The sequence below is a fragment of the Salvia splendens genome, chromosome 2 (genome assembly GCF_004379255.2).
Source record: "Salvia splendens isolate huo1 chromosome 2, SspV2, whole genome shotgun sequence".
Taxonomy (NCBI): domain Eukaryota; kingdom Viridiplantae; phylum Streptophyta; class Magnoliopsida; order Lamiales; family Lamiaceae; genus Salvia; species Salvia splendens.
This window is the reverse complement of record NC_056033.1, coordinates 35,846,022-35,896,812: the sequence shown is the minus strand read 5'-3', so window position 1 is coordinate 35,896,812 and position 50,791 is coordinate 35,846,022. Positions and strand designations below refer to the sequence as shown.

At 39.2% G+C, this 50,791-nt stretch overlaps 7 protein-coding genes and 1 long non-coding RNA gene across 14 annotated transcripts; 3 read left to right on the top strand and 5 right to left on the bottom strand.

Annotated features, from left to right (window-relative positions):
* The first annotated feature begins 15,079 nt into the window (after positions 1-15,079).
* Positions 15,080-17,111, top strand: LOC121792508 (aquaporin PIP1-2). The gene is made up of 4 exons (XM_042190490.1): positions 15,080-15,491; positions 15,999-16,294; positions 16,551-16,691; positions 16,789-17,111. The coding sequence occupies exons 1-4, from the start codon at positions 15,167-15,169 to the stop codon at positions 16,882-16,884; spliced, it is 858 nt and encodes a 285-aa protein (XP_042046424.1). The 5' UTR covers positions 15,080-15,166; the 3' UTR covers positions 16,885-17,111.
* A 3,794-nt stretch (positions 17,112-20,905) lies between these two features.
* LOC121792467 (ascorbate transporter, chloroplastic-like) lies at positions 20,906-26,086 on the top strand. Of its 2 annotated transcripts, XM_042190424.1 has the most exons (11): positions 20,906-21,193; positions 22,026-22,636; positions 22,839-22,946; positions 23,399-23,554; positions 23,854-24,069; positions 24,406-24,615; positions 24,755-24,892; positions 24,998-25,099; positions 25,174-25,239; positions 25,343-25,427; positions 25,753-26,086. In XM_042190424.1, the coding sequence occupies exons 1-11, from the start codon at positions 21,139-21,141 to the stop codon at positions 25,848-25,850; spliced, it is 1,845 nt and encodes a 614-aa protein (XP_042046358.1). In that variant the 5' UTR covers positions 20,906-21,138; the 3' UTR covers positions 25,851-26,086. The 2 variants fall into 2 exon arrangements, with proteins under 2 accessions (XP_042046358.1, XP_042046359.1); XM_042190425.1 differs by lacking the exon at positions 20,906-21,193 and having other exon boundaries at positions 22,435-22,641.
* Positions 26,087-26,139: 53 nt separating this feature from the next.
* Positions 26,140-30,082, bottom strand: LOC121792473 (cytochrome P450 86A8-like). The gene is made up of 3 exons (XM_042190432.1): positions 29,329-30,082; positions 29,132-29,223; positions 26,140-28,750 (listed from the first exon to the last, which is right to left on the bottom strand). The coding sequence occupies exon 3, from the start codon at positions 28,214-28,216 to the stop codon at positions 26,588-26,590; it is 1,629 nt and encodes a 542-aa protein (XP_042046366.1). The 5' UTR covers positions 28,217-28,750; positions 29,132-29,223; positions 29,329-30,082; the 3' UTR covers positions 26,140-26,587.
* Positions 30,083-30,093: 11 nt separating this feature from the next.
* LOC121779164 (origin of replication complex subunit 5-like) lies at positions 30,094-30,950 on the bottom strand. Its single transcript, XM_042176495.1, has 3 exons — positions 30,667-30,950; positions 30,243-30,558; positions 30,094-30,144 (listed from the first exon to the last, which is right to left on the bottom strand). The coding sequence occupies exons 1-3, from the start codon at positions 30,948-30,950 to the stop codon at positions 30,094-30,096; spliced, it is 651 nt and encodes a 216-aa protein (XP_042032429.1).
* An 8-nt stretch (positions 30,951-30,958) lies between these two features.
* On the bottom strand, positions 30,959-32,867 carry LOC121792517 (origin of replication complex subunit 5-like). The gene is made up of 3 exons (XM_042190499.1): positions 32,746-32,867; positions 31,327-31,982; positions 30,959-31,229 (listed from the first exon to the last, which is right to left on the bottom strand). The coding sequence occupies exons 2-3, from the start codon at positions 31,978-31,980 to the stop codon at positions 31,203-31,205; spliced, it is 681 nt and encodes a 226-aa protein (XP_042046433.1). The 5' UTR covers positions 31,981-31,982; positions 32,746-32,867; the 3' UTR covers positions 30,959-31,202.
* A 1,986-nt stretch (positions 32,868-34,853) lies between these two features.
* Positions 34,854-38,862, bottom strand: LOC121765571 (ATG8-interacting protein 2-like). Of its 4 annotated transcripts, XM_042161793.1 has the most exons (4): positions 38,610-38,862; positions 36,023-36,317; positions 35,520-35,944; positions 34,854-35,254 (listed from the first exon to the last, which is right to left on the bottom strand). In XM_042161793.1, the coding sequence occupies exons 1-3, from the start codon at positions 38,640-38,642 to the stop codon at positions 35,643-35,645; spliced, it is 630 nt and encodes a 209-aa protein (XP_042017727.1). In that variant the 5' UTR covers positions 38,643-38,862; the 3' UTR covers positions 34,854-35,254; positions 35,520-35,642. The 4 variants fall into 4 exon arrangements, with proteins under 4 accessions (XP_042017727.1, XP_042017713.1, XP_042017706.1 ...); XM_042161779.1 differs by having other exon boundaries at positions 35,520-36,332; XM_042161772.1 differs by having other exon boundaries at positions 35,520-36,317.
* A 1,792-nt stretch (positions 38,863-40,654) lies between these two features.
* On the top strand, positions 40,655-42,837 carry LOC121792447. 2 transcript variants are annotated; one of them, XR_006048885.1, is made up of 6 exons: positions 40,655-40,926; positions 41,303-41,474; positions 41,573-41,633; positions 41,800-41,855; positions 42,262-42,384; positions 42,698-42,837. It is a non-coding gene; the product is annotated as an uncharacterized LOC121792447 (long non-coding RNA). The 2 variants fall into 2 exon arrangements; XR_006048884.1 differs by having other exon boundaries at positions 40,655-41,474.
* LOC121792446 lies at positions 42,572-44,077 on the bottom strand. 2 transcript variants are annotated; one of them, XM_042190396.1, is made up of 3 exons: positions 43,496-44,077; positions 42,983-43,171; positions 42,572-42,896 (listed from the first exon to the last, which is right to left on the bottom strand). In XM_042190396.1, exons 1-3 carry the CDS (start codon positions 43,802-43,804, stop codon positions 42,738-42,740), a joined length of 657 nt encoding a protein of 218 aa, XP_042046330.1. In that variant the 5' UTR covers positions 43,805-44,077; the 3' UTR covers positions 42,572-42,737. The 2 variants fall into 2 exon arrangements, with proteins under 2 accessions (XP_042046330.1, XP_042046331.1); XM_042190397.1 differs by having other exon boundaries at positions 42,983-43,111; positions 43,496-44,074.
* Positions 44,078-50,791: the final 6,714 nt, after the last annotated feature.

Sequence of the window (50,791 nt, the reverse complement as noted above, 5' to 3'; positions counted from 1 at the left end):
TCCACCTGGATACCCCTCTCTGACACCACATGCCCTAGGACGATGCCCTCTATGACCATGAAATGACATTTCTCAAAATTCAAGACTAGGCTCTTCGCTCGACACCTCTCCAAGACTACATCCAAATGACGAAGGCATGAGTCGAAAGAGTCTCCGTAGACTGTGAAGTCATCCATGAATATTTCTATACACTCCTCAATTAGATCAGAAAATATGCTCATCATGCATCGCTGAAATGTTCCCGGAGCGTTGCAAAGTCCGAACGGCATGCGTCTGTAAGCATAGGTTCCAAATGGGCAGGTGAAGGTAGTTTTATTCTGGTCTTCAGGATTCACGTAAATCTGAAAATACATGTTGTACCCATCCAAAAAACAAAAGTACTTCTTCCCAGCCAGACGCTCCAACATTTGATCGATGAACGGTAGGGGGAAGTGGTCTTTCCTGGTCGCGGCGTTCAGCTTGCGGTAGTCTATGCACATCCGCCAACTAGTGACTAGCCTTGTCAGGATCAGCTCATTCCTCTCATTTTGAACCACTTGAATCCCGGACTTCTTGGGGACCATGTGCACAGGGCTGACCCACTCGCTATCGGGCACCGAATAGATAATCCCTAATGACAACAACTTCAAGATTTCCTTCAATATTTCCTCCCGCATGTTGGGATTCACCTTTCTCTGTGAATCTCGATGTGCCTTCGCCCCTTCTTCTAGCCTAATATGATGCATGCAGACGTCAGGGCTTATTCCCACCAAGTCTGTAAGGCTCCATCCAATTGCTTTCATGTTCCTACCTAGAACGGTCAGTAGCCTTGCTTCTTGCTTCTTTGTCAGGCTACTGCTTATTATCACCGGATATAAGTTTTCCTCCCCGAGAAAGGCATACTTCAGGGTTGCTGGCAACTTCTTCAATTCAACTTGTGGGGGAAGTGTGTCTGCTGGGAGAGGGTTTCTTGCAGCATCCCCTTTCTTTTCTAATTTTCCATCTGCTGTACTGACTGGTAGCTTAGCCCCTGCGGCTCTAATAAATTCTGATTGCTGGCAGAAGTCCTTAATAGCTCCTTCTATCTCTTCATCAGTTAACCCTTGGCTACTGATCAGGTCACACCATGCAGCTGCCTCTATATCATCCTGTCCATATACATCCAATGCTTGTAGCTTTTCCTGCAATAATTCAGTGTCAAGAAAATCTTGGACTAGAGGGTCAATTACATCCACATAGCATAGATTTTCAGAATCGATAGGCTTTTTCATGGCCTCATTGATATCAAAGGTAAACTTTTCTCCATGAAAATCAATACAAATTGTTCCCTCAGCCATATCTACAATCGTCTTGGCTGTCCTAAGAAATGGACTTCCCAACAAAATACCGCTAGACTCCCTAGCTTCAGACTCACCCATCTTGATCACGTAAAAGTCAGCAGGATAAGTAAAATCATGTACTCTCACCAACACATTCTCTAACACTCCCTCAGGACTTGTACACGGCCTATCAGCCAGTTAGATTAATACCCTAGTGCTAGATAACGTTACTCCCTTCAGCCGATTATAAACTGACAATGGCATAACATTTATAGAAGCTCCACACATTGCATGCTCGATTTTTACATCTCCTATAGTTATAGGCAAAGTGAACATACCCGAGTCTGCTCTCTTGGGTGGTAGCTTTTCTTGCACAATTGCTGACGCTATCCCTTCCACCATGATCTTCCCATCCTTCTGGGCTTTCCCGGCTATGAATTCTTTGATAAATTTTCCAAGCGGGGGTAGCTTCACGGCTTGGAGGAATGGTATGGTGACATCCAGCTTCCCAAAAATTGACATGTAATCCACTGGGTTTTCCTTCTTCCTCTTGGTCACGAAACGATAAGGGAATGGCTTTTTCCCTTTATCTTCTTCGACCAGCTCCTTGACAGCCTTCCCGGAGTCTTTCTCGGGCACATTCTGGGCTGTAGTTTCCTTCGTCAGTTCTTTTTCCTTAGATGAGTCCACCTTGGGCTGCCTGCTTCCGGTTTCACTGTTTCTCGACGGTTCCTCACTCAAGAAAAATGGATCTTGCATTTGGGGTAGAGGTTTGTGTAGCTCCTCTTCCGAGACAGCGTCTCTCAGTAATGTTGCTCCACTTGATTCCCCACTGGACTTCTTTGGTTTGGGCCCCTCATAGGAGGTACCGGGCCGCAATGTGACCTTGCTCACGTTTGCTTTCTCAGGCACATGGACTGTAGAAGTGAATTTCCCTGAATTTCCTTTTAACTCACCCATCGAACTTGCCAGCTGGGCCAACTGCCTATTCATCATATCAATGTTCGCTTTATGCTCCTTCTGGGCATTCTGCATCCCATGCACTACTTTATTATTGGACTGCAACTCACCCTTGATGCCCTGCTGCGAAGCAAGCAATTCTCCCATCATATCCTCCATAGATCGTCTTGACATGTTAGGATATTGGGACTGATTTGGCCCTTGGTGCTGGTTATACTGGGGGTTTTGGTTGGGTTGGTAATTTTGGAAGTTTTGATGGTTCTGGTTAGATGGGTAGTGGTTATACTGGCCAGGAGGGTTGTACTAGTCTTGGTGATATTGGTTCTGGTTTTAGTTTTGGAACTGGTTTTGGTTCTGCTGATGTTGTTGACCCTGATTAGGCTGATTCTGGTAATTTTGAAAGTTTCTCTGGTGGGGTGGTATATAAACAGGGTTCGGGTTTTGTGAGTTCTGGTTATGGTTTTGTTGGTTCCTTCCTGACCAGTTGGCTTGGTGGTCAGAATCGATAGGCTTTTTCATGGCCTCATTGATATCAAAGGTAAACTTTTCTCCATGAAAATCAATACAAATTGTTCCCTCAGCCATATCTACAATCGTCTTGGCTGTCCTAAGAAATGGACTTCCCAACAAAATACCGCCAGACTCCCTAGCTTCAGACTCACCCATCTTGATCACGTAAAAGTCAGCAGGATAAGTAAAATCATGTACTCTCACCAACACATTCTCTAACACTCCCTCAGGACTTATACACGGCCTATCAGCCAGTTAGATTAATACCCTAGTGCTAGATAACGTTACTCCCTTCAGCCGATTATAAACTGACAATGGCATAACATTTATAGAAGCTCCACACATTGCATGCTCGATTTTTACATCTCCTATAGTTATAGGCAAAGTGAACATACCCGAGTCTGCTCTCTTGGGTGGAGCTTTTCTTGCACAATTGCTGACGCTATCTCTTCCACCATGATCTTCCCATCCTTCTGGGCTTTCCCGGCTATGAATTCTTTGATAAATTTTCCAAGCGGGGGTAGCTTCACGGCTTGGAGGAATGGTATGGTGACATCCAGCTTCCCAAAAATTGACATGTAATCCACTGGGTTTTCCTTCTTCCTCTTGGTCACGAAACGATAAGGGAATGGCTTTTTCCCTTTATCTTCTTCGACCAGCTCCTTGACAGCCTTCCCGGAGTCTTTCTCGGGCACATTCTGGGCTGTAGTTTCCTTCGTCAGTTCTTTTTCCTTAGATGAGTCCACCTTGGGCTGCCTGCTTCCGGTTTCACTGTTTCTCGACGGTTCCTCACTCAAGAAAAATGGATCTTGCATTTGGGGTAGAGGTTTGTGTAGCTCCTCTTCCGAGACAGCGTCTCTCAGTAATGTTGCTCCACTTGATTCCCCACTGGACTTCTTTGGTTTGGGCCCCTCATAGGAGGTACCGGGCCGCAATGTGACCTTGCTCACGTTTGCTTTCTCAGGCACATGGACTGTAGACGGGAGTTTCCCTGAATTTCCTTTTAACTCACCCATCGAACTTGCCAGCTGGGCCAACTGCCTATTCATCATATCAATGTTCGCTTTATGCTCCTTCTGGGCATTCTGCATCCCATGCACTACTTTATTATTGGACTGCAACTCACCCTTGATGCCCTGCTGCGAAGCAAGCAATTCTCCCATCATATCCTCCATAGATCGTCTTGACATGTTAGGATATTGGGACTGATTTGGCCCTTGGTGCTGGTTATACTGGGGGTTTTGGTTGGGTTGGTAATTTTGGAAGTTTTGATGGTTCTGGTTAGATGGGTAGTGGTTATACTGGCCAGGAGGGTTGTACTAGTCTTGGTGATATTGGTTCTGGTTTTAGTTTTGGAACTGGTTTTGGTTCTGCTGATGTTGTTGACCCTGATTAGGCTGATTCTGGTAATTTTGAAAGTTTCTCTGGTGGGGTGGTATATAAACAGGGTTCGGGTTTTGTGAGTTCTGGTTATGGTTTTGTTGGTTCCTTCCTGACCAGTTGGCTTGGTGGTCAGGATTTGCTGGGCCACGGTTGGGATTCTGGTTCGGGTGGGGGTTGTATTGGTTCTGACCTTGGCTCTGATTTTGGTTCCCGTCTCCCCATCGAAAGTTCGGATGGTCCCTCCATGGTGTGTCCCGCTGCCTTCCCTGGATCCAATTCCCATTAGAATTATAGTACCCCGCAGCATTGACTTGCTCCATATTAACGAAATCATTAGGCTGATCATAGTCTGGTCCTTGATTTCCCTGCTCTGTACCCTTGTAGTTCCTAGTTGGGGAAATAGGTGGTGCGTTCTTCTCGATCGCGCTAAGGAGTGTTTTCTTCAATTCGTCCATTTTTAAATCCATCTTCTGCTCTAACTTGTGCTCCTGGTCAGTAGACAAGGCACTAGCAATCCTTTCTCTGCTGTAACCGTCTCTTGAATTGTCGTACTCCTTCTTTGCACTCAATAACTTCCCTAGGACTCTTTTAGCTTCACTGACCCTTAACTGTGTGAAACTTCCTCCCGACGAGGAGTTTTCTAGGTCCTTTGTTGCCTTGTTCATCCCCTCATAAAAGGTATGATGTATTTCTATATCGGCCATACGATGATTCAGACATGCATCCAAGAGGCTCATATATTTCGCCCAATAGTCACTCAAGGGTTCATCGTACCCCTGTTTCACACTAGTGATCTCTCTCTTCAGCGCGCTCGTCTTTGATGACGGGAAGAATTCCCCTAAGAATGCCTACTTGAAATCTGCCCAACTCTCAATGGAATTGGGGGGCAGTCGCATGAACCAGGTGTTAGCCTCCCCTTTTACAACGAACGGCAAAGCCTTCAATCTATAGTCATCCTCGGTCGCCCCTGCTGGCCTTCTCTGTGCCCTACAAATCTTACAGAACTCATGAAGGAATTCGTAAGGCCTTCAAAGCTCTTTCCACAGTACGTGGGCAGGATTGCAATAACATGGGGCTTCACATCACAGGCTGTCTGCCCCGGGGTGACTACTATAGCTTGCGGTGGTTCTCCTTCGGTATGCGCATTCAGCATTCCGATCTCTGGATCGTCATCATCGTGGTCAGCCATTCTCCTTGGATTGCCTTCCAACTGTAGCCTTGGATTGTCTGGTATTCCTCCTTCTATGGTGTCTTGTTCTTCGTCACTACTCGAACCTAAATCAGACAAAGCTGTTGACAGGCCGGATCGAGTGGTTACGAGTATAGATCCTCACTGAAGTATCTTCGGTCTCCACTGGTCAGGAGCCGAACTGCTTCTCATAAACTGAAATAAAAAGAAATAGAAAAATTATCCACAATATGTATGCCAAAGTCTCACACACAATAACAGTTAATAACGCCATTCATCCCCGGCAACGGCGCCATTTGAAAGAGCAGGTTTGTGTCAGGTGTCGTGTCGAGCACAGGATGTATTCTACTGATCAGGATGGAACCCCAGCTATGCCTGAACCAGGTATCAATAATTCCCCAACCCACTTCTACTGACTAGTATAGTGGACGTAAGGGTCGAATCCTATAGAGATGAATGCGCTTTGGGAATTGTGGTGAAATTCTGGAAAGGTTTGGTTAGCTACCACGCTTTGGGTCGAGACTTTATCTAGGCTGGAATTTAAGATGTTACTCTACTGACTAGGAGGCGGGGAGAGAGATGATTGACATGTAGCTGTGTACGTGGAAAGTGGGGAGCATAGGTTTCAGGAAATATATGGAAAGTACGAGTTTACTATAAAAGGCTAAACGGAATATCAGGGGAAAAGAGGTAGTTAGGTGACTAGGCCTACAGATCTGAAAAGTGACAGCTGAAAAGTAAATGACAAAAGTAAAAAGTAGTTAAAAAGCAAAAGTGGTCCAAAAGTTGGATGGAGATGTTGTCTTCTTCAACATGAATCAAATCAGATCAGCGAATCCAGAATTATCACCATAGAAACACAGATTAACAATTTCATGAACAAAGATCTACAGTTAAAACCTCAAATAGAAAGATCAAATACCGAAACTGCAACTAAACTTACTGGGTGACATGCAAGGTGACAGAAACTACGTAAACTAAGCTTTCACATTTAACCATTTCAGATCTAAAATCTACCAGCAAACTGAACTCAAGAACTCAGATCTATCAATTCGGAAATGGAAACATGCTCGCAACAACTAGAAATTACCGTAACTACTGGAATTAAGCTATCTAGGCAGAAAAGAACAAGATCAAACAAGAACCGAAGCACAAAAACAACTTCATATCAAAGAAACGTTTGGATCACAACTAAGACTGCAAAGTAAGCAAATATTGAAAGTGTAACAAATCAAACGTAAGAAAACAAAGTGCGATTAACTAAGAAATCAAATAAAGATTGTTTGCCACTCCGGGCGATGAAACTGTTAACACTACGAAACACGCTGACTGAAACGAAGGGATGTGGAACTCCGGCGAACTGATGAGCTTCAGGTGACCATGGCTGACGGCGAGGAACGAGAATATGAAGGATAATGCTGAAGGATTTATCTACCAAGAGAGATTGCTAACTAAGTGTAGGAGTGGATGAACTCTCTTTTTTGATTCTCTCTCCAAGTGGCTTCCTTTTATAGGGAGGCCTCCCTTGATTTTTAGGGTAGACTTCAAACATGAAATGACTCTTTTGCCCCCTTACTTGCGGCTGATCTTCCCAGCTATCCTTCTTCTCCATCTCGAGCCTTTTTGGCATGCATACTGGTCAGGATAGAAACATCCTGACGCCCTTCTCACTTGAATTCTCCTAACATTCCCATAATGGCTAGAACACTTCCATGCACACTTTAGCAACTATTTTGCAGATATATTTCAATTATGCACCTTATACTGACCAGTAACCTAAGCCTAGAATACGACTTATCAGGCGCCTCTTTTCAGGCGGCGTTTTAGGATGCGTAGGGCAGTGTTTATGCGTATCGTTGATGCTTTGGAGCGTCGATATTTGTGTTTCCGGTTCAGGTACTATGCGGCTGGCAGACCCGGCCACACACCTATACAAAAGTGCACTGCGGCAATCAGGCAGTTGGCCTATGGAGGCGCGGCAGACATGTGGGACGAGTACCTCCACATCGGTGAGACGACTGCCCTGGATTGTCTGAAGTATTTCTGTTGACCGCCTCAAGGCGCATGCCGACATGCCCCAAGTGGATGCTCATATTCGACTCCAAAAGGATTTAATTGAAGAGTTGTGGGCGCGAAGGACTGCATGTCGTTAGATTTTTTTAATTAATGTAATTTTTTTTAATTAATGTACTTTTTTAAATTTAAATATTATTATTGAATTTTCCAGTATCTGTGTCGTAAATTTAATTCCGTATTTTATGTGATTGTTAATTATTTGTTTTTTATAATTTTGTTTATTGTGGCTAGCCTATTGCTTGTCCAGTTGCTTGTCCTGATGATATGGCAGGAGGAGTTTTTAGTGCTGATGATGTGGCAGAAGGAGTTTGTGGCTAGCCTATGGTTGGCCTATTACCATTGGAGATGTTGTGATGGCCAATTGAAACATACTACAAAAGATGACATGGGACTATAGGTTTATATGAGTTATCATTTTACTACTATATTCTATATTGGGACTTCTGAACGTTTTTGTTTTTGTATTATCTATATAATCGAATACAGCTTAAGAGCATGCACAACGGTGGCACCGGGCCCCGCGTCCGTCCGTGTCGCTGGCAAGGACGAGGCTCGCCGCCGCTGGCACGGCTCTGCTCGATGCATCGAGCAGCGCCGTGCCAGCGAGCAGGACACGTGGCGAACGACGATTGGGCAACGGCTATATATTTTTTTATTAAAAATCGATTTTTAATTAAAAAACCGATAAAATTTTAAAAAAAAATCACTTCCCAAAAAAATATATCCGATTATTACCGTTTTTTACCACTTTTTAATTCCCCCCCCCCAAAAAAATACATACTTTCATCTATAAATACTCTCACTTTCACACTCAAAAATTTACATCAAACTACACAATTCTCATATTCATTCTTCCATACCCATTCTCATCTTCATTCTCTCATATCCATTCTCAATCTTTCTTCCACCCTACAACATAACAACTCGATGTGGATGCTCTTAGGCCAACTCAATATGGACGATAGGTCAACTATGACCCCACGCAACTTCAAACGTACGAGGCCATGATATTGGGTCTCCAAAAACAATTGGGGTTAGTGTCGCCGGATCAGTAGTCTTCCACGGGTAATATTAGGCAATAATATGTAATTTTTAATTTTTAGGAGTTTAATTATGTAATTTTTAATTTTTAGGAGTTTAATTATGTAATTTTTAATTTTTAGGAGTTTAATTATGTAATTTTTAATTTTTAGTATTTTAATTATGTAATTTTTAATTTTTAGGATTTTAATTATGTCTTTTTTATTTTATTTGTAATTTGTAATATTTATTGTGGTTTTTTAATGAATTTTAATATTATGGAAATGTTTTTGTTTAATTGAATTTTAAATTGAATTGTGCTCGTCCTTGCGGAAGAGCACAGCTGTGGGTGTTGTGCTCTTGCCAGAGAGCAGGCAGGAATAGTGGCGTCGGGCCCACAACCGTGCTCACTGGCAAGAGCACGGTTGTGGATGCTCTAAGTGTTCCAAGAAATATATACTCCATGAGTTTTCTCAAGACAAATGCATACACACCACACAATTATATAGTATATGTACATTGGCGGATACAGTAAGAGGGAGGGGAGGGCTTAAGCCCTTCCCCAAAAAAATTTTTTATCGAAATTTCCATTCCAATTTTTTTTAAGCTGTTAAAAATAAGCTTCAACACTCACCAAAATAGTACTATTGAAGACTAAATCAACAAAAAAATGATGATAATAAGGGCTGAACTTGATCTAGAAATCAAAGTTTACAGAAGAAAAAATGGCCGCTTCGTCTGGAGGAAGAAGATGACAATTATAATATTATAAAATATTGTTTTAAAAAGTGGTGTATAATTGCTTTTTTGAAACTTGTGCTTACTGCACCAATTGACATTACATTTGTAAGTAAAATACCCGGTTTCTATTCACTAAAACAGTAAATTGGAAGTCGTTTAAAATTATAGTAAATCATATTAATTGAGGTCGACAAAAAAGTTACTCGTAGGATATTTTAGTAGCTTCCAACTTACTCCAACATATATAATCAATGAAAATTTATTATGGAGTAAGTTCAATTCTTCTAAATTTTCCTTTTTACTACCTTAATCCATGTACTTTCGTCCCTGAAAGTTTGTCCCATTTTTTCATTTTCGTCCGTCCCCCAAAATTTGTCTCATTTCACTTTTTGTCATTTTTGGTAATGAACTACATATTTCACTAACTCATTCATACTCACATTTTATTATAAAACTAACATATAAAAGTTGGACTCACGATCCACTAACTTTTTCAACTCACTTTCCATTACCTTTCTTAAAACTCGTGTCAGGTCAAAGTGAGACAATATTTGAGGGACGGAGGTAGTAATTCATATAAAGTTTTGTGATATATTGACAAAATGATTAATTTACTCGATTTTAAAATGTTAGAGTTAAAATTTTTATGCTAGGTTAGAGTTTAAGTTGTTCAAGTTAATTATTTGGAAGTTTACATTTTTTGGAAAATATGTAAATCATTCCACTAAAACACATAGAATTCAATATTCGTCGCTTTAGCAACGCAGATATAAATATAACATGAATTGCATTGATGGTTTGGCTTGGTAAAGCGTTGGATTAGTTTTAGACATTTTTATAGTTGTCATCCTTCGTCCTGTTAAAGTGAAGTTTTGTTTTAGACGTGAGATTTTAACAGTGTGAGAGTTCAGTAAATTAGAAAAAATTAAAGATGATAATGTTTATATTTTAAAAAAATATGTCAATTTAAATGGGGCGTCCAAAAAGGAAAACAAGTCACTATGGAGAGTAGTATTATTTTTTTTCTATGTACTTACTTCGTCCACTTAAAAATAAAAACTTTTGAAATGACACGAGTTTTAATGCAAAATTGGTAAAGTGAAAGATATATAGAAAGAAAAAGTGTTTTAGTATAAAATGGGTCTCACCTTATTAGAGAGATTTTTTTTAATTTTTTTAAATTTTTAGGTGACAGACAAAAAAGAAAAAAGTTCCATTTTTAGGGACTGAAAAAGTATAATATAGTGAAGCCTCCTACTACAAAATTTTTTTGCGTCGGCCACTGTATATGTATATATTGGATAGAGCTAACGTAAAAATTACTCTATATCTATGTCAATGAGATAAAATTAATTGTATGTATGAAGTCATTATATTTAAAGTGAAATTAATTAGAAAAAAAAATGAAACTAACAAATTTTATCTGCCGTAGGATTCAAAATCAAGTGGCACACTTATCCAACAAAGAAATGCATTCACTGTAAATCTTCAGGATCGAATAGTTGAAATTAATTTTCAATGCTTATAATACTATATTTTTATTTGAACCTCCCTTCATATATATGTATAAAATGATTAGTATACCTCACAATCTCACATTGTGTTTGAACACTTATGCGAACATCACTCATGTGTTGTCGATTTGAAATTTTTATTTGTCATCTAATATTAATCCTTAGAAATTGAGAGAGGCCGTAAAATTTACAAATTATATAAAATGAATAATCTTATAAATTCATCAATCACAAGTTAAATGGGGGAAATGCATCAAATTTGTTTTTTGTATATCTCATAATTTTCATGACCCTAGTCATAATTTAAAGGTTATGACTTGAGTGGTGTTCGTACGTTATGTTCACAAATAATCTATGACATATGGATCATCTATTGCACTTTCTATACATAAAACATGCACATATGAAATCTTTTGTATTTCAATAAGTGATATATAAATTCTAATGCTTAATGTCCATAAATTATAAAATAAGAAAACAGCCAGTTACTATCAATTAATCCAGTGGTAAATAAGTGGAACAATATAACTGCCAATTCTATGTCATGATAGTCTAGTCATGATGTTTAATTTGAAAATAATAGACGTTGGGGAAGGCCCAAAATTGAAAAATAAATAAATAAAGAGTTTTAAGAGAATAAAAAGGTGGTCCACCAAGAAATAAAAAAATAAATAAAAACAGAGTGTAAAAATTAAGTACAACTCACATGGTCCCTACCCACCACCAACTATTGTGGGGTCAAGAACAAATTAATTTGTCATCATCATATTTAGACATAATTTCCTTTTAACTCGAAAATAGAATTATTTTGGGAAAAATATTATGAGTATATATTAATTCATATATTGTACAAATTCCAAACAAGGATCTAAAACGTTAAAAAATCAAAAGATGATAAAATAGTAGCAAAAAAAACAATATCAACACAGCATCAACCGTTGACACTGTGTCGACATTTCTGTTGCTATTATTTTATCATTTGTTGATATTTTCTAACGATTTAAATCATAGTTTAGAGTTTATACAATATTTAGAGTTTGCATTTGATCACATTCTTATAAACGCAAATGTAAATTATGGCAGTTATGTTGGTAAAAATGTGGCATCCTGTCAAAAATTTATGTGTTTCGTAAAGTAATACTAGTAATTTATATTTATATTTACATTTCATTTCTTTTTTTTGGGTGTACATGCTGTGCATTGGAGCCTGGATATTATTTTGATGGTGAAATTGGGATACAGCGACGGAAGTGAATGCAAGTTGGAGTAATGTATATATATAATATACATATAAAAGTATGATATCAACGGATAAATGTGGCTATATATATTGATGACGACTCAAGTTGGTTCATTATTTTTCACAAACTTGTTGATTCTTCTAGGCCTATGTATATTCATCTATTCATCACTGTTACTTTTCCTATAAATATGTATACTCTTCGTCACAAAAAAGTAATCTCATACTCCTTCGAAATGCTTTCCATTTTAGAATATCTTAATAAAATAGTGTATACATTTTTTAAATTTTTTTGAACTTTTTATATATAATTTTTTTCATCTTGTCCATTATTTATAAAAAATAAACATGACTTATCGATTCATCTATATCAATTATCATACTCCTACAACGTAATGAATTGGATTCTTTCTCCATTTATTAAATACTCCTATACTACTAGTACTATGTAATTTTATTAAAACTCATGGAACACTAAATGCGTGCATTACTTGATGTAAATCGTGTGTATTTTAGTGTAGAATCACCCATTATATATTTATATTAGAAAGAGAGGGAAGCAGCATATGACACGTGTTCTTTTTTATTTTTGATTTTCTCAATGCACGTTCTATCTACAACGGTCGGAAAGCCGTCGAAACCACGCCATCCACATCTTTAATTATTCTATATTTCTATATTACACCCCACAACTTTCTTATCATCTCAAAAATTGAAACTGTTGCTAACCATCAAAATTGAAAATGTTGCTAATACTAATATTTTGCCGTTTATAAATCAAGGTTTTTAGTCAAAAATCGTATTCTCTCGGTCTCATAATAAATACCACATTTTTCTTTTAGTTGTCACACAAAAAATATCATTTTAAAAAATCAATTATATTAATATAAATATATTATTTTCTCTATCTAACTAACACACAAAATAACATTTTCTAAAATCTCATTATCATTTTTCAAGTACGCCATCTATTATGAGAAGGAGGAAGCACATTTAAAAAGTTAATGTATTAAATGGTACTATAATTTTGAATTTGTATATGCATATTTATATTTGAGTACACAATTACCATGCAAATTGAAAGCATAATTTATAAAAATCCAACTTTACATGAATTTGGATAGTTTTTATGATTAGGTATCGTTTATTATAAATGTCTTAATTAAGTGTAACACAAAGTTGGATTAATAATACCTAACTTTGATTGCTTCAATTATTGAAGTATACAAAATAAACTTTATCACATAAAGTGTCTTAAAACTTTATATTTTTAATTTTACTAATACATTACATTCAAATAATTCGATTACATAGTGTAAAGTATTTTATTGTACAAATCAAATTTAAATACTTAATGAACTTGGTACTTAATTTATAAAATCCGTCTTCTGCTTATCGACGCAAATAACAACTATCAATATTCTCGACACACTAAAACTTAGTATAAACTTCCAAATATAAATACCCCTTCCGTCCGCAAATAAGAGTTCCGTTTTTATATTTTAGTCCGTCCGAAAATAGGAGTTCCGGTTCATTTTTTTAATAAATGGTATTAGATTTCACTTTCTACTAACTCATTACGCTCGCATTTCATTTAAAACTAATATATATAAGTGGGATCTCTACTTCACTAACTTTTTTTTATTCATTTTTTTTAATATTTCTTAAGAAGGAGAAATAATATTTTTTTATTCTGTCAAATGCATTTCCCTAATAGATACTCCTCCTTGTTTAATAAAGTACTTTCACGATTAGTTAATCAAACGGATTACGATACAGCAAAAAAGCAGAAAGAAAGGAAGCAGACAGCGGTGCACATTCATTGGCTATGGTTTGTCTTCTTTTGCTCTCTCCAGAAACATCTTTCCTTTTTGTACTTTCACGAAAATTATATTTCAAACCCCGTTGTTTTAATATATTGCATGCTAGTCCTTACAATATGATTTCTTTGTTCCAGTTTACAACGGCTCTTCCAAAAATGAATTAAGATTTTTATTGGACCGAAAATGTACTTATAATAAATAAAGTCTAAAAGTAATATACGAAGCCACAAATGTAAAGTTCATAAATGTTGGATTGAATTGATCACTTTGGCTGAAGTATTAAAAAATTAATACAAAAACATGTATGCTTAAATTTAGATAAAACTCTACTTAGTTTAAGTGAAATGGACCTACGTTTAAGCACTAACATGCTATGGTAAAAAGTAAAAAAGCAGGTCTCATTATTGTTGCATATTATAATTTTGTTTTCTCAGTGTCGCATATCACTCTTTCTTCAACTAAAAATTCGACGAACTAATTTTATACTATGTGATTACTTATTTTACCTTTTTTCTGTTATGTTCATTATTTTCGTTCTAACTATGGAGCTATAAAACAGCAATCAATGACATCTTCAAGAAAATGCAAGAAAATAAAGTTTGAAACTTGTAAACATGTTTATGTATGACCGTAATTATATATTCATACCAATCGCAGATTTTTTTTTCTTTCTAATTATTACAAAATTAAAATAGCATGCAATAAAATTAGACCATAAAATGAGATTGATAGATGAAATTGATACTAGATACCAATTGAAATTTGATACTATATAATCTCACATGCCAACATGTGTGTGTAAGGTATAGGTTTATGTACTCTTGTTTGAAGTTATTTGAAAATTTTCAAAGCTAAAGCTTTTATCTTTCACATCTTATTTAAGTGATAAATTTTTTATTTTTGAGATGTTTCATCCAAAATAATACTAGTAGAGTATAATTAAAAAAACGAAACATAATGTCATTTTAATACTCTTGATCCTGAATAAGACTAAGAGAGTGGAGTAATATTTAATTCCAAAAATTGAAATGAAATAGCTAATGAACTATTTTACAAAAATAGTTTGAACTAGACTGAAACTAGAGTGTAATCAAATGACTAATTAACTTTCGAACTACCGTATAAAATTAAATCAAAGTAGTACTCCATATTTTTGTTATCAAATTAATCATTGCTCAAAATGCAAAAAGAGAAACACAGTGGGTTAACGAGAATAAACCAAAACTCCAAGGACTTTAAAATGAAACACGAAGCCTAAAAAGAATTTCAGAATTTGTATATCCCTCGCACTTATCCTATCATGTGAGTATAAATCAGTCTCTATCCTCTCCACTTCACGCACTACTTCTATCTCATCAAACCCCAACCTAGAGAGAGGAAAAAAAACCCAGCTCCCAACACAGTGAGAGAAAATGGAAGGCAAAGAGGAGGATGTGAAGCTCGGAGCGAACAAGTTCAACGAGAGGCAGCCAATTGGCACCTCCGCCCAGACCAAGGACTACAAGGAGCCGCCACCGGCTCCGCTGTTCGAGCCCGGCGAGCTCACTTCCTGGTCCTTCTGGAGAGCCGGCATTGCTGAATTCATGGCCACCTTCTTGTTCCTCTACATCACAGTTTTGACTGTCATGGGCTACGCCAGGTCGACCTCCAAGTGCGCCAGCGTTGGTGTTCAAGGAATTGCCTGGGCCTTCGGTGGAATGATTTTCGCCCTAGTTTACTGCACCGCTGGAATTTCTGGTACTTTTTCTTACTCAAATCACCACTATTTTGTGGATCTACTGTTTTTTAACCTCAGGGTGACGGTTTCAGCTTGTAATTTGTTGTTTGCGTAGCTAATTTGTGGTGGTTTCGTAAAATCCAGTGTTTGATCTATACATGCAATCACTTTAATTTTGTTTTTCTTCACGAATTAGCAAATTTGCTTACGTAGAACACTGATCAAGTTTGCATTTGTGCGTGTTTGTGTGTACATTTATGGTTTACAGCTAATTATAGTATATATTTCCGGATTATTGAGCTTGAATTTTGATATTTTGCAAATTCTAGCTTAAATTTCTGCTTCGAGCGCTCTCCTTTCTATGTTTGAGCTAGAAAAATTGTAGATCTCGGCAAGTTTCACGTGGAGTTTCTACAATCATCTCTAATTAATTTTGTTGAAATTCGAGCCCGAATAAACCTTCCAGCATCTGTACTAAATTAATTAGTTTCCATGTAGTGATTTGTGAATGTTTGTGAAATTTTCAGGTGGACACATCAACCCAGCCGTGACATTCGGTCTGTTCTTGGCGAGGAAACTGTCTCTGACCAGAGCAGTTTTCTACATTGTGATGCAAACCCTGGGTGCCATCTGCGGTGCTGGTGTGGTCAAGGGTTTCCAGCCCACCATCTACCAGATTCAGGGTGGTGGTGCTAACGTCGTCGCCCATGGCTACACCAAGGGCTCTGGCCTTGGCGCTGAGATCATCGGCACCTTCGTCCTCGTCTACACCGTCTTCTCCGCCACTGATGCCAAGAGAAACGCCAGAGATTCTCATGTTCCTGTGAGTATAACTTTATATAGCTCCATCGCTGCACGCTTTAATTGAGGAATTATTTTCTTCATATAGTATGCAACTTAAGTATTGATTTAGAGTAGACGTCTTGCAACATTGTTGGCAGGGATTAATGTATTTGTTAGCAAACATCAGCTTAAGCAATTCTCATTTGTTGTAGGAGTTTAAGAACAATTCTTGAAACTTAGTTGGTTTTTCCTACTTATTCCCACTTTAGGAATGATTCTAATGTGTTGATTTGCAGATTTTGGCTCCCCTCCCCATCGGATTCGCCGTGTTCTTGGTTCACTTGGCAACCATCCCCATCACCGGAACTGGCATCAACCCCGCCCGCAGCCTTGGCGCAGCCATTATCTTCAACAAGGATCACGCATGGGATGACCACGTAAGTTCATCACAGTAAATTATCTTTAAGAATTGAAGTGATCATTGTTCTTTTGCATCTCTAACGTATGTCGTCTGTTTATTATGCCTCGTTGCAGTGGATCTTCTGGGTTGGACCATTCATCGGAGCTGCACTCGCTGCCCTCTACCACCAGGTGATCATCAGAGCCATCCCATTCAAGAGTGGGCACTAAAATTTTCGTGTTTGTGAGCACTTGTGCTTCAACTTGAAATTGTGAAGCTGCTGTTTTCCTGGTTCTTTGTCCTATTTGATGATGATCTAGAATTGTGTTTATTGTAGTTTTATTTATGTATTTTACCTACTGAGTTTGGACCTATGTTTGGCTCACATGTAAAGATAATTGTATGATTTGGGATTTATTATTGTATTGCCTACTATTTCATCAACTTATTTTGGTAAGTGCGCTTTATCTTGTTGATCACACATGATCATTTACCATGTGCATTAGTTTGATAGGTAGGCGGGGCTTACAATAATATGCGAATTAAAATATACTAGTAAATTGTAACAATAATTGCGCACATCAGGAGGTAAAAATAATAAGTTCAGGATAAGGCCAAACTACTTTGCAATGGAGTACTTGTTTTCCCCAATTAAAATCATAAATTAAAAATAGATAGTGAAAATTGTGAAATACTAGTGATCTTTAAACTCTAATGTGTAACATTTGTGAAACGAGTTTTGTGTAACTCGGTTTAGTCTGTACTCTTTAGGAGTCAAAGTTAGTGGTGGAAAGACCATTGTTATATAGCTTTGCGTGGTATCAATTTGCCTTTATATCGGAGTCATCCAAACCTACGATCCCACAAAGAACATATTTTTCTTATTCGACGTTTTCATATACCTTGCCTAATTCGGTACTTAGTTATCTTTTTTTTGATACATCTTATACATATGAGAACTAAAGACATTTCAATGCTAGAATTAAACATATAATATTCGATTAACCAATTATCGAATTGGTGAACCCGCCCGAATACCTATTCGAGTAACCTGAATTACTGAAAGAGCTGAAAATAATTAATTATATAGTTTTTAAAAGAAAAGTGTTATAATTACTCACTTATATATCTAACAGTCAATTATAATTGATCCTAAAAATTATAATCCATGATTTAATCAAAATTACTATAATTAATACTCCGTATTACCGATCAATTTCTCTCATTTCATTAGTAAACAAGTAAGGGCGGTAAATGGAAAGGGGGAGGGAACGAGAGCTTGGGGCTATGGTGATGGGTGGGGGGGCAGGGGCGACGGTGGTGCTCATTGCTGGTGAGGCGCCGCACCATTGGGGGTGATTTTTGAGAGGTGGGCAAAATTTTTTTTTTTTTAATTTCAAATTTAAAACTACAAATATAACAATATTTTCACATTTTTTTTATCTCTTACTCTCAGTTGACATTTAAGGCACGTCTCAAGAATTAAGGAGATCTAAATCGATGTGCTTCTAACCTTGAAGAACAAGCTCGTGTCCACCTCTAAGTCATTCTCAATGAAAAGTTCGGAACGCGCTAACATATTCCAGGACTGAGGTTTTCCTTTTTTAGTAGTGTATTTATTTTAATTTTATAAAAAAAAAATTGTTGGAGCAGAGATACAAGGTTGTAGAAGTTGTGGCAGGACTAAGATTTTGAGCGAATTGATGTGGCAATAGATATGTATGAAATAGGGTATGGTATGAGGTATGTGTTACCTATATCATAATCAATAATATCAGTAGATACGGTCCAATTTAGTTTATAGTGATTAAAATCTTATCCATGTTGTTGTCCAATATGGAGTATAAAATTACACTAGAATAGTGCAAACATTAGAGTTTTTTTTACTTAAGTTGGTCAAATTAAAATACTCTATCCGTAGTAATAAGTTAGTCGAGTAGTATTTCAGCTTGAATTTACAAAAATATTTTAAGCTATTTTCTTTTTTTGAATGATTTTTTTCTTTAATTTTTCTCTTTATTTTACACTTTATTTTTTTCATCTAATTTATTCTCTTTTCAATTATTCATATAACATTAATTTCTTAATTTTCGTAATTAAAAAAAATATCTCAAATAAATTCAAAATTATTCTCTTTATTTTATAAATTTTCGTGCAAAAAAAATGTTTCAATGTGACTTGGGACGAGGGTCGATAACAATAGAGTAGTAGTAGAATATTAGAGCATCCACAGTAGGAATAGCCCAGCCACATACTCCTCCTGCTATATCATCAACACTAAAAATCCTCCTGCCACATCATAAATAGCCCAGCAATAGCCTAGCCACATCATAAATAGCCCAGCCACATCACTAATAACAATTATATAAAAATGAAATAATTAACAATCACACAATATATGGAATTTAATTTACGAGACATATACGGGAAACATTAATAATACTATTAAAATTTTAAAAAGTACAATAATTTAAAAAAAGTACAATAATTTTAAAAAATTACAATAATTAACAAAAAAGTACAATAATTCACGCCTCTGCTCCGTCGTCGTCTCCGTCGTCGTCTCCTCTGTCGTTGTCGGCACCATCGCCTCTGCCTCCGTCGCCGCCGCCGCCTCTACTCCCGGCGGCTTCCCTCCGTGCCACCTCCAAATCCTCCTGCATGCTCAGGAGCAATGTTTGAAGCAAACTATTCTCCACGGGGTCCACCGCCACCCGCCATTCGGCCATCGTCTTGACCATCTGAGCGCGCGTTTGTTGACGCGCGAAGAATTTGAGATTCGTTGTGGATTGGCCAAGGGGGGATGCCGACTGGACCTCCTGGGAACCCCCGGCGACCCCCCTCGCCTCCCGTTGAGCCCGCCTGTGCCCAACCGGGCGAGTTCGGCGAGCGAACGACCGATGGGTCGGGACCTCCTGGGCCGTCTCGGGGAGGTCGTGGGAACCACCGCTGCTGCCGCTGAAATCACTGGTATATTTCAGCCGTTGCTTCTTCGGCCAGCCAGCGTCGACACCTACTCGAAACTTCTCGGAGTCGTTCAGCACAAGATAGCAGTTCCAGTAGGTGAAGTCTTTATACACCCCCTTCAGGGGGAAGGCTTTCTCTGCTATCTTCCTGCAGTCTTCCTCCGTTTGGCCACTGCTCATCATGCGGAGGGCGTTGGTGTACAAGCCCGAAAATCGGGAGACCGCAGTCCTGATTCGGTCCCACCCCTTCCGGCAATCCTCTCCGGTGCATCGCCTCCCCTCCGGGCAAAACCTCTGGTAGGCTGCTGCTATCTTGCCCCACAAGTTGACGATCCTCTGGTTGTTCAAAACGAGATGATCGTCGCAAACACTCACCCAAGCCTTGGCCAGCGCGACGTTCTCCGCATCCGTCCACCTCCTCCGTACCGAGCTGTCGTCCTCACCCGGCTGCGAGGACTCGCCGACCCTCTTCCCCTTATTTTTCTTCTTTGGGGCGCCATGACCCCGCCCTACGCCCCCCGTTTGAACGGGAGCATCCGGAACACCGAGAAGATCTAACCCCAATTCATCGAAGGAGAAAGTGTCAAATTGGGGCAACGGCTGCGCCTCCGTTGGGGTCGATGTGTGCGACGAACCAGTCGAAAAATCAAAACTGGGGCGATAGACGTCCCCCGGCGTCCCCTTTGTCGCCGGGGATCCCCCCATCGCCGGTACCCCCCGGCGTCCCTTGCGTCGCCTGTACCCCCCGGGCATCATCTGCATCCCGGGTGCCCACCCCGGCATCATCTGGGCACTGGGTGCCCACCCGGGCATCATCTGCTGCCACGGGTACATGTTGTAGTATGGTGGCATCTGACTCCATCCACTTCCCACGGGGACCGGGGGAGTTTGACCTTGAGACCCGCTACTCCCTGAAGTAGGCTCGTTGTTGAGATCCATTTACCGTTGTTGATATTGTACAAAAATTTAGATAGAGAGAGTACTCGTTAAAACAAGTGGTGCGAATGAAAATGATGTTTCGGAAAAAAAAAATTCGTGCTAGGCGGTGCGCTAGGCGATCCGGACGCTGCAATAGCGCCGAGCGGATCGCCCAGCGCACCCCCTAGCGACACGGAACCGCCGAGCGCTAGGCGGCTTTTAAATCCGGAAACCGCTAGGCGGTTGCAATAGATCGCCTAGTGCCGGCGCTCGGCTAAGCGGTGCGCTAGGCACTATTTTGGACGCTCTTAGGAGGAATATTATTACCGTTTAGCGATCTGAGAGATGACGTGACGTGGCACTCAATCAACCCCTCTCTCAGCATTTCCCGCTTTCCAGAAGTAAAATATATGAGCTAAATGCAAATTGTATGAAGATGGAAGTACGGTAGCTGCGCGGGTATTATCCTCTATCGACGGAGAGAAACTACCTCATACTCATCGACGGAGATCACATCTCAATTTTATTTATTTGCTTAATAGCTTCTGATATGAAAGCATAATACAGCAAAGCGATAGCAGGATTTATCTATCCAGAAGAATGGCAATTGGTGCCGTCGTTTCCCACCGCAATTTCGGCTCCTTTATCAGTTCCGGTAATTTCCTATGAGTCATTTAGCTTTACTCGATGCGTTGATGATTTATTGCGCACTGTTTGCTTTGATTCATATTTCGAACGGTTGCGAGAGGTTTTATTCAAGCTTGCATAAGCTCGATTCGAATGCGTTTCGAAGGAAGATAAGATAGTGTGACTTTTATTGCTTAATCTGCTAGTATCGAGTTCCGTTAGTGTTGTATTGAACTACAGAGCAATGTGAATTATGTGGATAAGGAATTTAATTTAGTTTATTTGGTAAACAGTTTGATTTATTTTGATGCGCCATATCTTAATTGCTACCTGCTTAACTAGTACCTGAGGTTACCTAAGCACTTTCTGTTGGGCAGATTGTGTTAAATTTTGCATACAGGAATCACAATTTACGTGAGAGATGCAAGTGATTCTGTGTTGCTAGTCCAGGCATAACAATGTGATGAAGAACTGAGCTCGGCGTTACTTGTGCCTCACCTATTATTTGATTTATATCCTTAAGCGAGTAGTTTTTATGGATAAGGTTTCTACTCTCTGAAGTAAGCCTTTGACATATCGATGTTTTTCAGTTTTCTAATGCCAATACCAGAGCCATCAGCCATTAGAACGATAATATTTTTTTTTTCTGGTTTCCCCCTTTATTTCTGTCTTTATTGCGAAGGTTAATGTTTCTTAGACCAGATATGTAATGCAGGAAGTCCATGTAGTTATATAATGTTAGGAGAAGCTTTTTTATTCATATGGCATCTTGTTACATGAAGCACATTATATTCATTCGTTAATATGATCTGGGAATGTGAATGTGATAGATGCATCTTGTTATCTGCTTGTATTACCAGGACGACTACATCATGGAGAAACAGCCACATATCACCAACCAGGTCAGCACTTGAGTGTTGCTGCAGCAAAGTATAAATGTACCGTGATTGGTAGCAAGCTAAATCTTCCACATACAACCTATACATGTTCTCGTGGGTATAGCTCATCACTTCATGCTAGAGATCAATCGAACTCAGAATTTCACCAATTAAATTATGCGTCACATTTTAGAGTAGATCCACCTCTCTTAACGTCCCACCAACTGAGCCGAAAGTTTAGAGTGATCAATGCAAGGAGACGAGTTGGAGGACTATGTCAGTGCCACCTTTCTTCAGCCTACTCTGATGGCAATCTGATTCCAGCAAGGAAGTTTGGTAACCGTAGCTTTCTTGATGGCCAAAACCCTATGTCAAAGTATCCTACAGTGGCTAGGACTACAGCTGACTTCACATCCGAAGAGTATGATATAACTGGAACTAATTTGGATTCCATCTTGTCACCTGATGGAGCAAGTGAAGCAGTTTTGGTTACGGAAGTTGGGCAAGTAGTACCTTGGTGGAAGCAGTTACCAAAGCGATGGGTGATGGTGCTCCTATGTTTTACTGCATTTCTGCTGTGCAACATGGACCGCGTAAGGTTCTTCATGTATTACACATTCTTTTAATGTTTATATTTTGCTTCAATATAATTATTGATTATGATTCTTGCCTAAGTTTGCTACTTCCTGGCAGACGTTATGTTTAGTCAGTGACTTCCACATGCAAATCTTTGTCTGGCTCAATAAGATCATAAACTTCTAACTGAACCAATGGTTTTATGCTTTCTGTCCTTAGGTGAACATGAGCATAGCAATACTCCCAATGTCCAAGGAATACAACTGGAGCAGTGCCACTGTTGGTCTTATTCAGTCTTCTTTTTTCTGGGGTTATCTGCTTACACAGGTATTTTCTCATGCTCTGGAGAATCCCAGTTTTTGCAAAGGATTATCTCCAGTTTTGAAAAGTGGTTCAGCTAGACTTTTTCCGGTAATCTTGTGTTGTTAAAAATTCTTTGAAATACATACATACACACATACACCAGAGCAATAGTGGAGAGATCAACAGAGCATAGAATCTTAACAATATTTGAACAAGGGATCAACTTTTGGCAGTTAGTCCCAGCTAAGATGCACTTCTGAAGCATCATCAATATTGGTTTATCTCGAAATACGATAAAATTACTCTTTGAGCTTATATGTGTCCTAGATTATCCTGTTCCTTATCTACATGACACTTGAGTATAATTTTCATCCAAAAAGCTCAATGCATGCTGGCTTGTGACTCGTTGGAGTCACTTCAGGACATTTTTAGCTTTCCTCCTCTAGCTAAAGCTTCTTCACATTTCTGTGGCATAGATTCTTGGAGGTATATGGGCTGATAAAATAGGTGGAAAGCTAGTGCTTGGTTTTGGAGTGATTTGGTGGTCTATTGCAACAGTTTTGACTCCTATTGCTGCAAGAGTCGGGCTCCCGTGCTTACTAGTTATGCGCGCCTTCATGGGAATTGGCGAGGTAAAGTATTCTGTTATCATAAGTATATTTTTTGTACACCGTTTGTGATATCTGAGGGCAAGTACTCATATCTATTTTTATTTGATAATGTGATTTGTTTCTCAGCTTAGTAGCATATCCATCCATCTTAAAGTGTTGCTCTGACTTCAAATTCTTCAACTTGAATTTAACTAAAAGAAGCTAGTTAGATAACTGCATACAGGACTTTGGATTGATAAGACGTTTAGATTGATTGTGCTGTATTCTCTGATAAAAAAAATCATATTCTGCCTTGTCTAATGTGTCTTATTTTATGGCAGGGTGTTGCCATGCCTGCTATGAATAATTTGTTGTCGAAATGGATTCCTGTCTCTGAGAGAAGCAGGTCTCTTGCGCTAGTATACAGCGGCATGTATCTTGGATCAGTTACAGGTTTAGCTGTTTCGCCTGTAATGATCCACAAGTATGGGTGGCCATCTATATTCTATGCATTTGGATCCCTTGGGATTATCTGGTTTGCACTTTGGTGGAACAAAGTAAGGCCCTGCTTCTTTTTGCTACTACCTCTTCACTATCCAAGGATTGAATGAACTGGGTCTAGCAGATCCATAATTTGATTGGTGGAGATTATGATAAATAAAAAGGCCTCTCTATTTAACTATTTCCTTCCATGTCAGAGTATAGCTACCAAATGATTATTCACCTTTCCAGCATGCTAATGAAACTTGGCTCTTCATTGTTTACTAAGTACTGGGTTCTTGCCTTGTTTTACGAATATAAGCTTCAAACTCACATGCTTAGTGTTAGAATTAGTTGTAGGTGTCACTGTTAGAAAAATACCTTTGAAAATCATTGATCTTTACTGATTCTAGGCACACAGCTCACCAGAAGATGACCCAGGTCTTAGTCTGGGGGAAAGGGAATTGATTCTAGGCGGCAGCATATCTAAGGAACCCGTCTCAGAAATTCCATGGAAGAAAATTCTGACCAAGGCCCCTGTCTGGGCTCTAATCGTTTCCCATTTCTGCCATAACTGGGGAACATTTATTCTCTTGACATGGATGCCAACTTACTATAACCAGGTATTTAAGCCGTTGCTGGATAATATCTTCGCATGATTTTCCTTTAACTCTGTATGCAGACAAGAACGAAGTGATGTAGTCTAATGATAAAAGCTACACACGCAGTCATTTTAATCTTTTTTCCTTATGGCTTGCATAGGTCTTGAAATTCAACCTCACTGAATCCGGCTTGCTCTGCGTACTACCGTGGCTCACGATGGCCGTGTTTGCTAATATAGGCGGGTGGATTGCTGATACCCTCATAAGCAGAGGTCTCTCCATCACTTCAGTCCGCAAGGCAAGTGCTGTTCGATTTATTCTCTTCAGTTTATTTAGAAGGCAAATATGGCAGAAGCATTACTCCGAATGATTTTGCATATAAATTTCCAATTTTATTACACAGATTATGCAGTCGATTGGGTTTCTTGGTCCCGCCTTCTTCTTAACACAACTTAGTAAAGTGAAGACACCTGCTCTAGCAGTGTTGTGCATGGCTTGCAGTCAGGTTTGAGACATTCTCGACACATGTCGCCCTGAAAACTTGATAAAATAGTACAACTAACACAAATCTTCTTGCAGGGTTCGGATGCATTCTCTCAATCCGGACTCTACTCGAATCATCAAGATATTGGGCCACGCTATGCTGTGAGATATTTGCCTCTCACATCTCGAATTGGAACGAGATTAAAGGTGTTAGAATCGAAGATCTCCTACACATTTATCTAAATGTTGCTTTTTTCTATTTCAGGGAGTTCTCTTGGGTCTGTCTAACACCGCTGGCGTACTTGCCGGTGTCTTCGGAACTGCTGCTACTGGATACATACTACAAAAGGGTACAGCAAACCTAGTACCTTACTTTCTGCAAAAAGCATAATTCTGGACATATATATAGTTTCAAAAAAGCGGTCGTTCAAATCTAGAACCATACCTTTTGTCTCAAAAAGTAGATAAAGATAAAACTATATCGCAATTCTGGATTCAAACCAAGTCGTATTCATGAACTCTTTTTCTGCAATTTCTTAAAGTGTAGTTTACAGTCAAAACTATGCTAATACTTTGGGTCCAAATTGTACTTGTCCTTTGTGCAAATACTATTTTCTGCAGGAGCTTCTCCTCTACAATGCATCAGAGTTTAATTCTTGAATTATAATTTTTTAGGTTCTTGGGATGATGTGTTTAAAGTTGCCGTTGCTCTGTACTTCGTCGGCACATTAACATGGAACCTTTTCGCCACCGGAGAGAAAATTCTGGATTAGGGGGAAGAGTGTCCTGAGAAGGAGGCGTTTCTTCATAAATTTGGATGGTTTTGGTCGTTGAGATATTGATCTAGATTTTGAAGAACTTTTTCTAGTTCTGAGGTATTATTGCTTCCTACATTCAATTTAAAGATGATTAATTTTATACATTATTCACAGAGATATAATTGTATAACCCCTTGTACCTTTACTTACACTGTTTTTTATTAGAAGCTATGTGGGTCTTATAAGTCTTACACAGCCACGGACAGTTAAAATCTTATCTGAATCATTAACTTGTACGATAACATTTTATAAGGTTTCAATAAGAGAGTAAATTAAACTGGGAAATATGGCAAAACAAAACAAGAAATTCAAAGAATAAATACAATAACGAAACCCAAAATACTCCCAAAAAGATGAATTAGAGACATAGGGGAAAGAAAAAAAAAACAAGAAATATTAACTATCGAGATTTTCTCACCATCTCAGAATGAATGGTCGTACCTCCAAAGCATGCATATGCTCCCTCATTTACATGCATTCAAGAGCAACATTAGGCATCCATATCACCATGTGAGTTTTGTCCCACATAATTTCTTTTTTTTTTCTTTCTTTTTTGTAAGAGAATTCAGCCATCCACTGAGCTGAGTTGGCCTAAAACACTCAGTAGTTAATGGGCGCCCACCCTACAAAGAATTGTACACTCTTCTTTAACTCATTCCAACTACCGCCTTAAACCACCCCAACCACCACCCTTACTCCACCGCCAACGCCACCCCATCCAAACAATCTCCGGCACCCGCCGCCGCTGCCTCCCTCTCCTTAACCACACTCACCACAAGTGATTTAAGATCCCTTTGATGCACATTTACCTTAAGCCCATCCTTCATGAACAGCGTCAGCGACATCTTCTGCTCCACCTTGTGGCCGGGCACCACCGTCAGCCTGTGGCGGAGAAGCACTGCTGCCGCGATCGACTTCATTTGCAAGTAGGCCAAGTCCTTCCCGAGACACATCCGCGGCCCCGCGTTAAAGGCCACGAACTTGTAAGAGTCATGGGCAACAAACTTGTCCTTGTTACTCGACAGCCACCTCTCTGGCTTGAACTCGAGACAGTCATCCCCCCACGTGGACCTCATCCGACCGGCCGAGTAGATCGAATACGTGATCGAGGATCCAGCCGGGACAAAAGTCCCATCAGGCAAGACGTCGTCCGCCACCACATGCTTCGAGTCCTCGGGGACCGAAGGGTACAGCCTTAGTGTCTCCGACAATGCAGCCTTCAAATACACCAAACGATCAACTTCCTCAAATGCAAGAGTCTCGTCGAGCCAGGACTCCACGTCGGTGCCACGTGTCTCGATCAGGACGGTGCATATCTCCCGCAGGATCTCGTGCTCCACCCTCGGATTCTGTATGATCAGCCAAAAGAACCAGCTCAGAGCCACCGATGACGTGTCCCGGCCAGCTAGGATGAAATTGAGCGCCACGTGCTGCAAAAACTTATCCGAGTAGGACTCTTTCTTCTTCATAAATCTTGACAGCAAATCATCGTGGGGATTGGCATCCTTGTTCTGCTGACCTGTCAGCTCCACCTTACGCGAGCTGATGACGTTGGACAAATACTCATCCACGTGGACGAGGCTCCGGCTCAAGCTGACCTCCATCCCGAGCCGCAGCCATTTCTTCAGCTTCCACATCACCTCAGGAAGGATAAACCTCTGCAGCGACGCCTCCGTGGCATTGTCGAAAGCCGACGCGAAGCTGTTCTCCGCCAAGTCAGGAGCCAAAGTCTGAGGGTCCTTCCCGAAAGCCAGACCACAGATGTTATCGAACGTCAGCCTGAGCAAAATATCCTGGAAGTCAACCGGCTTGGCCTCGAGCTGAGCCGACATCAAGAACGGACAGAACCGGTTCTTGATGGCCCGGTTCACCCAGCGGGCCATGGCCTGGCGCAGCGTCCGTGTGGTGAATTCGAGGGCCGCCGTCTTCCGCTGAAAGAGCCAGGTATCGCCGTCGGAGTTGAAGATCCCCTGGCCGAGTAGGTCGTGGAAGACGGCCTGCCAGGTAGGACCCTTGGGGTAGTTATCGAACCGGGTTTTCAATATATGCTCCAAATTCTTGGGATCACAGGTGACGGTGACGAGGCCTTGCTTCCGGGCCAAGAAGGGCACGGCGCAGATGCAAGTCTGGTAGGTGCCGCCGCATGCACGGAGGTTGTCGGCAATCCAGTCGTGCATGCGCTCGGCATTCTCAATGAGGCCGGGCAGGCTGCCCAGAACTGGCCAAACTCGCGGGCCCTTTAGAGATTTGGAGATGAAGGTGAACCAAAGAAGGTAGCATGTCACACCAGAGAACAACAACAGTGCCATGGACATGTCCATCTTTAAAGACAATCAACAAAATAAACCACCTTTTTTAGTTTTTGAAGCTGTGAGAAAAGACTCAGAAACTATTTTCTTGCATCAACTGTGGGAGGTGCTGTTTGTCTGAAAGAGGAGGAGAAAGAAACTGTGTGTGTGTGTGTGTGCGCGCGTCGGAGGAGTTGTGGTGGATAAATGGGGGATTTATAGATGAAGGAAATAAATGGAAGAAAAAGGGGTAATAACTAAGGCCAGTGTGTGCCATGAATTTACACCATCTTACTTCAACAGTCAGATGCCACCACCATAAATGCGTTTTAGAGACAGTTGAAGATTTAAGTAGGAGGAGTCAAATATTCAACCCTAAAAGAGGAAACCACCCTTGCTAAACCATAAAAAACCAGCAGCAAATTATATGTGGAAAGGAAAAGAAACTGAAAAACATGTAATACTTTCACCTTCTCTCTCTATCTCTCCAAACTCCAAAGTGTATCTCTTTTTACCTTTCTCTCTCTCCAACCAATTTCTGTAGGGAGAGGAGCTGGGCCTTTATTTCTAGCATTCAATGAAGGGAAATAAATGAGATTAGTTGAGAAGCTATGAGGTGAAAAGAAATTAGATGGAAAGAGTCCAAAAGGCAGAGAACAAAGAAAATATGATATGGTTGTTTGCCTTCCTTTTTTCCCCCAAATCATACGTGATTAATTTATCAATTTATGATGATCATAAATGTAACATGGGTTGTAGCTTGTGGCTAGTTATCAGTTCGGTGAACAACCCACCAACACTTTATAGCACAAGGCCAAGATTACGTGACTCAACATATCAAAGAGCAAAATTCAAATTAACAAAATGAAAATATAATCTTTATTTTGGCACCTCTTCCTCAGATTTTACGTTGAAAAATGTTAACCCCACTAAAAATCCAAGTCATACCTACTCAATTTCATAAGCTAGAGTTTGACCTTCTTCAATGCAAAGGGGTTGCAGCAGCAAACAAAAGTCAACCCTCATTCTGCAAGAATTTCCTGCCAATAAGATTAATATAAAAGTCAACCCTGCTTCTGTCACATTTTTTTGGTAAAACAAATTCTTAACTGATTTTGGAATTTGAGCCCTTTTCTTTGTCATACCAATCCAAGAGACTTCAAAGTAAAGTGGAACTCAGAGTCGTCTGAACTGCAAGATGTTAGAGTCCAAAAATGACTAAGAAACATGCACTAATCTTCATTATCTCCCACACGAAATAACCAGCATATTTTTCAACAACTACCCATCAAATAATATATTTAAAAAATATCAGCAAGTAGCGTAGCAAGTTGGGTGAAAAACAGGTAGACTGAAAACAAAAAAAACTACAGCTAGTTTAATCTACCATTCCCCATCCCTTAGTCCATAGATTTTCTTCCTCGTCCAAAAATAAATGAGAAAGATGACATAAATACGAGGTTTAATGGTTTGGGGCCTTTGCCCATCTGGTAATTAAGACATCATAAAAGTAGTATCAAACTTCCTCATAAAATGATGGTCATAAGTTTGGAGATCACATTGGTTGAGGGTTGGGGCTGTATTAACTCTCTTCTACAATAAAAGAAACACGGGTAAAGAAACCAATAAACGATATCCCAAACTATACGTTACGGAAATATCACTTTCTGAGTGACTAAGGAATAGGCTATTAGCATGTTAGAAAGTACTTTGCTCATAGATCAAGGAAACTGCAAAATGTTAATTTCATAACCACAACAATAAGTGTACAGTCAAGGGAAACTCTTTAGTTTAAACTGTAACTATCATAGTCTCGGCCTATCAGGGATGAGAGCAGCCTCTTGACATATACATTTGTATGAAGCCAAATGATCATTGCTTTCAGCCATGAAGTCAAATGTTCAAATCTGCTATCTTCTGTACAAGTATCTTGACAAGGGGAATTTCAGACTCCTAGCAACCTGTAAACCATTTAATAACATCACAGTACGGACTGCAGTATCTTCTTAAAATGAGAGGCAGAAAAGAATACAAATGTGTGATTTGATGAATTTGTTACCTTCAAAACTATATCTTCAGACACTATGGATCGATACCGTGTTGAGCCTTCCAGTGGGCAGCTTCCACCTTTGGTAATAAAATTGGCATTACATAGACTGGATAGTTGCAAGAGAATGTCGCACATTGATCCACTATCAGAACCATCAGCTCCCAATCCATCATTTTGTAGTTCTTCATTATCAAGTGAATATTCTCCAACTGATGCGATGCATTGATGTATGGCCAACAGCCTCTCTAGCGGAAAAGTTCCAGGTCCTTTCATGAGTATTTCTTGTTCTTTTGCTTCCTTCTGGTCAATTGATTTTTCAGAAACCCTGAAATGTAACATTATGGTACAGAAATTTGTTATCCAGGTACCAGGAGCATTTGTAATTCTAGAATAACTCTTTACATGATAAAGAAATTGTTGTTTTAATCCTTACTTTCGCTTTTTTTTCCGATTGTCAGTTCCTCCTGTTGAATCAAAGAGTGAGGCATCAAGGGTTGCTGGATTCCGTGAAGCAAGAAAGGCTGAGATGAGCAGATATTTGGCAGAAGTAGACATATGGAAATCAATCTCATCTAAAGTTTCACAAACTCCAGACTTCTTAAAAACACTCTTCCTCAAGTTCCTGTTGTTAAGCAGCGGTTGAGAAGAAATGGTAAACGTCTCATTCTGGTATAATGAGATAAATGGTTGAAGATGGCTATATAACTTTCTCTCCATGTCTTCATTGGGGACTGCTACCAAATCACCAAGTGGTTCACAATACTTTTTAAATAATGGAGAAAATGCAGTAGATAATTCATCAACCCGTCTTGTAATCCTATAGAATTGACTCAACACCGAACTGTCCAACAATAAAGCAAGGATACAAATAGAGTTAATTCTGCCAGAAGTATGCTTTAAGCACTGAAAATATTAAGTGTGATACATACCCTATAAAAGATGAATATAGCTTTGGATTTGCCTGATTACTCATGAATATCTGGCGCAAATCATATTCTGTGTAATCAGGAAAATAGACAGGGAAAGGCTCAACAAAACCTGTGTCCGACTGAAATGTATCAAGAGAAGCTCTACTGATAAAAATCAGACCAACCTCAGGGATTTTAAGAAGGGTGTACAAATTAAATAAGAGGGGTATTGTACTATCACTCTTATCCCATTCCCTTACGAGCTCTAGATGATCGAATACTAGGTAAACCATCCTCCCATTAGGGCTTGATTTTCCCATATTCCCTTTGAGGCTGTCTATGAGAGCAGTCAAAGCTTCACCTAGTAAATTGACAAAATCAGAGGGTCTTTCACACCGTTTGGCACTCAAATAACCACCACTCTCATTCTTCCTATGAAGCAAAATCTGATTCAATATGGACTCAAACAGTATACTAGGACTGTAACAAGAGACACAACTACAATAAATGAACGGACGCTTCAAGTGCCTGAACATATATAGTACAGTGCTTGTTTTTCCCGTTGAAGCACCTCCATAGACAAATAACGGAATCATCGGTGAATTCAAAGGGCCCAAAAACTGGACCAATTCAAGAATCTGTGCTCTTCTTCCTGGAAAAGAATTGATCAACTCATCAAGGCTTATTGATTTACCACGGAACACAAGGTCTTTGATAGTCAATGGCCATGAAGGATTAGTAGCCTTTGAATACTCCTGTGGAGCTTTTGAGTTTGGTGTGGAATTCAGAGATGCTCTTGTGGTTCTTCTACTAACTTGTGGACTTTCAACTTTGGCCATCTCTGTTGCAATGACAGAATCAATATTTTTTTGCATTTTTTTAACCAATAGTTTGCGCTTGACATAATGGTACAGACATACGGAGTACTATTTAAACTGAACAAAACTTACATTTATTAAATTATACATAATATATAGAGAAAGAATAGTTGCTTTATTTGCCGCCAATGGTGATTTAGATCTTTCAAGTTTTATGCATGTTATCCTTTGAACAGAAAATTATTTGAATAAGAAACATGGAACTTAGGCATGTGAATTCATGATCATTTAATGTACGGATTCAATTAAAATTTGAATTTTAAACTTCAAAAACTGCATTATCAAAACTACCATAACACGTTCGGAAGTTATTAATATCAAAAACAGAAATTTATATACATCAGATGTTCCTCCAAACAAAATGCAAATTCCACATATAAATTCATTCTTCCGTCTGATCTCGAAGAAAAAAGCAAATCAGAGTATTGCAACTTGCAGTTTATTGAACAATCAAGTTCAGTCAATCAGAATTTAGGACCTTTTGGCTAATACTGAAGCAATTACCAACACAGATGTGCGAATGACCCAAACTGTGGTGGAAGAGGCAGATCTAAGGTTGGAGAAGCTGAATGATAAGTAATAATACAGCACATATGACATCACTTAATTATTTTTTCAGAAAATCCAATTGCACGTTAGGGTTTACCAGTTGATTGCTAAGTGCAGTACATCACAGAAAGTATATTGAAAATCGAAACGAGCAAACAAATTGGAATGAGGAATTACCGAGTGATCGTTTGATTTAGGAGTTTGGAAGGCAATGCAGACGGCAGTTGTTCGGTTTTGGTGGAGCAGGAAGGAATCAGAACGGCTGCCCAAATTCAATATTTTAGCGCGGGAGGATGAGGATACGGGGCTTTTTTTGGAGGGATACAACGAAATGGCAGTTTTGTAATTCCTATATACTATGTGTGGTATATAGGAAGGAATTTCCACTAGATTTTAGATGGAAAATAGATTGTACTATAAATTTTATTCATTTCGTGGTCATTATACAGATACAGTGCATACGTAAAAATATTGGACTGAGTTACATTTTCGGGAAATCTATCGTATGAAACAAAATGAATAGAAAAAGATAATAGAATATTGATTCGAATTTTTCATATTCCGAGTTTTATACTCCCTCCGTATATGAAAAAAAATATGACACATTATGAATGACATGAGTTTTAATGTAGAATTGGCAAAGTAAGAGAGAAGTAATGTTAGTGGAATGTGATATTCATATTAGGCCATCCACAACGCTGTCTCTATACCGTCTCTTAAACCGTCTCTTAACTACTATTTGAGCACTATTTGAGGGCCCCACTGTCCTTTTTTCCTCCATCTCTTAACTAAGAGACGGAACTTGCAACGCTCCGTTTCTTAACCGTCTCTATACCGTCTCTTAATTACTATTCATTCAATTTAATTTATAAATTTTTTTTAAAACCCAATTCAATTTAAACAAACACACTTTATTAAAATTAAAACAACATTACAACTTAACATTAAAAAAACGAAGACATAATTAAAATTCTAAAAAAATAAAAATGACATAATTTAATCTTCTCCGCCAAAATTTTCCCAAATGTGCTCAATTAGATCCTCTTGGAGTTGGGTGTGGGCGCTAGAGTCGCGTGTCCTTGCCCGAATAGCCAACCGTTCTTGTATAGATGGATGCGCTCCACTTCGCGGCAGACTACTTGCGGTTGAGCTTCCGGGGGATTCGGGGTCGAACCAATTTCCGGCATCGGGTCCTTCGTCTCGGACAATCATGTTGTGCAAGATTATGCACGTATACATGATGTCGACCATGCTCTCCATGAACCACGAACGAGCCGGGGCTTTGATGATGTTGAAGCGAGCTTGGAGAACCCCGAACGCCCTCTCCACATCCTTGCGCGCAGCCTCCTGCTTCTGCGCAAAAAGAGCCTACTTTGGGTTCGCTGGCCTGCCGCACGTCTTCACGAAGGTCGGCCACTTCGGGTAGATGCCGTCGGCGAGATAGTACCCCATTTTATACCGCCGGTTGTTGGCGACGAAGTTGATGGCCGGCGCTTTACCATCCAAAACTTCGGTAAAGAGGTCGGACTGTTGGAGCACGTTTACGTCGTTGTTCGAGCCAGGGACCCCGAAGTACGCGTGCCAGATCCAAAGTCGGTAGTCGGCAACGGCCTCGAGTACAACGGTTGGGTGGGTGCCTTTGTGGCCGCTCGTGTAGGAACCCCTCCAAGCCACCGGGCAATTCTTCCATTACCGTTTGAAAAAAAAAATTTAATTAAAAATCGATTTTTTTAAAAAAAAAACGAATTATTGCGTCATCAGTGACGACGCCCACTCGCGGGCCAGCGAGTGGGCGTCACGCACGCATGGGGACGTGCCACGTGTCCCTGGCGCGTGACGAGCCATCTCGTCTCGTGTCTCGCCGAGACGAGCTACGCGACGAGACGGGCGCGAGATAGAGACGAGATGGGCGCTGCAATGCGTCTCGCGGGGGTCTCGTCTCTTCGAGACGAGACGCGAGCCCGGCGCGAGACTCGTTGTGGATGGTCTTATTAGTAAGAGAAAGAAAAAAGTAAGACAGAAGTTGTTGAAAACTTTTTTCTTTTTAAATGTGCTCTATTTTTTATGGACAATTAAAAATGACAAATGTGCTCTATTTTTTATGGACGGATGGAGTAATAAAATAAGTTACTGAAGAAGTAAAATGTTTGATAACAAAATAAATCGGAATGGTTCGATTACATTCAAAAGGTAGTATTGATCCCCCAAACACAAAGCATAAAATTGGTTTTGGTCATCGACAGGGGGGTGGGGGATGAATAGAAAAGAAAGAAGAAGAAAAAGACTAACCAGAGTTTGCAAGATTATATGATAAGTATTATCAGAATATGAACATGTCACCATACACACTGTTTATAATTTACATCTCAGTAGTTACAAAAACCAGCTTCCAACAAGCCACGCCTGTGATGCCTCGTTCATAGTTTGCACTAATTCAGACAAACTAAACGCGGGCATATGATAGGTATGAGCTCCTAGTGTCGATTACAGTACATATTTATATCCAAATGTACCTCGTCACGAGCAAATGCAGTAAAAAAGCGCGATATAATTTGTTCCCAAATCTTGGTAGACAATGCACAGGACATTTATGTTTTCTTTCCTTTCAGTAGTTAGCCTTCTGTCACTGAGCTCAGTCCAATACACCCTTAACTCGTCCCACAGGACTAGGGATCCAGTGAGCATCCTGCATAAGAGGGAAACAAGTGTTCAAAGCGACGAAGATTGTGACACGAGAAATGAATCTGAAGTAAGCAGGGTATATCAAAGAGTGAAACTAAAATGACTCAACACCACCAGAGATTGCAATATAGCATATATAATTAGTGATAAAATTGTCGATTTTGAATCATAAAACCCCTGCAGTGATCGAGCAGATACTACTTACCAGTGAAAGTATAGAAATTTATGAAAAAACCAGACACAAACTTTTGCAACAAAAGGTGAAGTACCTAATTGTCTATAGTCAATTGTGACTTGAGTTGAAAAGCTTGCAGCCTATCACGCTGCCACCTGCGACCAATAATCACAAGCCCAATAACAGCTGCAGCAACAATGAGAGACCAATATGGATTTCAATTTTTCGCGTGGCCATACAAGGAAGCAGCACGTATTCTCCACCAAGCATCACACGGAAGATCAGTCGGCTCACTAAACTTATCTTCTTCAACATGTTTATGCACTTTTGACTTCGCAGCATCATCCGGAGATTCAAATTCTTCAGCAGTGCCCATGTCCTCATCAGCAATGAGAGGCATGCCTGCTGCAACAGCATCACTATAAGAGCTCTTCCCCGTCACATACACGCCCTGCTCTTTGTCTATCGATTTTGAGGATGCAATGTCGCCCAAGTCAGAACCATATTTTTTGTCAAATTCTGTAGCTCCGGAAAATTCATCAGAAATGAGCCCTTCTATATTCAAACTTTCGTCTTGCTTTAAATCTGACTTACTACCTTGCTGTTCTGTAACTTGATGGACATCATGGTCATGGCCCTCTCCAGAACACTTCTCCTTGCATTCAGGTTCTAGTGGAAAGTTCTCGTGCACATTAGGCGAAAGTCCAAAGTGGCCAGACATGAACATGGCACGAGCAGTCTCAGAATCATCATCCCCACTTAAATTGCTGTCACTAATATCCAGAATGTTTTTGGGACCAGGAGCAGCAGCATAAGCAGATTCCGTGAGCGCCACAACTTCCCAATCATTTCCTTTCTGTGAAATCTCCTCTCTCTTGTTATTCTCTGACATCTAAGGAAATATTTACTAAGACAAAATCAGCATAAAATGAACATCCAAGAGCAAAGAATATTGAGATGTGCAAACTATGTCAGTGGCATATTTCAATTTTAAAACATCAGGAACGAGTACAATAAACACAGTTAAGGCTATAACAAATCAGTTCATCACATAACCTTCTAATAGCACTACCCCTAATCGAATTGGACTAGTGTGAAGCTTAATTTCCATACTCAGCTTATGGTCTTATGCAACTTGATGTAATCAATTGTAGCAACCACTAACTGTGATCAATTATTCTGCAAGTAGTATTTACTAACCCCGATAACTGTATAAATTTTTTGATATGTTCTTCCAACATTTCAACGCTAAAACTCCTAGGAAGAGTTTACTTAAGTGAAAGTATAGATTGATAAAATGTAGGATTGAGTATTTAACGGATAAAATAGTCTAAAAAGAATAAAACTAATCAACCCATCGAATAAATGGTAGATTAGCTTAGATTTTTTTTATACACACTCAAAGTAAAAATCAGCCAGGACCTAATAAGAATAAGCCTTCTTCCTATTGAAAAATCTTCACTCACAAACATAAGAGAAAATCGGGTTTATAAGGTACTTTACGTTTAAAATAACGTAAATGTACCCATTTTGTTATCTCTTCCATATATGGGAAAAACGCCACCCACATTGGCGTGTTTTTAAGTGAAAACGCCACCCGGATTGGCGTGTTTTTAAGTGAAAACGCCACCCGTATTGACGTTTTACAATTTTGAACTGTATGTCGTCGTATTTTATGGAAATACAGGGAAGTTAAAAACACCGACGTGGTTGGCGTGTTACATAAAAAAACGCCGACGAGGTTGGCGTGTTACGTAAAAAACGCCACAGCCATCTGCGTGTTTTATGCCTAAAAACGCCACACATGTAGGCGTGTTTATACCCAAAGACGCCTATGGAGTTGGCGTCTCAACCATAAACACGCCTACCCTGTCGGCATGTTTGGCTGGAACCAGTTATCAGTGGGAACTCTCCCATAAGCGCGAACCCTAATCACTTTCCCTCCCCCAAATGCGAAAAACCCTCCCCAATGGGACTTGGGACTGACGTCTTTCATAAAAACGCCAACCTAGTTGGCGTGTTTTGTAGAAACGCCAACTAGGTTGGCGAGTCATTACAGAACGTTGCAGTAGAAAAAATTAACCAAAATTACTTCCAAGTGTAACACGCAAATGAGACTGGCGTTTAAATAAAAACGCCAACCATGTTGGCGTGTTTTCTAAAACGCCAAACAGACTGGCGTTTCAATACAGAATGTTGCCCTCCGTCGTGAAAAAAGTGGACGAAATTATTCCCAAGTGTAACACGCCAATGGGACTAGCGTGTTTGTGACACACTATAACACGCCAATGGGACTGGCGACTTTCATAAGACTGGTTGCATGAAATTGCAAGCTTCCGTTTTTTCATCCACATAAATAAGTACAACACGAGGGTGCATCAAATTATTAATATAAATAAGTATAAAAATGGGATGTATCAAATTACCAATATAACACGAATATCAATTACATCATCAAATACAAATAGTTGGGGTTTAGTTTATTCGTCTCGCCGTTTCCGCATAAACAAGCCCCGTATCACCTTCCCAATTCTGGATGTAGATTTAGGGATCCTAGAGGGATGAGTATCTTGAACAACAGCGTTCTCTAGATCCACGCCAAAAAAATCATCTCGCACAGACGACCGCGGTGGAGAAGCGTGGACATCACTGAGGCTTCTAAATAAACACGTCAATAGCGTTGGCGTGTCTAATGAAACACGCCAGTTCCGTTGGCGTGTCTAATGAAAAACGCCATCACGGAAGGCGTGTTTAACTTCGGAGAATTGATATGAAGAATTGAAACACGCCAGTGGTGAAGGCGTTTTTATTCAAAACACGCCAACCTACTTGGCGTGTTTTAACAACTACTGTATTTCAATACAATACGACGACATACGGTTCGAAATTGAAAAATGCCAATGTGGGTGGAGTCTTCACTTATAAACACGTCAATGAGAGTAGCGTTTTCACATATATGGAATAGATAACAAAATGGGTACATTTACGTTATTTTAAACGCAAACTACCCTATAAACCCGATTTTCTCCAAACATAAAGCCCTAAAACTTTCCACCTAATCAAAACATATCCAGTTCCAAAACATCCCAACCAAATTCAGATAGAAACGAATAGCTACACAAAGCATATAACCAAAAAAAGAAAAAACAAAAGCATGAGATCTCCAGAAAAAAATAACACTTACAGCTAAATTCGATGCGATCAGTCGTCTATTCATGTGGATATGAAAATATGCGCTTTCAAATAAATTCACACACCAAATTTGAATAGAGAAACCATGAAGTAAACAACTGCGGAATTCAAGTAACAAGTATCTTCAACAAAGCAATCACGATGAGTGGTCGCACTTGCCGCGAATAACTGACTTGCAGCGGAAAATGTGAATGTTAAGATAGGGGAGAGCGCTATTTGGCCTCTCTCTAGCCTCTATACCCCGTCCTTTTACTTTAGCTTTATCTTTTGGTGTATTTATTAATGTCTTCTTAATTTGGACAAGTATCATATTCAATAATTTTCTAATCTTTATAAAAAGTAAATGTATGTTCATGATTTGATGGTTAGTGTTTATTAATTTAGATAACGATGTCTGTATTTCTATTTATTTATTAGTATTTTATTTTATTAATTTCTTATTGAAAATGTGACATAAGTCATTCGATCAAACCATCACTATAAACGGTGGTGGAATTCTATGTTTATCGAACATCTTATGTGCTTATGAAAATCAAAAGATGACTAAATGACAAATCATTGTTTTTCACAAGTAGAACCAGGTATAATCCTATCCTTAACAAACATCTCATATTCTCACAAAAATCAATAAATGAATAAAAATGACTAAGTCATTCTTTCACATAACTGGTGGTAGAATTAATCATGTGCTTAACAAATAACTTCTATAGATTTATCTATATACAAATCTTCTCACAACTATTGAGTCAACATTTTCCAAAAAAATAGCATCATCAAGTTCTAATTTTGATGCGGTCAGTCTTCTTGAAGACAATGAAAAAGAATTGTTAAACTAAGAGTGTCAAACCGGTAGCGGGTATTGAGTAATTTCTTACCCGACGCGACACCCGATGGAAACGGGTCGGGGGTATTCAAATTTTGGGATTTGCGGGTATCGGATATACCCGATACCCGACAATTACCCGATTGTTTATAATTATATTAGCATTTTGTATGTCCATCATTTAAAATTTTAAATATGCGCTCACGACATTTTTTTTTTGTTTTCCCCTTTTTTTTATCAGAGTCAAGGTTTAACTTTTTAAAATCTTTTAATTACAGTAACACATACCCACATACAGTAGCATACTAACATAATTTTCAGAATCTTCATTTACAGAATATGTTATATATTTAGGAACATACTAACAATATATGATTATATATTTAGGAACATACTAACAATATATGATTATATACAAGGTTTAGACTTTGGATATACATATATTGTGTGTGTGTATATACATATACGAATGATTGATAACTCATGTTTGGACTTTGAATTTTTTATTTGGTTTTGAATGAATTCATCTAAATCAAGGATACTTACTGATGATGACCAACAAGTGAGCATATTATATAGCAGTAATTAATTTCGAAACATCTTGAGCATGTTATGGTATGGAGTAAAATATACAAATAACAATAATAATAAAATTAAAAAAACAAAACAAAAAAGAGGTCGGGTCAGGTACCCGCGGTGTCGGGTGCGGGATACCCAACTCGGGTATCGGGTAACACCCGACACAGTGCGGGACGGGTATCGGGACTGCCTTTGGAGCCGAAATCGGGTGCGGGTACCCGCATGTACCCGTTTCGACACCCCTATGTTAAACAGATCATCAAGAATGTAGCTATTATAAATAGTACTCCCTCCGTCCCACAATAAATGGCATAGTTGGATAATGACATGAGATTTTAGGAGATGTTCTTTTGTGTGTAAGTAGAGAGAGAAAATAATATATCTGTATTAATGGGAGAAAGAAAATTTTTCAATAATATAAATGTGATATCTTTTGTGGGACAAATTAAAAAGGAAAGTGTAACATTTATTATGTGACGGGAGAGAGCAGCAGTAATAATTTTTTTACTATTATGTAGGAGTATCATTTAGGCTATTTAGGTACAAAGGGAAACTGACGACTATGGGCCCACACTTTTTTAGCCCAATTAGAGGTGTTTTATTTTCAGGCCCAATTCCATTGAACATGACTGTATTATAGGTTGCCGCCTTTCCGGTGTGGCGGGTTATAGATCGATTATTATCTCCAAAACTCAATTCAATTCAAAATCACACAGAGTCATGGGTAATATCTCTGACTCCCTATGCACTGGATTTTGATGGAGTGGTCTGCGACAGCTACGAAGAGAGCTCCCTCTCAGCTTTCAAGGTTTTGCTGAACTGAGATCATATCGGCGTCTTGCCAGTTCACTCGCATTTCCGACCACTCGATTTTGCTTTCGATGTTGTCAATTTTTTATGGGGTTTGGTATAGTTATATTGCACGAAAGCGATTTTAATTTTTCCCCCAGTTATCGAATTATCTGCTTCTGTGGAAATTGAATATATATCTAGTATGTTTTTTTTGTGTGTGAGTGTTCTCTTTCAAATTTTCGAATACTCCTTGTTTTTATTATGTCTGTTTAAGGCTGCTAAAGTATGATGGCCAAATGAATCAGTTTGAATAGTTGATCAGATGCAACACAGTAATTATTTCTTCCCTGTTTTCTTTATGAATAAGTTTGAATATTGTTCGAGCTCTTTTTATCTTCGATTGTTTAAATTTGAAATGCCCCATTTATAATAGTATTATTCAAATTTTGATAACAGGAATTCATGAAAATGGTAGTGTCTGTTTCATGTAGGAAATAATGAAGTTCAATAAGAGGAGATTGTGCCTTCTTACCTGACACCTAGCACTATATATCTGCTTAAGGTTGCAGAGGGACTCACGGATGCCGGAATGATGGAGAACTGGATGACTATAAAACCCGTGATCATGGCAGAATGGGATGGGAGTGACAGATTTTTGGGAAGGTTAAGATTGAATGGACCCTTATGTTCTCAATTTTCTGACTTCGTTTCTTCTGTTGTTATATACTACTTGATTGATTAAGGTGGTTTATAACCTGCAGAGGTGTTCCAGATGTCTTGAAGTGTTCTAATTCCAAACTCTAGATCGTCATAACGAAGCAGGTATGTAATAGTACAAAACAAAGCACCATGCATAAATTCACAACATTCTTGTGATGAATGAGGCTACGTTTTCTAATTGCACAACTGGTCAGAGATTTGGTAGTGAGGGAAAGTAGCCTGATTCTTACTGATTTCGGCTATTTTCTTTTGCATGGCCGTTTTGCAGATGCTCTGCTTCAAGAGCTTGCTAGAGTTACTAGGAATCTATGGGTTGGGAACTGGGTGAGTATTTTCTATAGACAAACATAAATGTGAAGTAACATTGCTAGTCGACTATATTTCCTCATGCATAAGTACATAGCTCTTGTGATGTTGAGTTCGAAATTAATGAATGAAAACTCTATCAGCCCTAAAGTAAAAGTTCTGGAGCAGCTTTAAGATATGCCAGAAAACCAGGGTCTAACCCTGCAGTAAGATCTCTGGATCATGATGTTTATCTACTGCTACTGTAATAAAACTTGCAAACAATATGAGCTATCTATGTTGAAAAGCTTTGTTAAAGATTGATATGCAACTCTGAAGAATGTTATCAAAGAGCCGGAGTTGAACAATGGAATAACACTCAAAAGAGCGACATTATTTGATTTCCACGACATTATTCGATTCCTAATTCAAGCAATTGAAGCAGGGGATTAGGGTTATAACACTCAAAATGAGCGAGATGAGGCTGCAAGAATCTCCAGGATTCGACTTCTTCAGCTGTCAGACTTCAGCAATAAGCACAAGTGATTCTGATCTGATCTTCTTTGGGGTTAGTCTCCTAATTCGTTATTCAAACGCATTAACTCTTCAAACTAGAGGAACTGTGAAGTGAATTGAACAGAATTCTTGAAAACACTTGATTGTATGATTACATCTCCCCGTGATACCCGATGACACCGCTAAGTGTAGATATCATGTTATGGTGTACTAAACAAACTTAGAAATGTATGCATCACTGAGCAGAAACAGTTTATTAACCACATTAAGATATCTGCAGTTTTGACAGAAATAGAGGAAAGTGTTGTAAAATTGAAAATGTAAACATTTTACAAGTGGATGAAATGAGTCATATATGGTCACAGTGGAACAACAAGAATATTCAGCCATCTAGTGATTCTGTTGTTAAAGCTCGTCATTGGCCGTATCATCAGAGGTTTCAGCCTTGTCCATTTGGAGCTTGCGAAAAACTTCATCGAACGTAGGATCCCCCGGTCTTCTGAAGAGCTGATCGCCTATCTTGATCTCATAAGCCTCTGGTTGGCTCAACAGGTATTCCTTTAACTAATAAGATGGTCAATAAACATGAACAGTTTCTGTAAGAATTTCAAGACATAGATCTTAGGTTTGCAAGATATATAGGAACAAACCTCCAAAACATTTAGACCTTTCGGCATGGTGAACATTAGTGTGCTGAGATCAACGGTGCTGAACCTGGCTTCAGTTGCTCCGGTTCTTGCCACCTTGGTCCATTTCATGGCGATTTCTGATACCATCTCCTTTGAGATGTGAAGAATACGTGATGCACAAGACAAAATTTCGACATGAAATATACTAATCTGGATCCAAAATACAATTTCAAGAAACAGTATTACTATAAAATAATCCATATACTACTAAAAAAGAACACCTTAACTCCCCAACGTCCTAATAAATTAACATTTTTAATATTCCATGCCTTCTCACTTTGCCACCATTTTAGGAGAAGAATTCTCCATCCCGCGCGTGCTCACATTCTTTCTTCCCATTATCAGCTCACATTCTCACAAATTAGGAACTAGAAAGGTGAAATTTAATCAAAGAGAGAGAGGAACCAGCTAAAACTAAACACCACACAATATGGGAATTAAAAAGAGATGGGGAATTGAAGTAAAGGTCATTACCGAAGTCCGACGATTTCCGGGTCGGAGTTTAACGAATCCGAAAACAGGGCCCTTAATATTTTCCTCCTGCATCTTGGTGAAGTCGGTGGGCGGCGGGTCGAAGTCGGGTCGGGCCTTCACCGTGCCCCATTCTCTCCACTCGTCGTCCTCTTCGTCGTCGACGACGTCGTCCAGATCGTCCGTAATGTGGATCTTCCGCTGAGCTGCGTCGGCAAATTTGTAGAATTGGAATTTTCCGGCGGCGATTAGGAGGAGGAAGAGGAGGACAAGGTGGCGGTGGTGGTGGAATTTGGCGGTTGGGTTTCTCATTCTGTGGGTTGGAATTGGAGTTGAATTTGGTTAGAGAATTGATTGCTATTTATTGCTTGAGGGTGCGCACGGAGTCTAACGTGCGCACTTGGAGCAAGCCAAAGATCATGATTGATGAATTGAGTAACACACTCGACTTCGATAATAAAAGAACTGAAATTCTAATGAATAAATTATTTTAAAATTAGTAGGTTTTCTCTTTTGCAAAACTATGAACTTGTATGGGTGTTTCACGGTAATTTTTTGGAGGCTCTAACCATTATTCGTCTGTAACTGTGTATAATGAAATGATGAGTTGATGACATTCATCTTCAATTTTGAGATGGAAAGTATAATATGGATATATTTTTGATGATATTCATCTTCAATTTTGAGATGGAAAGTATAATATGGATATATGTATTTATTTTATAGTAACTTAATTACATTTTTAATCTACTTTTGTAATTGATTTGATTTATTTTTTATTATAAAATATCTGTTTGTATCTTCGCATATATTAGTACTACGTAGTTTGATAAGAAGGAATCAATGAATGGATAGAATTATTTTCTTACTCAAATTGACGTGAGAAATGATGGATAACATATATTTTATCATTATTTATTGTTAAAAATAGATTGAAGTTTGTGACAACCTAATTGAGTCTCTTTTGGAAAATAAAGAGATTTTTGTCTTTCTAATAGGTAAATCTTTTATTTTAACTTTGCTGCGATGTGTATTCTAGTCTCTCTGATTTACTGTCATATAGTATAATTTTATAAATACAAATTGAGTTACACAAAAAATAGTTATTGTATATTAAAGCTAGTAAAATGGTAATACTTCCCAATAAAAAAAAATCGAACAGCAATTGAGCGTAAGATAATTTCTACACGTGCAACTATAGCATTAATATGTACATGACCAAAACGACCCATGCCTCATTTTCTTTTCCCTTTATTAAACAAAATCACAACGCTTATAAATATGGATAGGTAGATCCATAATTTGACAATGGGTCGCACCGAAAAATAATATTTTTGGTCATTAAGTTTTATAGCAATATATTTCAATATTCAAATAAATGAGTGAAAACCAAAAGAGATGTAGATTATAATGATATTGAGACTCAGTCAAACTCTTGGCATACTTCACGAATACAACAAATTTGTTTTAATTTAAAATAATGTCCTTAATTTTAAACATGTGACCGTTTTATGATTTTAGGTTATAAACATATGAGTATTTTGCAATCTCGGTAAAAAAATCATTATTAACTACGAGTCTTAAACATTAAGAATTACTCTTTTTTTTGCAAAAGAGATGACGGAGATGTTAAATTTTGGATGTGTTAGATCGTTTTCTGATCTTGGTCTAAAACATTATGCTTGTTAACTTCATGTATTAAATATTATGAATTGCTCATTTTTTTTCCCAAAAATGAAACGATAACTATGAGTAGTAAATGACAATTGCCTAGAGCTTCATTTTTTAAATTGCTCGAATATAGTTTAGGTAAGAGATTTAATTATTTTATCATTTTTTATATTATTATTGTTATTAACTAAAAGTACTAAGAGTGAGATGATGAGTGTATTGTTAGCGACTTCGTGTGACCAAGATGCTAAAAAAAGAATGGTGGATACCCGGGCAGTTGTCTTGCATCCGCTAAGTAACTTTTATTGACTAATAACAACAATTACTTTTAATAGCGATAACTATAATTTTTATAGTAAGATTTATTCATTAAGAACAATTAATGTTGATAAAGTCACTTTTAATTATGGAATCATAAGACGGTGAGATGAGTTATACAAGTCTAGGATCGTTATAAAATTGAGATTGTGATTAATAACTGATAGAAAAGAAATCTCTACACAATTTGGAAGAACATGTACGGAGTATTAATTAATTACCTATTAATATTATCGAGGATTCTTCGTACACATAAATGTATATTAATAACTTCACAGTTGCATCGAATCCTTACTTTGATCCATATTTATCAATTACAAGACTCAAAATCGAATATGTAGATACATTCAGGTTTCATATAATCATTTATTACCAAGCAAAATACTTATAATTTAATTACAAATGGTACATTTTTCACCAAAATGATTTTAAATGGGGATATTTAATAATTACAGTGGTTAACAACATAATCATATTATACATGAAATTCTATTATGCTACAACTTTTACGTAATTAATGAAATGCACATAAAATTATTAAAATAGCATAACAATACTCCAACTTTTGATTATTTTATTTCTAAAACAATTAAAAATTTAAAACCACATAAATTTAAGATGATGTGGAGGTTAGAAATTGCCTACGTCTCGTCCTTGTCGCTTGTCGCTTGAACCCTATCCGGGTTGTCATTCAACAACAAGCAACTCGATGCCAGTGATGCACCATTTCTCCGTGGAATTGACCTACAACAAAACAATAACATTAGTCATCAACACTTGTGAGACAGTTGTAAAAATCATGGATTAAATATGTCCGGTCAATGGATTTTGACCAAATAATAAATGTGACGAGACATTTAATTTTGTGAAATTAAATGACATAGCGTCGATCTACATTTTACGTAGATAAATGTAGTATATTCACTTTCTCAAATCCGATTTCCGGTGAGTGAGAAATAGTGGATTAAAGTTGGTCATAATTAGCTTTTAATTAAAGCTTGGAGTTGGAGCTTAGGGAATAATTAACTAGTGTTAATTATCCCACATTGGAGGATTAACACATCTTTTAATGTGTATGAATTAAGTGACTTTATGTTACTTAATAATTATAGTGGACCAAGATGGGTGAAAAAGCCCACACGCGCGCACACGAGCGCGCCGCCGCCGCCGCCCGCCCGTGCCCGAGCCCGTGCCCGTGCTCGCGGGCCGCGTGTCGCTGGCCCGGGCCCGATCCCGATCCCGATCTTGGACTTGGACTTGGACTTGGATCTTGGCAATTGGTCTTTGGGCTTGGGGCTTGGCCCAAACTATTCTTTTTGGACCACCGCCGAGTCAGCAATCCAAGTGGCTTGACACGTCGTCAAGCGAGGCACAGTCACGGCTGCCACGTGAGAAATCCACACGCTCCACACACGGGTGGTACACTCCAGCCACACGCCTGTAACCGACGTCGGTTACGAATTGCCATGATGAGCCTTCAATGGCTGGTTGACCCTGCATGGTGGCTTGGCCTATAAATAGGCTAGCCATACCACTGCATTAGGACACACATACAAGCATTCTCTGCATAAGCTCTCTCCCTCTTTCTGCATTGTCCTTCTGTCGAAGCTCTGCCCTCTCCTCCATCTCGTTCGCCGGAGCTCTACTGATTGCGGTGCTGCATCAATAGAGACGTAGCCGTTTTACCTTTGGGGACGACACGCCAAACCGAAGAGCACTATCGGGGCGTATCTCGTCTTGCGGGAAGAGGCCTCCTCGACTCGGCTAATCATACTGGTTTAGTAGTTTCGATTCTACGTTGTAATTTTTAAGTTCAGTTCTTCCTTTTCCTTTCTTTTGGGTTGTATTACGCCCGATTCTGTTATCTCTTGTAATCCAGAAACCAACAATCGCAAGACGAGATAACTTGCCTTTGAAGGGATTTGGACCTCCTAAACTGAACTAAAACTTTCGAAACAATTAAAACATTTGTTGGAGATGTCGACTGAATCCAACAACGCTGATGCCACCACCACCGCCGCCATTCCCTCCACCATGGCGACCACTGGACCGGTCAACACTTCATCGATTCCCTCGATGATGCCAACCCCCGGCTTCCCAGCCGCCTCATCCACTGTCCCTTGGGTTTGGGACAACCCCTTCGGGGCGTCCACTGGTTCCACCTTTGGTGGTTCGGTTGGTTCCACGTTTAGTGGTTCCTTCGGATCCTTTAATGGATCGAGTGTTGGTGCCTTCGGGCTCAATACTGGTGTTGGATCTTCCGGGATCAACACGAATGTGGGGGGCACTATGCCCAACACGAACATGGGGGGCTCTATGCCCAACCAAGTTGTTGGCTTCTTCGGGGGCAACGGAATTGGTTCCTTCCAAGGACCAACTGCGGCACCTTTGGCACCAAGAATGATGCCACCTGCCGAGAAACCACCCAAGTTTGGAGGATCAGACTTCAAGAGGTGGTATCAAAAGATGTTGTTCTACTTGACAACATTGGGCGTCGCCAACTTCCTCACGGAGAACGAGCCGCCCGCGCCAAGCGACTAAGAGACTAGGCTCGAAGTCATGGCAGACTATGAAGCTTGGAGGAAAGGAGATTATCTTTGTAAAAATTTCATTCTAAATGCATTAGATGATAGTTTGTACAATGTATACTCCAATGTAACCACATCTAAACAAATGTGGGAAAGCCTAGAAAAGAAATATAGCATAGATAATGCTGCAGGGACTGAACAGGTCGTAGCGTCCAAGTTTATGGACTACAAAATGGTCGACTCTCGACCCATCATGGAGCAAGTCCAAGAGCTCAAAATGATCATCCACTCCTTAGTGGCTGAAGGGATGACCTTGCCCGATAAGTTCCTAAGGTGCACGATCATTGACAAGCTCCCTCCAAGTTGGAAGGACTTCAAGAGTTATCTCAAGCACAAGCGAAAGCAGATGACCCTTGAAGACTTGATCGTGAAGTTGCGCATTGAGGCCGACGTGCGCAAAAGTGATCAAAAGGCTAAGGGCTTCACCCCAAATGAAGCCAAAGCCAACCTGTTGGAGCGGGGCGGTCCCTCCAACAAACGCCCTCGCCCAAACCATCCAAACGACAAAGGGAAGGGAAAGCAGCCTTCAAAGAAGTTTGAAGGCGACTGCTACAAGTGTGGCAAACTAGACCACTTTGCTAAAGACTGCCGCAGCAAGAAGAAGAAGCCGGCTGCCCACGTCGTTGAGAAGGAGTTCAAAGACTGGGATGAGAACGACCTCATTGCTGTGGTCACTGAAGAGGTCAACCTTGTTAACAACAACAAGGGTGGCTGGTATATTGATACCGGCGCTACTGCACATGTTTGCGCAGATAGGAGTATGTTCTCCACCTACAACAACGTTGAAGGGAGAAAGATAAACATGGGGAATCAAGCCTCGTCTGAAATCCTCGGAGTTGGTGATGTAATCCTCAAGATGACGTCTGGCGTCTCAATCACCTTGAAGGATGCGCTACACGTTCCGGACATCCGGAAGAACCTAGTTTCAGGATCAATACTAGTGAATAAGGGTTTTAAACTTGTATTTGAATCCGATAGGTTTGCATTGTATAAGTTTGGGAAGTCCCTCAGAAAAGGTTATGTAACCGACGGACTTTTCAAGCTTAATGTAGCAACACTGCGTGTTCCAAAGCCATTGGCTAATAATAATAAAACATATACTTCCTCTTATTTGACCGAGTCTTCAAATTTGTGGCATTGTAGATTGGGACATGTAAATTCAAAAGCCATTAAAAGATTAGTAAATTTAGATTTACTAAAGGCTAATGAATTGGATATCCAAGATAAATGTGAAATTTGTCTTGAAGCAAAAATGACTAAGTTGCCGTTTCATTCGGTTGAACGAAGCACAAAACCCCTTGAATTAATTCACACGGACGTATGTGATTTAAAAATGGTGCAAACTAGAGGTGGTAAAAAGTACTTTATCACTTTCATAGATGATTGCACAAGGTATTGCTACATTTATCATTTAAGAAGTAAAGACGAAGCAATAGAAGCGTTCAAAAATTATAAGAACGAAGTTGAGAATCAACTTGGTTGTAAAATCAAATCGATTCGAAGTGATAGAGGAGGCGAATATGTAGCCCCGTTTGAGGAATTATGCAACGAAGGTGGTATAATCCATCAAACGACTGCACCATATTCACCACAATCTAATGGTGTTGCAGAACGCAAAAATCGAACTCTAAAAGAGATGATGAATGCACTGCTTCTGACTTCAGGATTACTACATAACATGTGGGGGGAAGCTGTTTTGACAGCCAACTATATCTTGAATAATATCCCTCTCAAAGGAAAAGATGTCACTCCTTATGAGTTGTGGAAGGGAAGGAAGGCATCCTACAAATACCTCAAAGTGTGGGGGTGTTTGGCAAAGGTGATGGTTCCTCCGCCCAAAGAAGTTACAATCGGACCTAAGACGGTTGATTGCATCTTCATTGGATATGCACTTAACAGTAGTGCATATCGATTTGTTGTTCACAAGTCTGAAATATCGACTATCACAGTAGGAACTAGTGTTGCCCACGGTTCAAAAACCGGCGGTTCCGGTTCGGAACCGCCGGTTCCGGTTTTGTCGAAGGTGGAACCGGAACCGAACCGTGAGGCTATTTCACGGTTCCGGTTCCGGTTCGAAAACCGGCGGTTCCGGTTCCGGTTCGGAACCGCCGGTTTTTCCGGCGGTTTAGGCGGTTCCGGTTCGGAACCGGCGGTTTCGCGGTTCGTTTTTTTTTTTTGTTTTTTTTTTGAATTTGAAATTTGGATTTATATAACAAATTGGAACAAGACAATGTATAATTCAAATAGAAATATGGCGAATAAGGAGAAAATGATATCAATTTTATTGAGTTTGAGTTGTAACGGACAACAATACATTACAATTTACAATACATATACATAATACATCTACAAGACTACAACTACAAGTATACAAGTATACAACATACAACAATGTAATATAATTTACATTGAAAAAAACATGAAATGGGGGGAAAAAAATTGAAAAGGGCTTGAGCTCAACTTAAACTTTCACAAATTTAAGTTGAGTTGCCTACGTATCCACAATTTTATTGAGGAATCAAAGTCCACGTAGTTCTCGGGATGATGACATATTGCTATGTAGAAATGTAGAAATATGGAATAATATATATATTTTTGTTTTAGCAATTGAGAAAGAAAGACAACTTATAGAACTACGAGAACAAGTATAAGTGTATAACAATGCGTAATAAGAGTAGCACTTGCGTAATTAAATGGAAGCACGATAGCACAAATGAGAAAT

What these genes read in the sequence shown, in the direction of transcription:
- LOC121792446 (XM_042190396.1), bottom strand. Translation starts at nt 43,804, where the DNA reads ATGAGAAACCCAACCGCCAAATTCCACCACCACCGCCACCTTGTCCTC. An exon ending in CCGGAAATCGTCGGACTTCG is followed by an intron (nt 43,172 to 43,495) that starts GTAATGACCTTT and finishes TTTTGGATCCAG; the next exon opens with ATTAGTATATTTCATGTCGA. An exon ending in AAGGTCTAAATGTTTTGGAG is followed by an intron (nt 42,897 to 42,982) that starts GTTTGTTCCTAT and finishes CCATCTTATTAG; the next exon opens with TTAAAGGAATACCTGTTGAG.
- LOC121765571 (XM_042161772.1), bottom strand. Translation starts at nt 38,642, where the DNA reads ATGAATAGACGACTGATCGCATCGAATTTAGCT. An exon ending in TGATCGCATCGAATTTAGCT is followed by an intron (nt 36,318 to 38,609) that starts GTAAGTGTTATT and finishes ATATTTCCTTAG; the next exon opens with ATGTCAGAGAATAACAAGAG.
- LOC121779164 (XM_042176495.1), bottom strand. Translation starts at nt 30,950, where the DNA reads ATGGAGAGAAAGTTATATAGCCATCTTCAACCATTTATCTCATTATAC. An exon ending in AATCGGAAAAAAAAGCGAAA is followed by an intron (nt 30,559 to 30,666) that starts GTAAGGATTAAA and finishes GTTACATTTCAG; the next exon opens with GGTTTCTGAAAAATCAATTG. An exon ending in CTGAAGATATAGTTTTGAAG is followed by an intron (nt 30,145 to 30,242) that starts GTAACAAATTCA and finishes AATGGTTTACAG; the next exon opens with GTTGCTAGGAGTCTGAAATT.
- LOC121792508 (XM_042190490.1), top strand. Translation starts at nt 15,167, where the DNA reads ATGGAAGGCAAAGAGGAGGATGTGAAGCTCGGAGCGAACAAGTTCAAC. An exon ending in CTGCACCGCTGGAATTTCTG is followed by an intron (nt 15,492 to 15,998) that starts GTACTTTTTCTT and finishes TGAAATTTTCAG; the next exon opens with GTGGACACATCAACCCAGCC. An exon ending in ATCACGCATGGGATGACCAC is followed by an intron (nt 16,692 to 16,788) that starts GTAAGTTCATCA and finishes GCCTCGTTGCAG; the next exon opens with TGGATCTTCTGGGTTGGACC.
- LOC121792473 (XM_042190432.1), bottom strand. Translation starts at nt 28,216, where the DNA reads ATGGACATGTCCATGGCACTGTTGTTGTTCTCTGGTGTGACATGCTAC.
- LOC121792467 (XM_042190424.1), top strand. Translation starts at nt 21,139, where the DNA reads ATGGCAATTGGTGCCGTCGTTTCCCACCGCAATTTCGGCTCCTTTATC. An exon ending in TGCCAACTTACTATAACCAG is followed by an intron (nt 24,616 to 24,754) that starts GTATTTAAGCCG and finishes TGGCTTGCATAG; the next exon opens with GTCTTGAAATTCAACCTCAC. An exon ending in ATATTGGGCCACGCTATGCT is followed by an intron (nt 25,240 to 25,342) that starts GTGAGATATTTG and finishes TTTCTATTTCAG; the next exon opens with GGAGTTCTCTTGGGTCTGTC.
- LOC121792517 (XM_042190499.1), bottom strand. Translation starts at nt 31,980, where the DNA reads ATGGCCAAAGTTGAAAGTCCACAAGTTAGTAGAAGAACCACAAGAGCA. An exon ending in CCCTTCTTAAAATCCCTGAG is followed by an intron (nt 31,230 to 31,326) that starts GTTGGTCTGATT and finishes CTGATTACACAG; the next exon opens with AATATGATTTGCGCCAGATA.